The sequence below is a fragment of the Aptenodytes forsteri genome, unplaced genomic scaffold (assembly GCF_000699145.1).
Source record: "Aptenodytes forsteri isolate BGI_AS27 unplaced genomic scaffold, ASM69914v1 Scaffold164, whole genome shotgun sequence".
Lineage (NCBI taxonomy): Eukaryota > Metazoa > Chordata > Aves > Sphenisciformes > Spheniscidae > Aptenodytes > Aptenodytes forsteri.
Window position 1 is genome coordinate 4,081,413 of NW_008795527.1, and position 72,089 is coordinate 4,153,501.

Here is a 72,089-nt window from a genome sequence, read left to right on the forward strand (position 1 = left end):
AGCGCACTGATTGCTTTACGATTCCACCTACCCATGAAAGCTGGAAAAATGGTTCCCTCAGGTCTGGCTGCACCTGAATGGGGCAGACACCTTCCACAGTGGGCAGCAGAAGGAAAGTCTAACTGTCACTCACACTAAAAATGCTGGGGTTTTTTCAATGAAGTTGGAAACCATTCCTGCTGTTTACAGTGCAGAGGCATCTCAGCTCCATGCCATTTAATGGCACAGTGCAGTGACATATTTCTAAATTAGTAGCTGTTGAGACAGGAGAGAAAAGGCAAATTATTCCCCCACATAAGTTCCAGTCCTCCAGTTGGGTTTAGGGAAGGATTCAGTTCCTTAGGTTTCACTTGCTTTTTTTGGAAAGCAGAGGTTTAGGGAAGGAAAAAGAAGTTTCTTTTAAAATATAAGTAGAGGGCTACTCCCCAAGCCAGTCTCCAGGCAGCAGGTCAGATGCCAAGAGCAAGCTGCAGGTTGAGGGGCGTTCTTCATGGAATAGTCCAGGGAAGAAAAGGGAAAGAGGTATCAGCCATCCTTCCTCCTACTGAGGCCAGAAAAATTGGAAGAGGTGGGTAAGTGTCTCCTAAGTCTTTTTTTTTGGTGAAAATGACTGTTTTTCACAAATTCTTCCTGTAAACCTAAGCTGTGTGAAAAGCAAACACTAAGCAGCTCCAAAGGAGCAACTCTATTTTGTTGTGTTGAGTTGACTCTAAAGACCCATTCTGAAAGTACTTCTGGACTCAGTAAGTGATCAAGCCAACAATGATCTACTAAATAGTAAAGGCTATTTAGAACTGCAGATGGCAATACCATGTTCCCAGCTAAACTCGGTGATCCTGCTTCTTCATCAGCTAATAGCTTGTTCAGCTATGGAGAGCTGAACCAAATAGGAATATAAAGCTTTGCTGTTTTGTTCTGTTTGTGTCGTAGCTATGAAAATTGCCTGTGAAAAGACAATACAATGGAGAGTAAGGGGGTTGGATTTCCACCCCCCCCTAGGAAGAGCATATAGCAAATGGTATTCTGCACATTAGTGTGAAGCACCAACTGGTCTGTTAAATTCTCTGGAGAACTCCTAGAACAACTGTAGATATGTAAAGAAAATGTTAGTCCAGCGTGAGTGATAACCATTGTTCTTGATAGTTCTGCTGTCAATAAATGTCTACAGACAGTATGGGATACAGTTCTTCAAATAACCTGTGATTGTTCTTAGTTCAGAAAGTGCCGTTTTGTATTTGTTGCTGATGTGTATATATATATAATCTATTTTTTTTAACTTACAGTATATATTTTTAAACAAAATAAACAAAGGAAAATTATATTGCCCACTGGAATCTTGCATGGATTTTATTTTGCTTTTGTAAGACAAAGAAAAGAAGAAGAAGATGCCCAAGGGGTGAAAGATCATGGTTCTGTTAATACTAGGGAAATGAGCAATGCCTTTTTGCACATTTTTCTTCATTTAAAAATTCTGTGTGTTAAAAAGATGAATGTACACTCCTTTTAGCATGTTTATAAGCAAAAGTAATTTGCTTCTATTTCTTCCTGAAACCGAATGAACTCACTATTGAGAAGAGGGCTGTCTGTGGAGCTTGCTGGGGAAGCCAGGCCTCTTCACAAGAATATGCTGTCAAATTTTCTCTTTTTTTGCTGTAGAATCATGAAAGTAAGATTGAAAAGGTGAATCTTTGTTTGAAAAGGTCAGTCAAAACTAACACAAGCTTCTGAACCTTCAGCAGAAAGAAATAACACTGCTGATTGGTTTTAATTGAACATTTATCTCAATTTTCTCAAATCAAATTTACTTATGATCCTTTCAGTACAAATTGTCCAGGAATACAGTTTATATCTTCAATCCTAAATTTATGATGAGGATTTTAATTTAAAACTTAGTAGCAGGAATTACTATACCAACTGGAAGGTCCATTTACATATCCATTCTGAATCTCAGGTTTTAAAATGTAAATGAACTGCCCTGCCACGAATAGGGATGGCAGCACAATAGTCCCAAGAGGGCAGACAAAGGTGAAGTGCATTCAGCTCCACTCCACAACTTCAGAGCTTTAAATATTACTTTTATGGTAAATTCAGAACAAGATCTAAAATACAGCCTTGTCAAATACAATACCCTGAGAACAAAGGGAATCAGGAGTGACAGGGAGGAAGTGAATAAGCAATGACTGCTCAGTATGTCTCATAACAATGAAGTTATCAGGAGATGGGTTTAAAAATAAGCAGAAGTACCTTTTCACATAGTGAGGAATTGGGCAATGCGTTGTTACGGGATATTGTCGAAGACAAAAGCATAAATGGGTGCAAAAGACAATTAGTCAAATTTATGGAAAAAATGCCTTGTGGATGTGGTGGTTTGTGTATAGCCACCAGCTTTGTATAACACAGAGCCAGATACTGAAAATGCAGCAGGGAGAAATATTATCCCGTGCTCGCTCTGTTTCTCACACTCTCCCCTGGAGCTGGTGGGGCTGGAGCAGGCAGGCGCCTGCTCTCACCCTGACTTTCCCAGTGCCCTTACAAACACGAGACTTGCACAATCCTCACGTATCCCAGTGGGGTCCTTTCTAGCACCCCGCATCCCTTCTGCCCTCAGCCACAGCAATAGCTCGTCGATTTATTCAGCGACAACCATGGCCCCTCTCCTGGTGCGTGGCCTCAAGTGCCAAGCGCAGCTGGTTGGACTGAGCTGTGATCCTCCAACCGGCTGCCTCCGGCAATGGGGTCGCTAATGGGGGAGCACAATCCTAAACTTTAGGCAGGGAGACAGCAACCTAGCCAGACTCCTCAGTGCTGGCCCTGCCCCATGACCTTTCTTCTCTCTCGGGATCCAGCATAGCCCTACTTCATGCATCAGAGGGAAAACACGAAGGGGGGAAAGGATGAGGGGGGAAAGGAGTAGCAGATTTTAAACAAAATCTCATACGAGAAAGCTCATTTCTTAATTCTACTCACAAGTAGGAAATGTTATTAGAGCCTGAAACCATTTCATATAATGCCACCCTCTATTCTTCATACAAAAACCTCTGTTGCTATTAATAAAGGAGTTTAAAAAAAAAACAAAACAGCTAATGGATGGTTTAATAATGCTGCTTATAAAACTAATTGTGTGTAACTGAAAAGCTCTCCTTGGGGTCCCATTTGCTGGAGGGTTAAATAGGATTATCAAATCTAAAAAAAAAAATAAATTCCAAAGCCCTGAAGACCCAGCAAGAAGATGTCACAAAGTAAGAGGGAGTTGGGACATTTTGCTGAATAAATTACAGACCTTAGTCATTAGTGCCAGGGGATTATCTCATAGAAATGGAAATCTGAATTGGCTCCATATGCCTGCTAGCATCGTTAAAGGTTTTAGGTCGGAAGTCCCATTTTCATACATACAAACAAGTCTCTTTACCTGGAGACCTTCAGCCAGCAAGATGACTTCAGTGGCAGTCCATATACACTGCATGTCAGTGTATCAAACATATCAAATTGCTATAGAAAAACTAAATGGACCTTGCCCTTTCCTCATTATTTATTTGCCTACAAAAGGCCTATATTGCTCCATAAAGCAAAAGTGATGGTGCAGCTGAGATGGGGAGAATGAGAGCGAGCTGTGCAGACTCGTGTGGGAGCTGTCTTGTGCACATTTCTCATTGCAGGTGCTGGTTAGAAGAGTTCACATCAGCGCCTCAGTTGCACAGACCCCTTTGCGACCCATGTTACCAGCCTGCCTTCCCAGGCTTGCTCATCCCTTCAAAACCTCTTGCCCCTCTCCCCAGAGGTGTCCTCTCCTTGACCTGGCTGGCAGCCATTCAGTGTGGAGTCCCACCCCACCTCACATCTCAGCCGCCCTCCCTCGCCCGCCACCCTGGGTCCTGGTATTTTCTGAGACCCCCATTTCCTCTGACCCCCAACCCTCTGCACCTTCTCCTTCCCCCCAAAGCTCCTCCTAAGCTGAATCCCCACCTCCAACAGCCTCAGCTCCCCAGGTTTTCTACCTTCTGCAAAGCACCTCTGTGAGCTTCTCTCCAGCTCTAGACCGCCCTATGCCCATCACCCCAGAGCCCTGTAGGTTCTTGCTGGGCTTTTACAAACCCTGCCACTACCCCTTGCTCATCCTCTGCTCAGCCGCCTGCAATGCTCTCCTGTTAGTCCCACAGTGGCTGAGCCCAGCCCTTTGTTTGGCTCTTTGCTCAGGAATAGATTCCTGATGAGGTTGAAAACAACCTGGACACAGGCTGTCCCAGCCAAAAAATCTGCCTGTGCATAACTTGAAGGCAGAAGAGAAGAATATATCCAGACAAAAATCAAAAGAAAACACAGAAACATGATAGTCCTGTCTGTTAATAGACAGAAACCGAAGACGAAGGATGATTTTTGACCCTAGACAAAAGACACTTTCTCACAGGTTTCTGGTTTCTTGCTATTTTATACATTTTTTAATGAATTAAGCCAAGAAATCTAGCAGCAGAACAGTAGTTAAGGCCAGTCTCCTGTTTTAAACAGTGCCTTTAACCTCACATGGCTTTTGTCCTTTTGAAAGACTTTTTACAAGTAGGATTTTACTTTGGAGATTGGGTTGCATAAAGGTAAGCACTACTGGCACAGAAACTCGGCGTGTTGGAGTCTAGGAACAATGTTGATGGAGCTTATGTGGGACTATTGCACTCCTACTGAAATTCGTGTCACATTACTTCACCAGAGAAGGAAAATATAACAAAATACAGGATGTGGAAGACACAACCACTACAAGACATTAATAGCCAATCAACACATTTCAAGCCCTCTTCACAGTTTATTTTTGTCTACTTTAAAGTATGTCTGGAGAGGAGGGGAAGGTAAAAGAGGAGAGTGGGGAAAAAGAGAGGTTATTATTACTTGGATGATTATTATTGTTATCTATTTGAACTACATCAATGGCTTGTTTGATGCTGAAGATCTGTTGTGCAGTGATGTCCAATAATGGAAAGTGAGAAAAAGCACAATAAGCAAAGTGAAGCTAGAAAAACTTTTTTTCAAGGTCACTCAAAGGATATCGCCAGGATTTTTCCAAACTCTAGTTCAGGCCTTATCCATTGGGCACTGCTTCCTTTATAGTTATCTGGCTTATCGTGAAGCAGTATGTTAAGAAATACTGGTCTTTTGGCTGCAGCAAGGTTCACAGGTTCTTCACAGGAAGCATTTGCAGGCTGTATACAGTGAGCATTTTTTCTGTCATGTAACCAAACACATATCCATCACCTAACCAAACTGTGGGCATCCTCTGCACATGGGATCTGTGCATCTCACTGCACATGGAGAAAGTACGCTCCACCTGACCAGTAGTGCACTCATGTGAGGGGTCGGTGATACCCTCACACCCTGTGCAGATGTGGGTTGGACCTTTAGGAGAGAGGAGCTAGCCTGGATTGCAACTGTAGGCCATAAAATGCGATGAGCTATAAGATTAGCTATGTAAGAGATGTTTTTATTCACTTACCAGTGGACTTCTGAGACAGGATGTTTTTGTAGAAATCCTGACTGCTGTAATTCTTTTATTCCAGCCTTGGCAATGTACATATGGCCAATAAAAATAAAAGCTGGGAAATATCTTTAGCAGACAAAGGCATTAGTAGAGACATCCCTCTGTCTCTCTGTGTAATACTCAACTGCAAGTAAGACGCAAGACTGTGTAACACCCAATCAGCAAGTTTGTCTTGAGAAAAGACAATATTTAAATAATCCAAAAGTCCTTTCTAGGTAATGTCAGGTGCATCTCCAGAATGGGCAGCAATGAGAATTTTGATCACTTTTTATTAATTGAAACATTATTTCATATTTCACTATATAATTGGATCATTCCAAAGTGAACAGCTTTCTTGTAACTATATAATTTCAGATGAGCTCTCTCTAGCAGACTTGTTCTTTCAAAACAGATATCACTGAGTGTAGGAAAATAATGTCCCAGGCTAGTTAATCTAAATGAGAAATCTTGAACCTGGGCCCACCTACAAGCCTCCAAATAAGGTACTGGCTTTGTATACATTTTTTTTTCCCCTCAAGTCCAATTATTTTTGTTCTCAGGGATACCCATTAACTTAGAAAAGTGCTGCTAGTTCTCTCTTTTTCTCATTAAGGCAGAAGGGACTCATTAAAAGATGTGTATATGCTAAGGATGCTCTGGCCCTTCATTATGTGCAGTAATAGTAGTTTTCACTGTACCTATTAAAATGTCTTAGCTATATAGCCACATTTGCCTGTATTCTGATGGTTTTATGTCACCAAGTATTACACTTTTAGGATCGTAGTCTTGCAAATGCTGACAAAATACCCCCCAAAAGCGATGCTATTTCCCTAGACTTACCTATACTAAATGGCCTATACCAAAAATCATTTTTTTTTTCTCTTTTTTAGAAAAGGAACTTAAAATTCCAAATTTCCTCTCCTCCCATCCCCAAAAAAAAACTTTTTTTTTCTCTTTTTTAGAAAAGGAACTTAAAATTCCAAATTTCCTCTCCTCCCATCCCCCCTCCTTTTCTGTGCACCAGAAGGATGCAGCATTTGATATACAGTACACAGGAACTTTTTTGTGGGAGGTACTTATTGAAATACTGGCAGCACGTGACTAAGATTATAATGAGCACAAAAGTGCTTACACAAATGCTAAGAGGAAGCCAGCATAGTACAGAGTAACAGGCAGAGAAATAATTGCTGAGGTTAGTTATAGAGTTCCTGTATGATGTTATTAGTTATGGCCCGCCAAAATTTTGCAAAACAACTTGACTTAAAAGGAAATAAACACTAATGTCAGCCATTGTCTCAAGTCACAGATTAATAAAAACCAGAGTGACTCTTCATGATTCTGGAGTTATTTCTTTTTTCTGTGTTTCATTTAGTGGAAGATGCCTCACAGTTTCCATATATGAACGCAATAATAAAAAAAATATGGATTCCTTTTTCTAGCCTTGATTGGTTCATACACAATTCTGGAAAATATTCTTCTGTGGCTAGTACTCCCTTCAAGAAAATCAATCATTTCTGAGCACAAAGTCTATCTTGCATAATCTTGCCTGTGCTCCTATTTGTATTTAGCTTAATTAATGAAGGAGAGGATCATAGGAAAGTTTAAAAGGTTTAAGTACCTACAAAGTACCTACAGACATTAAAGTGATGGCATCCAAAATCTCAGTCTTCAAAATTCTCTCCTTTTTTTCTATTCCAATTTTTTTTTTTTTTTTAAGACTGGTTTACTGTTTCCCCCTTCACTGTCATATTAACATGAAGACTCATTAAGATTACTTTAAAGGCAACACATAATACTATAACCCTGTCTTTGTCTTTCATTATTCTTCTATTACATCTGCACCTCCTTCTATCTCTTTGCACATCTTGGATATTGATGTAAACAGTGAAAAAGCCGTACTGTGGAGATTTGTAGTCTGATGCTGATAGGACACAGCTGAAGGTCAGGAGATAATTTAGACCAATATATTTAAAGGGATTTATTACTATGCTATTTGTAGTAACTGATCCAGAAACAGGCAGCATCAGTACTGTTATGCTAGGCATTGCATAAAGTCAGAGCAAAAAGCAGTTGTCAGATCTCCTTGAAGGAACTACAGAATTCAAATGTAAAGGGCACAGAGATGCTTTTCATCTGTGCAGAAAGGTCACAGACATCCACTAATTTATGACTGTCATAGTCCCTTTGATCATGACTGTTATTTTAATACCATTAGCCATCTGATTCTTCAACAGCAGTTTGAGTACCATGGACCTAGTCCTCCCTCAAACAAGGACTGTACACACATGAATATTCATGATCCACTGCACAGGACAAGTCAAGGTGATTGGCATGAAGTAAGGAACAGAAACTCATGAGTTCTAGCCCCAGTCATTGTCCCAGCCATTTCTTACATTGGCTGCCTCTCTGGTGTTGAACACACGACAGTCAATATTTTCCTAAGATGAGCATTCAGGCTGACCCAACTACCTTGTTTTGAGCACTATCAGTTTGTCTGCTCCCATTAGTCACCTGTCAGAGCTTACATAACTGTCAGTATAAATTATCAGGAACAACAAAAGCAAGCTCTTTCCTTTCCAGAACTGTCTGCTTCACTAAGTGCTGTGAGCTACTTCTGGAGGGGACCTGGAGTCCAAACACGCATCTCACTATCTTGCTACAAGTTGAATTGTTTTCATGGTCACCACCTTCTATTGGAAGAAACTTCTTCTTTCAGACAACTGTGGTATCAGAACTTTGACTGGCCCATGCAGCTGTAATAGTGCTCTGACTTTACAGATCCCGTGGAGGGACCCAGGGTGCTCCAGCACAGAGATTTGTCACACTGTTATACAAGGAATGCCCTCCTGCTATTTACTTACCATGAAGTTGCACTTCATTCAAGGGAAGTCAAGGTAAAGTTAATATGAAAGCACAGGTTCATGTAACTCCAAAGTAGGCAACAGTTGCACTTATTTATACAAGACAGCTGCAAATTTGAAAAAAAAAAAACCCAGTGTGCTTAATGGACTTAATAAATCAGAAATGTCTCTCCTTCTATACCCCTTATAAAACCAGTCTGCTGTCATCTTATCAAGGTGATGTATGTCCCAACTTCCTACTGTTAGAGTTGATCATTAGACAGATCTCATCAGAAAGCACACCTGCGTCAGTGGGGCATGTTGACTTTTATAGCCACTCTCCTCTTCAATGCCTTTCAAGGGATTTGGATAGGTTTAACTTTACTCTTTAAAACTCAAGGAGGAGATTTCCAGCTGACCAGCTAAATGAGTCATTGCTCCTTAAAGGGTCAGTGCTCACAGGTGTATGGCCCTTCTCTCTCTTTTGCAATTCTCTGACAAATACCCGAAATTTACTAACCTGAAAGAAAACCAATCCCTTGTTTTCCTAAATTAGTTTTCTACTGATTCAGTGAGTTGAACTGGCTGCCTTCAGTGTCAGAGCACAGCTCAGCTGTCTTGTGAAATCCTACCTTGAATCCGCTTCTTGGCCAGGAGATGTCTGGCCATTCTGAATTAAAACAAGCATGGTGTCATTTTCTTGGAGAAAATGACAAGGGAAAGGAGAAAAAGAAAAGGGGCTGGGGTGATCAACAATCTCTCTTTTAAGGAGGGCACAACATATGCTAGTACAGGTATTGTGGCATGTAATCATAAGCACTCAGCCGGAAAACCTTGGTTTGGATGCTTATAGCTGAGCATCCTGCCACCGTTGCAGGGTTTGAAGCAGCAGCTGCCCAGACAAAACAGCAGAAGCAATGCTACACTGGGCATCTTGGCATCGGAGGACGCAAAGTGAGCACACTGAATTGGGAAGGTTAAGGAAGGAGCTACAGCCCTCCTAGGACACACCGTAAATCTGTGGCTGATTCATTCAATACCAGAGGCTACCTTAAAAATTTTCCACTTCTTAAACTTTCTGCCTATAAAACAGATATAAAAGTTTGCTTATCAAACTCACATGACTGGTAATTATAGGTCAGATGCACAGCATCTATGTATATCAGCCCAGCATCACTGATTTCAACATACACTAAATAAGGCTTGGATCCAAATTTTTTAAAGTAGTAATAAATATATACAAATCATATAACATAAAACCCCCCCCGCTTTTAAAATAGCTTTTAAAGTCTTGTTGCAAGTGTGCTTCAATTTTACATCAGTGACAAAAAAGAGCTAGCCACCCCCTTCACCATCCAAACCAGAAGCAGGCTCTGCAGCGCTCTGGAAGCTGTGGCGATTGCCATTGGAATTTTATTGCAAAAGCCAGCAGGTATTTGGAGACACATTATAAATGGCTTGCTGGTTTTGCTAAGCTGCTTTTATATGGTAGCTTCTTCCAGGACACATACATCTATGACACAGCCTAGATAACTAACTGCAAAATGTCCATTTGATGTCAGCAGCAGAACACCAAGAGCAGGGTAAACTGGATAAGATTTAAAAGCAATGCCCCCGCGGGCAAAGCACACTAATTATTTTTCATTGACACTCTATTTGTTCGACCATGAACTCTTTTCTTTCCAAAATATTCACTGATCATAAACTTAAAGTGCTGGGATCTTTTTCACTCCTCTTAGAATCATAGAATCATAGAATGTTTTGGGTTGGAAGGGACCTTAAAGATCATCTAGTTCCAACCCCCCTGCCATGGGCAGGGACACCTTCCACTAGACCAGGTTGCTCAAAGCCCCATCCAACCTGGCCTTGGACACTTCCAGGGATGAGGCATCCACAACTTCTCTGGGCAACCTGTTCCAGTGCCTCACCACCCTCATAGTGAAGAATTTCTTCCTTATATCTAATCTAAATCTACCCTCTTTCAGTTTAAAGCCATTACCCCTTGTCCTATCACTACATGCCCTCATAAAAAGGGCTTTCCTGTAGGCCCCCTTCAGGTACTGGAAGGCTGCTACAAGGTCTCCCCGCAGCCTTCTCTTCTCCAGGCTGAACAACCCCAACTCTCTCAGCCTGTCTTCATAGAAGAGGTGCTCCAGCCCTCTGATCATCTTCGTGGCTGGCCCTCCTCTGGACTTGCTTCAACAGGTCCATGTCCTTCTTGTGTTGTGGGCCCCAGAGCTGAATGCAGTACTCCAGGTGGGGTCTCACGAGAGCGGAGTAGAGGGGGAGAATCACCTCCCTCAACCTGCTGGTCACGCTTCTTTCGATGCAGCCCAGGTTACGGTTGGTTTTCTGGGCTGCAAGCGCACATTGCCAGGTCATGTTGAGCTTCTCATCAACCAACACCCAAGACTAATCTTACTTTTATATTGTAAAATTAGCTGAAAATATGTTTAAAATGGTAATGAAAAAATATTGGTGTTTACTCAACTGCCTGAAGTGTATCGAGTATGGTTCTCATGAAGGATAAAACAAAGTCCAGTGTGGAGTGTGAGCAGAAAATATTGGCACTACTTGTGGTGCTCTTGACACCTGGGCCTCAGACCAAGCCTTTTGCACACAGCTGGATTATACCTTGGATGCTCACCATCTTTAGATGTTTAATTCACTCTTTGTGATGGCATTTGCCAGGCACTGAATAAAAGGAAGAAATGCTTCTCTCTCTCTTCACACAGGTGCCTTTGCAGAGAAAAAACCCTAAGAAATATAGAACAATTTTCAGAGATGTCCAGTTTGGCATAATTTTAACATCCTGGTTTAGGAACGGGTGTCACCTACCTCTTTATGGACTTTGAATGATAGTTTAGTTTTAGACCATAACAGACCATAACAGTAACAGTTGCTTATTCTCAAGTCAACTGAGGGATGCCTAACTGTGCACATACCATATGGCCCCGGTAAGACTTTCCAGCCTAATTAAAATGGAAAGCAAGAGAGAACATATTGTTTGTATATTCTTTATTATAAATAGGGATGTAAAGTTGTTTAGACACAGATCAGAAATTTTCTAAGCACTGGAGGCTATGTTATTTTATGTTGTAAGTAAGCCAAATGACCTCACTAGGGTTTTCACTGTTCATATCTGCAATGAATTTGACTCTCTTTGGCAAGTATCTTTTTCCTTCTTTTAATGAAAACCACAAGTAACCTGTCAAATGACCGAGCCAGATTCCACCTCAGAGTGCTGACTTACCATTTACTAGTGTCAATTGAGCAACACAGATATAAAATCCTACAAGCTCATAATATTAATATTTTATGCTCAGACACTACTGTACAAGTTTTAAGACACCTAAAACTACACCTGCATCACCTGTGGTGGTCAAACCTTCCAGCTACCTCCTGTTAAGTTCTCAGTAGCAGCTCAGCCGAACCTCAGCCCTTTAGCTTTGCCCTGTTAAATGTGTCTCCATCATTCCTCTGTTTCTAAAAAGAATTCTGCTTTGCCCTATAAACAAAGTAGGGCAGGAAACCTGTCCTGTAGTATGAAGATCTTCACACCCACCTTCAAAACACATGATGAGAAATGCATAATTAAGAAGATGAATACCACAGACTTCTATAGTGAGGAGACAGAATCATGGCAGGAGATCCAGATTCAGTTAAAACAACTCAGAATTCCAGTAACAACTACTCAGTTCAGGATGATGTTGACTTTTTAAAAAAGAACCATGGGCCATACGGTTTCCTACGGACAAGTTTATTTTTCTTTTCTTTCTTTCTTTCATGCAAAGAAGGTGGCCATCCTGACTAAACTATGATGAACTTGTTCAGAGGGGGGGAAGTAAAAAACTATCTAACACTTCAAAATAGCCACAGGTCTTTAGAATACTGTTGTTAGCTCTCTTAAGCTTTTTATTTTAGACTGCTTAGGTCAAATATTCATCTCCTTGTCATGTTACTGTTTGACCATGTATTTCTTCACATAAAGATCCATTTACTCCATTTTACCATTTTTTAATAACTTTTACAATTTTTCTTAATTTCAACAAAGATTTTCATTATCTTATATTTCATTTATATTGATGCATTTTTTATACAAACCAAGGTGATAAATACCTTTTTATATTTTTTATAAAACCAAGGTGATAAATACCTTTTTATTTATATGATTAAGTGTAAATGATACTTTGGTACAAACAGGATTTGAAAAAACTTGATGAACTGGTTGAATGTGCATTATTTGTAAGAAATACATAGAGTTTTAGTAATGACCACTACACTCTTTAGGATCAACTTTTACACATTACTTGTGGGGAAGAAAGTAAAGAAACTGAAGTTCAAGGTAATTAAGAGATGACGGAATCATGATGGGAAATTTTCTGTCATGTATTCTCTGTTAGTCCAGTTTAATATGATGACTACAAGCATTCTTATCAACAATAACATACAACTGTTTCATTACTCTAGCAAAGGAAACATGTCACATCAAATGAAATAATGTGAAAGGTGTCAATACAATAATACTATCTAAGAGTCATTGCAGCTACAGTGTAACTAATATAAAGGGTTAATTGTTCCTTTATTTGTTCTCGCTATTTTAGTCAGATAGCTTTTAAATCTAACGGGTAGTCATTAAACATAGATAGAAAAGTAAGTCTCTTTCTGCACTTTCGCATTTGAAAAATGCTGTAGCAGAGCTGAGAAACATCACAAAACTTGAACCAAACTTAGTCTTAACAGATTGACTAAAAGTGCCTAAATACGTGTACGATGGTTTTAAAATATGGCTGGTAGTCTCTGGAGAGATGAAATGAGAGCAGCAGAGGTGACTGAAATGCATGTCGGAACTGATGGACTTGAATATCATGTTTTTCAATGACAGTTCATTCAGTAACTTGCTTATTCTTTTAGGATATTTGCATTGTGTTGTCATGGAGTTTTTATCTGGCTGCTGAGCCGCAAGTACAGGTTACTAGCTACACATGATTTGTAGTTGTATGGTACTTTGTCAGACTTACTAAACTGAGGAGTCAGTATTAGTATGTTAAGTAATAACACGACTTTGGTACTAAGCGTGATATTTTGCTGCATCTGAAAGCAAAGCCTAGCCTATTACAGAGTGGTCAATTCCCCAAGTGCAAGGAGCCTTGCCTTCTTTTTGTGGTACAAAATACACTCAAACTACAGTCATATCCTCGTAAGTGCCCTGAGCTACAGATGTTTTACGGGACCTCTCAAAAAGGAGACAGTGGAGAATATCTTTTATCTATTCATGTTGAAATGAAAGCATACACTTCTGTCACCATCAAAGACAAAAAGCCAGGTCCTGCTGCTCAGTGTGTCCACTTTGTGCCACTCTCCTCATCAGCTTCTTATTTCAGAGGAAATACATTAGAAAGTAATAAATACAGCTTCTGCAATGAATTAGATGTATTTAACACTTTATTTCTTATATACAATTCTACATGATTAAATTAACTCCAGAATCTTTTGCTTTTGATAAGAAAAATCTATAATTTCAAATAAGCCAGTACTTCAAAGGAAACTACTTTGAAAGCTTTCTGTGTATCTATTTCAATACAGCTTGCAGCATTTGTTATGATTGAGAAGTCTGGATGACAAATGTGATTTGTAGAGGACTAATCAATGCCTCATATTCAATGTACATATATATGTGTATATGTGCATATATAAGTTGAATGTTACTGAATAAATAATCCAAAAACAGGTATTGAAAAAGTGCCTATAGTTTGGATCAGACTCACTGGGACCACCATCAGAAAAACATTTTATATGGTTTTGCAACAACAATCTGCTTCTTAAGGCATGGAGAAGTACTTTCTATAACAAAAGCAAATGAAAAAGAGACATTGCCAACGTGTAAGACATAGGCGGCCTAAGTGCTTAGCAAAAGCCAGAATTTAAGGTAGTTATAATGCTGCTACAAACTATGGATCAACCCTTCTGATTTCAAAGAATCTATGTTGACTCTCAATAAGTGAGGAGCAAATCTCATAGGATTTTTTTCTTTTCTTTCCTTCTTTAAGAAACCCCAAAGATTTTTTAATAATTCTCAACAAGGAAGCCATGGCTTTGGAGCATCCTTGCCCCCAAGGCTACTATGGAAATGCAAAGCCAGAAGGTCTTGCTTTGTTTTACACTGAAAGTAAGCTCAGACTAACAGAGGCTCTTGAATACACTAACCAGTGTGACGAATTTTGCTGCCTCCTCCATCAGCTTTGGTGCCGCCTCTGAAGAGAGACACAGGGAGCATGAGAGTTATGTCCCAAGAAGAGGCGGGAGGAGAGGGACACAGGTGACCCCCCTGTACCGTATGTGATTTGCCTGACACCACATGCATGCATGGCAGGAATTACAGTGTCCACATGCCAGCAAGCAACCACAGTCATTAATCTTTATTTTCACAACTGTATGGTGCAAACATGACTTTTTTTGTCCCACACTGACTTTAAGCAGTATCATTCTTTTTTGGCTAACAGTTGGCAAAGGGCAGAGACTCACACAAGACATTACACAGGTAAACAAGACATTACACAGGTAATGCCATCTTCATGTCATCTGCTGGAGAACAGCACTAAGTTTCTGACAGTGCTGCCATCTGAGTACCCTCACTCTCAAACCTGCTCTTTGTGCTGAAGGAAAATGAACAGATTACTAATGAGACTCGTTGCACTGTGTGTTAAATAATGTAATAAAACTACTGTGAGCCAGAGATCCCGCTGGAACAGTAGGTCCCACAATCAGCTAAGGCATCCGATGGGAACCAGGAGGACCATGCAAACTATTCAGTGGCAAAGATACTGTGTGAGCACAAAAACATATTATTCAGTTGCTCTAATACACAAACTGTAAGAAACTGCATTTGCTTCATTAGAGTTATATATGGGAGTCAGGGCTAAAGTAGAATTACAATGTCTAGAGAGCAGAACAGGTCAATTAAGTCTAAGCAGCATGAACAGAATAATTGGGAGGTAGTTTTGGCATGCAAGGCCACTTGTACCTAGGTAATTGCATCAGTAATACCAGAACGGGCTGAGTTTGTCTAAGTAAAGGTGTTGGAAACACTGTATTTAGAAATGCGTGTAACAGAACTGGGACCAATGAGGAAAACACAGTTAGGAGCAGGATGGTAGGTAGGGTGGTGAAAAAAAGATAATTAAAAATACTAAGTTGTAGGCTTGAGTAGAGAACAGAGAGGGGTGGTATCTTCTGACAGTGGGAGAGCGGATGACTCAGGTGGTGGTGAAAATGACCTGCACACCCAAGTCCCATGGGATGCTGGGGAGAACACCCTAGACAATCCACTGGTGTCCTCATCAAGTGTATTCCCCAAAGTCTTGGCATGACAGGGTGTAGTAAGCAGGAACAGACTTACACCCTAATACTAAATGGAGAAGGGAAAAGAATAGTGCTTGTGTGTGACTTGCAAGGCTTCTCCAAAGCAGTGCAATTGTGACTTAAAACTCCTAGTAATATAGGTGTGTTTTTTAGATAATTAAGGAATTAGTAGTTTCTTGGTGGTGTGTTAATTAATAAGCATCATAACCATCTAAATCAGTTACCTCTCAAGTCTCCAGTCTAAAGGGTTATAGTCAGATCTTGGCAGTAACAGCTGCTTTCCATATTAACTGGGGAGAGCCTAAGGCACAGTTATCAACTCTCACAGTCTTAATCTTCTCTAAACCTCCAGTTTCTAGAAGTTTATGATTAAGAAAATCTCATTTTACATTTTCTTTTAGAAATTTCTGTTCAAGTGGTTGCAAAGGAAAGGGTACAAAATATACCTGAAGTGCACCTCTAAAAACTCAGAATCCAGAGGGGAAATATAAAGCATTTAAAATGTATTTTACAACCTGTTTTTTTCCAGATAATCTCATCTTTTTCTGAGGTTTGTTTTACAATTATGAAACTCTTGTGATAGACAAGTGTTAGTAGAAACAACACTTGACACTTCCGATATCCTCTTAAATATCTTCTGTTTCTGCAGGGTGCTGAGAAAAGATAATGAAGAAACCACATAATTGTTAAATAATTTTGGTGAATTTTCAGGTACATTTTTAGAATTGGTGAAGCAACATGGGTGACACTTGTCTAGAAGCCATTGAAAATAATTTCTCAAGTGGAGACAAGAAATGAAAAACTAGTTGTAAGACACAAGAACGCTGTCTGATAAATCAGAATATAATCACAAATGAGAGATTTGTATCTAACAAAAAGAGCCACTTTGGCAGCTATGTAGAAGGATAGATTTGAATTCAGCATTGAATTACAGGAGTGTATCAGTTCAAGCAGCAGAGGTGAATGTGTAAGCAGAGAGATGAAGAGTTTTAATAAACTAATCCTTATAATAACAGGCAAATTTTCTTTAATAAGATTAAAGACAGAAAAGAGAATGATACATCTGGGCAAAAATAGAAATTTAATTTTAGAATCCTAAATCCATATTAAAGGTGCCCATGGGTGGAATTCTCAAAAATGACAATAAAAAAAAAAAAAAAAAAGGCAAGATCTACTGAAGTTAATTATTTTTGTTTTCTTCTATGGTTACCCTGTGGTTACAGTGATTTAAAATATGGTTTCTTAATTTTTATTGATACTGTTTTATTAGATCATTACTATTTCCTTAATAATATTTTAAAATATTTGATTACATTATATTAAGCTTTTAGTTACCTTTAGAAAAATAATTCTGACTGGGCAAATTGGAAACCAGTATAATGAGTTCCATAGTTCTCAGAGTTTTGATTCAAATCTTTAAAATCATGGATCATCTTGTTATAGTTTCATTATGACAATTAAAATCATCAGGTTGCCATGCAATTCACATCTACGTTTTCATGAAATGAAATGGAAAATAACACAGTAGGCTCATGTGACGATAGAAAAAGCTCCTCTTTAGTATCCTTCATCCTTCCCAGTCTCATTCCGATGAGCCAAGCTTTACAGATGAGAAATGAGATGCCCAATTAGCCCCACAGTCCATTCAGTCTTTGAGCTGCTCAGCAAGACTACCAATAATGGAATCAGTTTTGACAGTGATTTCTTGCTTAACAGTGATGTTAAGCTGATTATAATGCTAAAGACTGGACTGAGCACACACATGCATTTTAAACAGACCATTGAATAGAGCTAGGCATAGCTTTAAGATGGATGATTTATTTAATAAAAAACTCTTTTACAGAGAAATCTTCCCCTCTCCCAATTATTAAAAAATTTAGAACAGAAAAAGGAAAAAATTAGGACAAAATTAAGAAAAACAACAACGATGGGTAAGAAAAAACCTCCTGGAGTATCGGAATATTTTTTGACATTTTCTAAACAGAAACAAATTGGCTAATTTAGACTTTCATTAGAGAAACATGACTTTCAAAAGTGGAAAATAAGTGAAAATGAAATGCAGTTTTTGGTTTGGTTTTTTTTTAATAGTTATTACTTTTAGCTAGGAAAAAAGTATTTTGAGTCTACCTGATGATTCTATTTGATCAGTCACTGAACCACAATAAACCAACCACAGAATGATTTGTACAACTTCACTGGAAAAATTCTGGGATCCCAGAGCCAGAAGGCAGTCTATTGCATTCTGCATCAAGTATGCGGGTCTGGTCCTATTTTTGGGCTTTTAAACTTGCCAGGAGATTGCAAAAGTGAGAGTTTTACCAGGGCAGTGTCAGAATACAGCTTGCACAGCTAATGCAAGATCTCTCTCTCACACAAAGCATTTAGAAGGAAAGGACAGGATTTTTCTCTAATGTCTGTAACATCCTTCCTTTCCAAAAGCCAGCCCCAAGGCAACCACTGCACCTCATTTCTATTTTTAAATCCTTTCCTGTAATGGTAAAGGAAGCGTTTACGCAATGCACTGCAGCACGCAGTAAGTAGGGGTGATCAGGAAGGGTGATGCTGTCTCAGCTTGGGGGTCTGTATTACAGTATTGATTTAACTGCACAAGGTTAACACTGAGCCAGCCCTTCTGTTCTGTACTCATTTTTCAGATCTTTAACCGTACCAGAATTTGTGTCTAAGCTGAAACTTATCCCCATGACTTATGCTGTAGAAATTGCTTACATTAACTATCATGTCCCACACTTCTGAAGGAGAGTTTATAAAGAGCTCTTTGAATGCAATGGATTCATCAGAATACGGTGATCCATTCTAAACTGAAGAGTGAGATTTTCAAGATAGGCTAATTACTTGAACTAGCTGTTTTTGAGTCACCAATTTGAGACAAATTTGAAGGATTGTGTTTCAGAAAATGTTCTTTTAAAATTGAGCAATTTAATCTTTATTCTGCTAAAAAGCTTGATCAGGTTCAGTGGTTTGGGCCACTTTGATAACATTATATTGGTGACATGAAGTCATTTACTGTTCTTCAGTGTCTCAAGCTACAGTGAAAATCTAACTACTGTTTTTTCAAGTTTTAACATATTCCTTCCCTTAAACATCTAACCAATAAAGAGTTTTAAGAATGTTTTCAGATAGGTTAAATTATAACCCAGTATTTAGTTTCTAGAAGGCATCATACCATCTTTTTGAAACCTTTTAGATCACTAGTGTCCTTGTTCTTGAGCATCTGACACATAATACATCTTTTCACAACACTTCAAGGAATGGGGAGTTAGATTTATCCTTATTTTACAGCTGGAAAACTGATTTACCTGAAGCCAAATAGGAAGCCTGGAGCAGAGGAGTGCATTGAGGTTGTCTCTCCCATTTCCCTGTCAGCCTAAAGCCTGGGATAGCCTTTGTTTCCCTATTCTGCTCTTCTAGTACTGGAAAGAGAATGACACTGTCTGTTTCATTATTTCAACAGTTACCAGATGTACAGACTGAATACCTAGTGTTTGACAGTTAGGATGTAGTGGATTTTTTTCCCCTTCGGCAGCTTTTTCTTTTATTCTAGAGAAGTAGCATAGTAATGGTAGAAAGGATGCAGGAGACAAACTATTTACCTTTGCTCTTGATAAACTCTGTGAGTTAGGTTAAATGGCAGTTTTTATTTTCCTCACTGCAAAATGGGTATTAACCAAATCACAAGTGTGTTAAGAAGATTCAGAGTTCAATTCAGCTTAACTTCCACTGAAATCAAAGATTTTATGCTCATCCTTAAAATGCTTTGCTAAATTGACCCTTTACCATCACATCTGTAGTATTCGCTACAATGGTGAAGTATTTATATAGTACTGTATATCAACCTTAAATTGTCATGTTTCTAAGTATTTTATTTAATATAAAATTAATTTGTAACATCAAAATGAACGTGTAAATAATTGATTCTTGCAGATGCATTTATATTGGGTTCAGAAAAAGAATAGCAAATAAAATATTTGGGTGTTATATAAAAGCCATTTTGCCTAATAAAAATCACTAGTTGTCAAGCTAGTATGTTCCATGAAGCTTTTCAGCCTTCACTCTACACAAAATTTTGTAGATTGGTTGTCAAAAAATATGAAAAAAGATTCTGTCTAGTTTGATTTGATATGATTCTAATTGGAGAAGCAGATATTGAAGCTACTGTTTTTAGGGAAGATATGACTATCGCCAATAACAATTATTTTGGAAAACTTTACTTCTGCTTGATTACTTAAAAAGAATGCAATTAGAGTACTGCAATTATCCTAAGCATCACAGTAGCAGCAGAAACCATTAAGTACTACACTTTCTTTTTCACGGATCTATTTTTCAGTTTTGCACCTCAATTAAAAAAAATGTTAATTTAAAGGATAGTGTCAGTCTCCTCACTTTCTACTTGCATCAGTGTTCCTACCAGCAAAATACTTAACTGTGTTAAAAGGGAACATAATTAAAAAGTTCATGCATCTCCTACTGATAACTGCTCAGTTTTATTGTAATACAGTGTGTTGGAATATATTACCATGGCAGGAGCAGTCAGGACACCTGGGTGAAGTTGACTTGCAGGAGAAAATATGTGGGTTTGTTATCAGGAGCAACATACCAGTAAGCATGAACCCACTGCTGAGGAGGCTGTGCAATCTTCACTTTTAAAACGTCACAAACCTGGCTGGTCCCACCCTGGAGCAGAGGAATGGGGTAGATGAGCTTTTCAGATCTCTTCCAATCCTGTTTTTCCATAATCCTATGATTTCTTGACATATGAATGAGTGAAATATATTGACTGGCCTTTTAGATTTTAAGATGAGCAAAGACACTCTGGAGTGAACATCCACTTGCTTCTAATCCAAGAACTAAATTTTTGTTTTCCAAAACTATCCTATCTGTATTCATTACATGAACACACAATTAGAGTGATTTGGAAAAGGCTGAAATCCAAAGCACTTTCCCAGCTGACTCAAAAGAGAAGCAGTAGTTTAGACAGGGGAGGGGAAAGATTGTGTCTGTAACATCATCTCAAAAGACCTTTATAGCAGCTTGTTCTTCTGGTTTTCCAGATTAGATGTTAAGAAAAAGTAATCAGGTGTCACAATATGCTCTTTTTGTTAGCACATTGGCTGGAATTTTTAAAGAGTGAGAGGTTACATCTGGCTGTTCCCTTGGACTACTCTCTCTATGCCCATACATCTGCTGTCTCTTAGATGTCTAACTACTACATTGCTAGCTCCTCTGGGACAAGAATATCTTTCTGTTATAAATATGAAATATCTGGTACAGTATTTGATTGCCTTGATGGATTCATAACTGGATTTTCTAAATGCTACAGTAACACAAAGAACAGCAACGATAAGATAAAAGGAAGACGAGTTCCTCAGTAATGCAGCTGATAATTGAAATTTGCACATTTTAAGCAAGTTTCCTAATCTCTGCCTAATTTTCATATTTAGTATCTTCTTTGATCATTTTAGTACACATCTTTCTTCATCTTATTATAGATCAGATAATCTTTATGCCGTGAAATTCCTTTAACAGCGCTAGCATGTCATGGTACAGTTATGGGGTGGGTTGTGACTAGAAGTGGCATGGACAGACAAGCACGAAGAACTTTAAAAACTCTATTTCATTCCTTACTGACATTTTGCTCTCATGTAAGATGTCTTATATATGTAGCTTGCTATCATTTCTGATCAATTAGTTGGCTTCTTGTCACTGGAAGATGGTGAGTTAGTCTCAATTATATATGCACGTTAGTTCTTGGCAGTCCCACATAGACTTGAAATGAGTACAGAAAGTTGCATTGCATTCCCCAGGAGCACAAGTTCCTGCAGACACATTATACTCTTCCTCCATACCGGTCTGAACAGATTACCAGTGAGCTCTGGAAGACAGATCAAAGCTGAGGTCTGAGGACCAGAGTGAACAGCTTGTTTCTCCAACATGATGGACATCTGTACAACAACAGGAGAGTCTACCTGTACAGGAGACACAGATTTATGGAATAGTTCTACCTTTTCCAGACTGCCTATGCATAGTAAGACCAAAAAAAAAATAAAATAAAACAAAACAAAACCTGAACCTAAAAGAAACCCCCCACTTCCCCAACCCCCCTAAAATAAATACAGGGAAAAAATATCTGTCAAAACCCTGTAGCATTCAAGTCTTCCTATGCAGAGGCAATGAAACAGAACAAGCTGCAGTTATTATGTTACTTAATATTAAAGACTTCATGTACCAACCTCAGTGCAACTTTCCTTAGGAAAAGTTTCTCAAGTTGCAGAAAATTTTTTTGGTCAAAACAACTGAGCTATCACAGAAAGATACTATTTGTCTTGTAGTTTGGACATTCAGGTGAGAAACAAGAAACCTTGGGTTCAAAGCCAGAGGTGTCAAAATTCAGACCAGGAAATCCGAGTCATATTGGCTGTTCCATGCCTTCATGACCCATGTGTAACCTGAGTTTCCTTACAGCCAGAGTCATTGGTACTCTGGGTTAGATCTCATGATCCAGTATTTCAGAAGTGGGAGAGAAACCTTAGGAAGGTTTTGGTTTCATCCTGTTGCGGATCAGTACGTTTTTTAGAACTGTCATGTAATTCTATAAGGCAGAAATAGCATTTTACCAGCAGCAGGAGTAAAAGCAAGGATGGGAACGCAAACAACTTGGCAGTGCAAGATTCGGATCTGGGTGATGTACCTACCCACCGCTGTGTGACACTGAAGAGTCTGGACAAGAGTTTTTAATGAGAACCCTAATTGCAGCATTTGCAGTATGCTGCGGACCAACTGATGGCCTCTGGCATACTACGTAACAACAACAATTCTCCTGTGTTTTTGTGCAAAATGCCAAATTCATCCGAGTTCTTCAGGTTTGCTGCCTGTGCCGGTAGATTTTCTTTCCGGTTAGATTACCAAAGACACTGCATAAAGCAATATATTATTTTAATGGATTAATTAATAAACACACATTAATGATAGCTCTTCAACTGCATATAGAGGTTGTTCTCTGCCCATGCTCTACTATGTTAAATTTGTCATTTTATAACCACAGTAAACCAAAGGCATACTTCAAATTATTTTCTTCCTTTCAGGTGTCGATGTACAATTTACCATGTTACCTGGAGTAAATCTTCCAGTGTAGTGTTTCTGTAGTGCTGAAATTAAAGCCTTCATTGTTTTTAGCATGTAGCTTGGTTTCTGAGAGTACTAGCGATGAATGCAGACTCTAGATGAAAAACTTCATTAGTTCAAAGTCATGTTGCTATGTTGCAACTCATGCTCAGAAATAAGCTGAATGCTTTGAAGCCAACATTTTGCCCCTGAAATCACACTGACACAGCTTATCTTAAATTTTCATGGCTTCCTAGCCATTAGAGCAAAACAGAAAATTGATACAGAGAAAGTCATTGCCCCTTTTCCATCTACATTCAAATGTTAGAACATAAGCTCATAATCACAGGTCACTTAGCAGCTAAAATCAATACAGTGCTAACTAAGCAAAATTTGAACACCTAAACTCTGAAAAACAAAACAGAATAAACTACAGTTTTCCCAGGCATCCTAACATCATTGAATCCGTGGGAAATTGGGAACCTCTTTGTGCTTAAAAATCAATGATGTGGTACTTTAGCTTGAACAATAGCATAGAATTATCTTGAAAGAAATGTCAGTAATATGAAAAGACAGTTATTAATTACCTCTACCACTCAGGTGAAAAAATCCTAACAAATTCCTGTGGTGGAGTATGCAGCAATACATATTGCCACAATAAAAGACAGCAGATTGATCTCAAGTGGCTGTAAGTGTGCGAGGTGAAGAAACAGATTATTTTATTTCCTCATTTTGCTTCCTTGGCCTTTTCAGCAAAGCTGGAAAAGTACATGTCTGCAGGAATGATGAGAAATCAGATAAACAACAAGGTGACCCTGTATGAACACTCCTTTAATCTACTTAGTGCTACAATGAAAGACATCATTTAACAGGATGGAGTCTTTCTGTCAACAGCCGGGACCTGACTCAAAGCATAACAAACACTTCTCAGAAGTCTAAATAGATATAAGGCTACATTGCACTCTTAGAGAAAGAAATTATTATCTTGCATAATTAAGTGGATCATTTTGGTACTGATTTAAAGAAAAAAAAAAACCCAAATAAATAAAACATCAGTTCTCCCAAAACAGTGGAAACTTTTCTGTAGGGAATGGTGTTCCCTACAAACCCTAAACTTTTCTTTAGATTCAGGTATTTTGAATTCCCTGATTTGATAAAGTAGCAACAACAAAAATAAACTTTACCAAACAAAAATAGATGAAAAAAATCTCACTGAAAGAACCATCCAGGCAACTCTTAGAAAAATGATAGGGAAACTTGTAAACGAAGCCTTACAATAAGAATTTGGCAAAGTTGGGGTTATTAAACATTTTATATAGCTATTAGCAATAGCCTCTAAAACCAAGTCTAAAAAACTTAAATGCAACTTGAGTTGATGTTAATATGATTTTTCCCATAGCTATTGAACAATACAGTAACTGTTTAGTTTAGCCATAAACAGGATCTGTTAAATGTGTTTCATTGATCCTAATGTTGAACAGCACATCTTGCACTGCATCTCAAAAAATCACCATTGTAGATGAAAATAAACCTTATAATTTTATCATTTCCATTAGAAATTGTTTTAAAGGGACAGCCCCTTTGTACCTGCCATTCTGTCTGAATGACTCCATATTTATCCACACAACTCTGCACATTAGTGCATCATGAACACAAAAGCAAGTTGTCCTTTATTTGCATGGAACATAAACAACGCTGAATCTCCATTTTCTTTTGCTGCTCATTGATTTGCCTCTCTTTTATTACTATTTCGTTATTTTATCATGGTAATGAAATCTCATAAAATCTCCCCAAAGCACTCCTTATGACTTGTTTTCATCACCACCAGCTTGTTAACGGCATATGAGGAAGAGAAACTAAACTTTCTCCTCCTCAATGCTACATAGTGACTCCAAATACTATAATGAAACCCCAAAATGATTAACAGCAAGTGTCTATCACTGCTCTTACAGTTTCAGTTAAGGACAATTAATTCTGTTCATGCAACTCCTTGAGACTTAAAGAAGGGACTGTGCTCAGAAGCTTGTTCTTCCCCCATCAAATGCACGTCTGAAAACAGCTAGTCTTTTTGCAGCTGGTAAAACAATTCATTCCTAGATTAATCTCAATTTATTTTGAGCACTGTATTTCTCACTGTGTGTTCTGAGAGTCAGCCAGTTAACTGAATATCACAATTTCCCTATTTGCAAAATAGGCTTGATATAACCTGCCTGATGAGGGTCTCCCAAGTTTACTACAGTGGCCACAAGTCACAAGGCACTGTAGAAGAACTACAGGTCTGTGCTTTGCAGGAGACCAAAATCATGATTTATCTTGGCTTAAAAGCAATTCCATGAATCAAAGTGCTTTGTGCAATCCTGAAATGAAAAATGCTACATAAAAAAAGTTATTATTATGAGTTTCGCCTCAAAGCTGTTAAAAGCTCATATTTCTTTTGGATAGAGGTGGTTATGAGATTTTAGCTGTAATGCAAAAGAAAGTGCCTTGCACTCTGTTGAACTTATTATCTGTTGGTTGGAATTGGCATAGCTTCCTCATAAACCACTGTTACCTCCAGAAAAATTATTTAGTCAGTGAAAAGTTTGAAAGATATGTGCAATGACATAAGTGGACCCATATATACCACACTGGGACTTCAGCAACATATACCAACATTTTCCATAGAAAACAAGATGGGATAGGGGCATATAAGAATTTGACCTTTACCAATACTTCTGAAGTATTATTTCAAGTACTGGTTGTTAATCACATGTATTTTTATATTGCTGGGTTTATCTATAGGCTCCAAAACCATGGACCTTCACAAGGACTCCACATCCTATAAATGTTTGCCAGTGTATAGGAAAACAAGTGAACATCACACTGATATTAAGCACGCATTAATTTTGGTGTGTTATTTTAGTCCCATTAATTTTGGCCACAAAATTTATTGGAACAGACTTTTTTTGTTTAGACAAAACAATAATGTTCACATTTTCCTTCTGGGCCAATTGATATATGAAGGCTCTGAAGTGCTGCTGAGCAAAGTAAAGGTATATTTTCTAGGAGGCTATAAAACTGTCAGTTCTGGCTGAGATGTTTCTGAAACAGTCTCACTACCTGATGTTAACCTTTCACATACCGTCACTGTATTCTGTGTGGTTTGACTTACTTTAATTATCTCACTCTCCAAACAATGTTTTGGTCAAGCATTACCAATCAAGGAGGTCTAAATAGTCAATTCTTTGCTTTTTAATGCAACACCTCCACATACAGCAATATTTCACCTAGAAAATTTCTGTGGACCTTTATGAAATTTATAGTGATTAACTTCAGTAGCTGCAGTTTTAAATTTCAGAGTTACAGAAATAAATTTAATCCCACGCCCTGGCTCTGAAGGATTACTGTGAGACTCCCAGGTGCCTGGGCATGAGCTGCGGCCCAGGCACCCATGCAGGTGGGGCAGGGAGCCCTTGCTTGGCCATCACACCAGCTTCCCAGCCCAGCTGCTGTAGGGCCACTGGGCTTGCGATACACACCATTAGCCCTCTTCTGTCAATGTAAACATAAACACTCTTTTTTTAAAAAAATGGAGATGCAAGCATGCAATGGTACACATTTTTCTTCTAGCAGCTAAGTGCGAGCCTGGCCATTCTGCAACGGGATTTCGCTACAAGAAGGAGGTAAGTTCTGGAAAACAAGCTGCATATTCATATTGCAACTTTCCTGCTCCAAACCAGCTTCATTGCACAAGAACTGTTCCTACACACGTTGCTTGCAAACATTAGTTCAAAGATAGTCAGATAGACTGCATGCTACGTTAATATCTTAGCATAGCAGAGTAAGGGAAAAGCTGCATGAGTCAAGGGATGCAGAAGCTGCTGCCCCATTCCTCAGGCCCTGTCTCACTGTTAAATGAATAACCAGAGTGCTCCAGCACTAACCCATGGAGACAAAAAGCCTGGAGGTAGAAGGAGGAACCTGGAAGTCCTGCAGAAAAAGGACTTCTTGTATTGTTTGTGAGAGGTCAAAAATAAGCAAATGTATCACGTGCTGGTATCATCCTGGGCTAACAGAAATATGTGACAGGGTTCCTATATAAATACCACAGGACTTGGCACTGGTCCCTCGTTCCTGCACAACGGCCTCTGCCTTAAGCAGGGCTTTTACAGACCATTCAGAGTGTCAAACAGCATCAGTTACAACGAAATGCCACTAATTAAAATCCTGTCCTAGAGCACTAATTCATGTGGAAATGTTCCTTTCCGAGGGGAGCTCTGGGATGTGGTGCTGGTACAGCCCATCCCGGGGTGGCCCTGAGCAGCAGTGGGTTGTGGGCACTGGGGAGGACCAGACACTGCCTCGGTGGGAGGTGGGGAGCAACCCGAAAGCTATTGCCAGCCTGGCACCCCCTACGCCAAACCGTCCTGCAGAGTTGTTTCTGCAGCCGCATAGTTAGATTATCTAAAAATGAGGGGATTGAAATTATGTGCTCAAAACCAGCAATACCACAGTCACTGTAACCAGAAGATTTTTGAAGCATTTCTGTGCAAGATACCTACTTAATTCATGCCAAGCTTGAACACTAGGCTATAAACTATATAGGCTATAAACTTCCCCTACCCTTCCTGTGCTACTGCCACTGCCATAAACTAGGCTTTCTGAGGACTCAAATTAAGTGCAAGATAAGGTAGCAGCTGAGACTGAAATTTCACTGTTTTATTATTCAAAAGAATTCCATAATTGATCTCTTAGGGGGTTGGGAAAGCAGGGATTACCTATTTCTGAGGTGATGCAGGCCGTGCTGAGGTCCTAGAGATTTGTCCATGCCATAACTTTGTTTTGCTGTTTCTTTATAAGGTGATGCAAAGATTTTGGATACCAGCCCCTGCATAATGATCTCCCCAGTGGCAGTCTCTCTCCCCGGTTACAAAGGCAACGTTGGTATTGCTGCAGGGTCTTCTGCAGGCTGTTCTCTTTTCCAGTCCTTGTGAACACTTTGCATTTTAGCCACCTTTGCTCCTCTGTTCCTCCAGGAGTTTTAAAAATTATCTCACAATGGAGTGTTACACAGATTCAGCATCAGGTCTTTAAATAACATGGATCTACCATTGTGAAAGGAAACAGCACCTTTTGGTACCAACGTTTTTTGCAAATATTAAGACCAGTGGCTGCTTGCTGCAAAATTTCGTATTTATGACTTCCGTTGGGAAAACACTTCATTTTCCTATAGCCCTCACATCCATTCATGCAGAGCACACCAAGTTTTCTTTTGAAAATGAAGGAGTAAATAAGCCATATGTATTTATAATGCACTAAAAATACTCCTTTCTTGTTATATCACAGGGATCAGTTGAGACACAGAAATTGGGACACTTTCTTTGTTTACCAAAGCCACGCTCTTTTTTATTCAAATGGTGAAACAAGACTTCATTGTCTATGTGCTGCAGGATTAGCAGCATATTTTAAAGGTAGGTGTAGGTTCATATGTATCAGTCAATTTCTAGCTGTAAAAGTTACTTTTAGGGACCTGAGAAAAACAGTTGTCTTAAATCAGCCTATTGCTCACTGTTAATCAACAACGAGGAACACTGATATTCCTATCCCCCTTGCCCCTTCGTATCTCAGTTCTTTTTGTAGCACCAGCTCCTTTCCTTTTCTCTCCCATAATTTTCCCTTGAAATTCTGGTCAACCTGTTGTTCTGGCATGATGAGCATAATTTACTTCTTATTTCTCCAGAATCCAGCACTGACTGTCATCCAGACTAAGCAAGGAAAAGGCAAACAGGGGAAAGAGGATGAAAATGGGATGCTGGTGAGATGCCCCAAGTGCAGCCATTAGCCCTGCCTGTAAGCACTGACTGACCTGGCAGGAGTGGAAGAGTGACAGATGTGACTTTCTCTCCTGAGGGACATTTGAGGTTTTTTCATGAAGCATGTTGTCATTCTCCGCCTTTGCCCCTCCCCTGACATTTCCACCAATACAATCTTTCAATTTACTTTTTTATTCACAAAATGTTTCCTTTCCCATGGTCAATGTTTCTTGAAAGTTAACATTTCAATCTCTTCTTAGCTGTGCAGTGAGAGATTTCCTTAGACATGGTCTTTTAGCCCCCTCTGCAAGGACACTCTGGAGTGTCCTATCTCCGGAGTTACATCTATTACCATTTTAATTATTTTCTGGTCATAGGTGCTGTGCATGTTTCCTGGCCAGTTGCTATTTCTGAGCAGTGAGCAAACATTTTTCTTCAATCCCAACTTAACTCCACTTTGAGGACAAGTCTTATTAGATAATCAAAGCTTGAACTGCAGAGGAAAAGGAGGTGGAAAAAGAAGGTGAACAGGAGAAGGGGGAAAACACACAGGAAATACAAGGAAAAAAGTTACAAAAAAGGTGAAAACAAGTATGAAATGGAAAGGTGAAAAACCTCCAGTATGTTTTGATTTTTAATGGAATAAGAACATAAGTCTGACCTACAAAGCCTCCTGACACATCCTATCCAAATGCTAGACCCTCTGCACTCCAAGACAGGAAGCATGTGAAAAACCCATTTCTAAGTGATTTTTCTAAGCGATTTTCTAGTACATGACAAATGCTGTTACAGTTATGCTACAAAATCACTTTGCATGTACTTCTGCTGCTTCAACAAACAGGCTACTGAGTTTGAAAGAGTGGTGATCGGGCAGCCAGTGAAGATTGAAACTTTGAGGAAGAAATGTTTAGATTACATTGTACTGCATCATATACTTCCTTAATGATTGTTAAAAAAAAAAAGTCTGGGAAGATGAAAGAGCAAGCTATGAAGCCTCATTGTCTCTTCTGCATTGCCATGGCTTGGCTAATGTTCAGCTACCGGCTAGCAGTAATTGAATACTCAAATGAGGCTGTTTGTACTTGCTGAATATACTGTTTGAACAACCTCTTGGTGTTGCGAAGTGGCAGCCAGCTACTGGCAAGGCTGAGAAACCCTGCTGTTCCTGGTGCCTGCAGGAAGGCACAGAAATTCGGGGGAAGATTAGAATGACAGTGGTTGAAACAGAATAGTCCCCTTGCTACCCTTTAGCAGCATGGACTTGTTGCCAATACAAGGTAAGCTTTGCCATGACACGCTGACTGGAGCTGGGACAAAGCAGTGGAGGAGCTAAAGCCTCAGCTTTGGTTTTAAACAGAAGGAATATTATCAACTCAAATTTAAGGTTCTGACCCAAGAAAATCTGAGCTAGATTATAAATTTGCAATGGTTAGAAGGCTAGAAGTACATCAGAGAAGAAATATCCCAGCCTTATAGCCTAGGGAGTAAGGAACTCAGATGAGGAGGGAAAACCTACTTGTATCTGTTGTAGCGTTCTTAAAAATAAGTTATTATTTTTTTAAATTCAGTGACGGTGTCATACATTCATGTATCCCTGTGGAGTATGCATCTTAAACAAGGTCTTTTCTCTACCAGGTTAGTGCCCTAAGAGTTAGCCTGCAGAGTCAAACACACAGGCATTCTCCAACACTAACTTCATGCTGGTTTATAACTGTGATAGAGGAGCTCCCCTCCAAACTTGGACTCTTCCCTCTTTGACACAGGCCAGGGCCCTTTCTGTCCCTTTCCCCACCCAGGAGGCAGCTGCCAGCTACTTGTGGCATTCAAAGTTTAGTGATTAGGAAGAGGGAAGGTGTAGAAAATTATTACAGGGAATCTGTCAAAAGTTAGTATAGCCGGAGGGTGTATGTATAGTGCAGCATCTTGCACATCCCACTGCTTTATTTCTGTGAAGCAGTAAAACATCTCCAGATAAAAAAAAAAAAAAAAAAACCAAAAACCAACAAACCAACAGTTTTCCTTGGAGCAGAAAATTATTTTATTACAACATGGCAGCCTCTCTTTGCGTTGGAGTAGGATGCCAGTGCCAAGAGTGCTAGCTTCTTGGTGCTAATCAGCCCTCTGAAATTGATACTGCTTGAAGAAAGCTACTCGGATTTTCTCAGTTTTTCTTTCCTTCTAACACCTTTCTGTTTTTTTCCTGTCAGACATCTGTACCCTAGTTTCTTTATGCTTAAAATTACTTACATTATTATAGATAGGATATCTTTGGTCAAGAGCAAAGAGTACATCTGACAAACCCAATACATTTTCATTTAATTCCATTTCTGGAAAAATCTAATGGAATTTATTTTTGTATAGGAATCCCTTGGTCAGCTGACTAATCAATATGTTATGCTAACTCTGATAATTTACAGCCTGACTTAATAAGAAGTAGTAATCTGAAAGATCTTCAAAGCAATTTTCAAGAGTTAATAACTTTGACAGTGACAAAAATGACAATAGATGCAATGTGCTGTTTTCCCAAGTGCAAAAGATTTGAGTTTAGAAAAGGTGCCACAATCCAAAGTGATAATAAGAAATCCATAACCTCAAAAGAGACCCCTAAAGTCCACAAGACAAAAAGCAATCCTATTAAAAAAAAAAAGAAAAAGCCTAAATTATTTTTTAATTGGAAGGCTTCTGTCCCTGTCTCTGAAAACGTAAAGTAACTTTTCAAACTTTCCCATGCAGTTACAGGCCTAGAGATTTCACCTAAATGAAAGCAGACAGTCTTACAATCACCAATCTTCAAGAGACGGGTCATTAACTTAAACAGCAAATGTCAGGAGACTTCAGCTTAAAATCACAAATTTGGCAGTGCAGAAAGACATGTTCCCTGTAAATCAAACCTATAGAGTTCAGGCACATTTGGGTTCAATGGTCCTTATTTTTAGCACAAATCCATTTCAAGAAATAGCTTTAAGTGTATAGGGATAAAAGTCACACATCAAAAGGACAAGAGTGATATAGAGGAACCTTTAAAGGCCCGTGGTAAACTTCGAAAAATCACTCGCCATCAGTCTTGGGTAGTGGCATGGAACAAAGCTACAGCTGTGCCGTCGGAGGTTATCACTGCAGCTTCTCATGTGGGGCAATGGTGGGAGAGACAGGGTGTCTCACTAGTACCCAGAAGTTTTGGATAGTGCTGAAGAAGCAATTATTTTGATTTTTGCAAAACTTTAAAATTGTTGAAGGGCTCTCTAAACACTGTAATTGTCTGAGACTGGAAATTCCTGAAGAATTGAAGGTAGGCAGTAATAATCACGCAATGAATAACCTTGAGCACGTCTGGGAGAATGTCAGTGAACTTTGCATTAGAAAGGAGGTACTAAACCAGAAAAGAGCAGGAAAGAATATTAATGCTCAATCATGTAATAAGTTCTTATCAGACATTAGATTTCCCTAAATCATAGAATCATAGAACAGTTTGGGTTGGAAGGGACCTCTAAAGGTCCCCTAGTCCAACCATCCTGCCATGGGCAGGGACATCTTCAACTAGATCAGGCTGCTCAGAGCCCCGTCCAACCTGACCTGGAATGTTTCCAGGGATGGGGCATCCACCACCTCTCTGGGCAACCTGTGCCAGTGCTTCACAACCCTCAGCATAAAAAAATGTCTTCCTTATATCTAGTCTAAATCTACCCCCCTTTAGTTTAAAGCCATTCCCCCTTGTCCCGTCGCAACAGGCCCTGCTAAAGAGTTTGCCACCATCTTTTTTATAAGCCCCCTTTGATAGGGCTTTGATAGGCTGCAATAAGGTCTCCCCGGAGCCTTCTCTTCTCTAGGCTGAACAACCCCAACTCTCTCAGCCTTTCTTCATAGGAGAGGTGTTCCATCCCCCTGATCATTTTTGTGGCCCTCTTCTGGACCCGCTCCAACAGGTCCATGTCTTTCTTATGCCGAGGGCTCCAGAGCTGGACGCAGTACTCCAGGTGGGGTCTCACCAGAACAGAGTAGAGGGGCAGAATCACCTCCCTCAACCTGCTGGCCATGTAGAAAGTTACTCCTATATTACTTCAGTTACAGTAGCCATTCTAGTTTTACAAGTGCATAAAATACAATAAAAGGCTACAGTCATTTGTAAATTCCAACTAAGTCCCTTGCACGCAATTTATAGTACTGCACACTGTGAGGAAATAAAAAAAAAATCTTTACAGAAGGAAAATCTATTTTCCCTTGAGAGAAAAATGAGCTTATTAACTGACAGCCAATACTTCTGCAAAAATCTCTACTTTTTAGTGTTCTTATAGCATTCAGCAGATTCCTTTGTAGTGCAGCTCCAAATTTCTATAGTAGAGTGCAATAACAAATAACAACAGTTCATGCTTCTATTGCACCTTGTCTTCTGTTGCAACTTGTCTATGATTTGCATTAATTAAAATGCCAGAGCTTTGCCATGAGGTAGGCAAGCACTATGGTCTGGATTCAAAAACTCACTAAATGCCAAAGCAAAAGCTCCTACTGGCTTACCTTATTACAGCTTTTTATATCTGTGCCATAGACAGCAAAGATGATTCTTCAGGTTGGTCTGTACACCTCAGGCCTGGCAAACATGAAATTTAGGCACAATAATTTTTATATTTTCGTACCTTGGAAAAAGTATATTCTCTCTGATTTTTTTTTTCTTTTTATTATTTATTTATTTTAAAGCAGGATATACCAATACCAGTCAGTCATTTTGCTCTGAAGACTACACCTTGGAGAATCATAGCAACTGCAAGGCAAGTTGCCCCTTCTTCCTAGAGTCTATGCATGCTAGCTTGATATCTGCTAGAAACTAGCCATTGAGTTTCTACGGGTGAAAGGAGTTACCCAGCTAGCTCAATGTTAAAGAAGTGTCCCTGTTCCTTTAGCATATAATCCTGGTTCTACTCCCGCAAAGTTAAGATAAATTAATAGCCATTTGGATACTTTGCACATTTCACTTGTTAGAATACTGCTGAGGTTGCTTTGCTCCAGATGAATGAACATTGGTATGGCTTAGTGCCTCTAGTTTGATAACAATGTATGTTGTTCTAATTAGTATTTACTAGGTTTTGGTGTCTGTTCATACTTCTTGGTAAGTTTCTTGCCAGAACTATTCTAGATACTAGAGTCTTTTGCAACAGTAGAATATGAGACAAATAAATATTCAAAATCTGGAAGACACAGCACTGATATATTCACTTGCATGTAGCAGAGATGGGAACTTATGCAGAGCATAAGTCTTTTGGAAATGTCAATTTTCCTTCATGAACTGGAAGGACCTCTTCTCTGGATAGTTGATTAGAAAAATATAACCACTGTTTCTTCACTTGCTTCAGCAGTTATTCTGAAAAGGTCTTGAAAGATTTTAAAGTCATCCACCATAAAGCATGCTGGTGATATGCAGTAAGAGAATAAGAAACAAAGGACTTTACGCTACTGTTTGATAAATACCTTTTTGTCTACATTAGCTGCTGGCTCCAAGGTGTCCAGATGCTTGATCTTGTGATCAAGACTCTTAATAAGCTTATACTGGTTATTTTGCTGTTGATTGCCAATCATTTCTGTTTTTTCAAAACTTTGCTGCAATAGGATCTGGATGTCCATTATAGCAAGACCTGGAAGCAACAGTGAGAGAGCCTAACATGTCAGAGAGCAGACGGAGTACTTGGCCTGCCGAACCTGGCCATAAGGTGGCTCGCCTCCTCTCATACATTATTCCCAGGACACTCGTGAAAAAAATTAAACCTAAAGATGAGTTTTTGGCCAGAGTCCAGCAAAGTCCCTTATATGGATCCCGAAATCTCAGGCTTTCTAGAAACACTCATCCTCATCCTAATTTGGTTAGAAATTTTAGTAGTTCTCCATACTGTGAAGGGCTTAAGAACTTTGGGGAAAAAAAATAAAGACCTCAAAAATTAAATAGGCAATCAGCAGCAACAGCGACAAAAGCCTCAAACCAAACTGCCAACTAAGTTTTCTTTGAAAGTCAGGGTCTGAGTCAGACAAACTGCCCCAGAATTTTTATTGAATAATGCAAATCAGATTTTATTTTCTTTGCATTCGTTTGTAACACAATACTGTTCCCGGAATTCCAAAATTGTCAAACCTAAAAGCAAGAATTGCTCTGAGGTGATCAGGGCACACTGACTCACACTTCTCACTGTCTGACTCCAAGAGCTATCATCATTTCATCCAGATGCTTGTATTAAAGTACACCACTGTTCTCAGCTCTCAAAAGGACTAAATGAAAAGCTTAAAAACTGGACAAACCACACCATTTTCTTTGTGAATATATCGTGGGCGTTTCCTCTTTCCTTTCCCCGAAACATCTGCTTCCCTCCAAGTGGGTAACACTCCTGCCAGAGAGGTTTGCTCACCCAGCTGAGCAGCATTCACTGCCAGCCAGAGATGAGTCATCATGTGCACTGAACAAGCCCCAGCTCGACACCTCCGTGCAGATGCCCCAGCGAATGAGCATTAGTGTTTTGTACTCTTTACAGCCCTCAGAGTCGACACCCAAGCTAAAAAAGCACTCATGATCAGGCTTAGCATCAAATGCGTACATACTGAATCTCCCTAATTAGAGGATGAATGGGTAAAATCAGCTAGTGACCCTTTTAGTCTTCTGGGGGCATTACTAGAGCAAAAGGTATTACCTAAACCTAGAAATATATTTCTATTCTAAATATATGTTGTTTCTCTGACCCCTCCTAAATCTGCTTTGCAGATAAAATAAAAAGCCATCTTAACTATTTTTACCTGATTTCCCTGGAAATTAAGGGTTAGGTTTGACATTATCTAGAGAATGAATTTGAAGCTCTCTTCAATTCTGAATAAGAAGATTTAAGTCATTGCAGCCGAGGCAGATTATTGCTCATATCCTTTTATGAACAGGCAGAGCATGAAAAGACATTTCTATACAGCAAATCCATGTAATAACTATTCCTTTTGACAACTCGCACTGCTTCAGCTGCTTGGATTACTTGCTTGTGTGACCTCAGCCACACACACATACGACAGAGCCCAAAATAGGTCTGGAAGATGAGTCATGATGTTCAGGAAGGATTTCAAAACAAATGGACCTATTTACTCTTGCAGCTGTCTCCTGAAGCTAGTACTATTTTACAGTGGTGTTATTGATTTGTTCTCATTATCTGCATCTGAGAGATTCATTTGTTTTTGTTTTGGGTTGGGGGGGTTGCATCAGGATTACCAGATGCAACAGGTAAAAACAGGAGTTTAGTTCTTCAGAGGAAACACTTCAGGAATAAATATGCCACACATTCTGGATGATCTAAAATGGGAACATCATAACTAAGACGTCCTCAACACTGTAGAGATTTTACTTCTTGCTTGCCAAATGCCATGCAACTGCACAGCAGTTTAATTCAGCATTGGGGAAGATATGAAATGCAACGTCTCTCTGTCACTGCACTAGGATGCTCCATGCTTTCACCAAATCTACTACGCAATATTTATGCTAACATGTTATATTTGTTGTTTATATCTACTTAATATGGTGGCAGTGCTGCATGACTAAAAGAAAAGTCCAGTCGTGAAGTGTGACTATAAAAGTTTGTATTAGAAGTGTTTTTGAGGCAGACACAGCTGTGTTTCAGCACAAATCCCAATGCCTTCCAAAAGGTGATAAAAATTTAAGTTAGCAAAACTCTCAACTTGGCCTTTTGACCTAACACTATTTTTCTTTGACTAACAATGATCTTGTCCTTCTTTTAAATAGAATTCTTATTTTAAAATGGTTCTCACATTTGACTGCCAAACCCATAATGTTTCAGCAAGTCTAATTATCTCCTGAATATGATACTTTTTTAATCCAAAAGCAAGATTTTTAATTATTATTATTTTTAATAAGTTCGCCCCTAAAGGCCTAAGCCACCTGCTATTGGCATAACAGAAAGGTACATTAACTTCAGTGGAAGCTGGATCAGACCTTAACAGCAAAAGATAATTCCAGCATAAATCTTAGCTACACTGGAAGTATATGAGGTGCTAACTTAAATGGCAAAATCTCTGCAAAAAAATTATGGACCTGATTATTTACTATGGCTCCATATAAATGACTCAAAATTTATATCATGGAAAGTGAGAGGCAAATAACCCTCTAGCTGGCTGGCAAAGTAGTAGGTGTTAACATTTATGGCTGAAGTGATGATGTTAATCACATATGACCCTTGTTGCCAATCAGTAGGTTGAAATAAAAATAGGGCATAAATTATAGTTTTACTTAAGTAATGCAAAGAAGGGATGAGGAAAGGCTTATACCGATGTTGCTTGTACCATGGATTTAAGATCACCAGGAATTATCTGTTTGCTTCGCAAGCTATGACATGACAGAAGGGCCATTTCTCACAAATTTCATAATAAGGCCTTCATTCAACAAGGTACATAAGATGAATTTGCCTTTAAAATGTGACAGTGCCACAAAAAATACTGGCAGACTTCTATTAAATGTACCACCAAATGTACAGCCAGCAGGCAACAGAGGTGGCTTCAGAAGGACTGTGCTTCACTGAAATGAAACTGAGTTTTATTAATCACCTCCTACAGCTTATACTTACAGAATTTAGCATTTCTGAAATGCTGCTGATCAATAACTAAACTGATGCAGACATTGTTTGTAAAAGACTTCATCCTAACTCTCTTATGGTATATCAGACTGCAGGCAGGTGACAAAACTAGCATCATAAATAATATAAAAGCATGAATACACACTCAGTCAAAACAAATCAATAAATGAATATTGATATTAAGCATACGACCAAATATATCACTGATTACAAGAAAATAATAAAACACTTTTGTTTATATTTTGCAAGCAGCAGTTGTGTCCTTTACTAAAGATCACTTGTTTCCACGCTTGAATTGGGGTCTCCTGCATTTTTCAAACAAAACCAAGTATCACCAGTATAAAATGAATTAAAAAGAGTTATAAAAGCATCATCCATATTTGTAGATGTAGTCATAAAGATCATCATCTGTTGTTAGCTTTTGTCAGGCTAGATAATGTTTTGGTTTAACCAGTGAATTCATAGATGAGCTTGCAGAATACAGTGATCATTCTAAAAACAGAATTTACTGTGGCAAAGACAGTGTTGGTTCACTCAACAGACTGTGCCCGTTACTAAGCAAACTTAGTAACAGGTACAGTTTTGAACTCTTCCCTTGCTTTGCCTCTAGAAATTTACACTGCTTAACTTTATAGGTACAGAATTTGAAAATCGTTATTGCATTTTATTGTTTTTTTTTTATAGCAGACTAGGTGACTTTATGATGTTTTTAAGAATATTTTACTGCCTTATATATGGAATAAGTGCTTACCTTCCCTTTTCCTTTGAGTAAATTTCCATGGAAACTGAACACATCGCGTTCTCCTGCTGGCTGCATTTCTTGTCTACCTGAGATAGCACTTTGCATTAAATGTGCCCTCATAGTTAACTAATTAAAACCTTATGAGGGTTCTCTAAAGTATCTGCTAATCTTTTTAAAAAATGTTTTAATGTTTTGAATTTAATTTAGCATACTTGCAAGGAAAACAAGAAATAGTATTTTCTGATCTAGCTAGATGCTGGTACTGCTCAACTGTTTCAGTGTAATCACAGAACTTCAACAATATGTGATGAACTGAGGTCTATCATCAGCTCTCGATTCATGACCAGCTATAGACCCTTCAGTATGCCATTAGTTCCCCACTTCACTGATTGTGCCTTTTTAGGGCCAACTGTTTCCACAACATAGTTTCCCAATCCCCATTCGCTAAGCCATTGTCCTCTAACATGCAGGCATCACAAAAGAGACAGTACACAATAGTTCTTCCAAACCATAACAGGCTGCAGCATTTTCCTAGAAGTGTTCCCTTTTAGCATATACAGGTCCTGCTAGGGAAGGAACAATGCATTCTAATGACTCACTGCAGAGAGCATTTCATTATATCTACCCAGTCTAGGAAGGATAAACATGGTTTGGGAATGGGACCTATGTTATGGGATGAATACACTTGTGATAAGAGCTATAACACCCCCGAGAACTAAACTTAATGCTGACAGCTTTTTATTTGCTTTGCTAATGGAGCCAACCACCTTCCTCCAAAGAGGTGAATTGATTATATTCCCAGACAGTACATTTTAAAGAAGTCTGCGACATGTACCTCTACGCAATACATTTCTTCTTTTTCATCCCAGTCCATCTCATCACATGCAGAACTTCAGTTGTAGAATTCCCTGGAGAATTGAGGGGGTTGATGAGGATCGAGGAAGTAAAAACAACTTGTTCTTATGCATGACTTTGGAATGAGACACGAGAAAGCATCTCTTGCAAGTCCTAAGTGACCATAGACCAGGGCTGAAAGTAAGCCAAAAATACATATGAGAAAGCAGGAGGACAGAACTGTTATAAGCTATACATTTTTAGGACTTAGGCAGCAATAGAGAAGACTGGAGAAAGTTCAAATAGTGTTTCATTTGACCTGCAAGGCCACCTACCACAGGGGCAGGGAAGAAAATAAGGACCCTGTCTTCTGAATGTAAATAATACCTCATTCTGACACGAGAACCAATATTCAACTGTTTTTCCTTAGACTTGACAGATTAATGATGAAACTGCAGTATGACATCTAAAGGGAACAGTGTTTTGGTAGATAAAACACGTCTTGATGTTCTCTTAATTAGGTTGTATAATGAGAAAACGAAACTAGAGAAGACCTTGCAAGTGGTCTGAACCAAAACTAAACCCAACAATGTCAAATTCTCAGTTGAGAAAAATGAGAGAAAGGTTCAGTCAGGTGATTATGGATGATTAAGTGAATTTGGAATAGTTGTAGAGACAATAGTAAGACAGAACAATGAGAATTTTCCAAGGCAAAGAAGTCACCTTGCTCAGACTAAACCTGGGCATGTTCTTTGATAGTTGTATTAGAGAGGTTTTCACACTCCTATGGGCCAAATAATGTGGACAGGTATTCCTTTGAATTGTTAAAGTCTCAGGATCATTTGAATCAGGGAAGTCACGGCCATGCTGCACATTGGCAGGAGTGTATGGCAACAAAACTACCTTATCACCTTACATACCTCAACAATACTTGCCCCGTAGCATCCTGACTTCATACATGTGCTCCCTGCACATGTCATGACCCCACCAACAAGATTCATGAAAGGGACCATGCGCTACATTTCTGCTTAGCTTCTTCCCACTTGCTGCCCAGCTGTGCTGCCTCTTGCTACTGGCTGGGTTAGCAAAGCATGGACCACAGAAGATGACCTCAGGGTCATCCATGCCCTACTAGAAACGACCAGAAAAAAATCTCAAAGAGCAGAGTTTTCCATCATGGTCCTCTCCCTAGGTCTTAAACCTGCAGCAAGAATGAGGCTCTTCCAGTTTGGATACTGGTCACTGCAGCTGGGATGTTTAGCAGGGAAACATGATAAAAAAGGCTGCATTAGAGGTCCTGGTGAGGGACTGGTATCTGTGCTATAGCATGAGCTCTCCCACCACACACTTACAGTTTCACTCTCCAGGGCAGCAGCAGTGCCTTTATGAAGCCTGGCTCCCCTAACACTATGGAACCAGTTTGGTGTTACAAATCTGCTGTTGGATTTGTCATGGAGAAGGTGGATGATGCCATCTTACGGACTATCTATCCTTTCATGCTACTCATTACTAGCATCCATGTGACTTTTAGACAGTCTGCTTTGCAGGCATTTTACTACTGTGTAAGTGATGTACATCCCCATATAATACATGCTACAGCAAACCCTCAGTTATGTAGATGGGAAATCCTGATCCTACAGGTCACTGTCAGTCACTGGAGATGATTAATAGAGACTATGATGAGCAACAAAGGCCAATAAATGGTGTCAGAATGTTCAGAACCCAGGTTCCCCCTCCGGGTACACGTGGACAGTCTTTCTTCCTAATTGTCAAGGAGCAGCAAAGGCAGGTGCTGCTCCAAGACTGGAGGGAGCAGGGATCAAGGAACAGCCCCACAGTGCCTGAGCAAGCAGAGCAGATCTGGGATGATAAACAAGGTCATCCAAGAGTCCAGTCATCATCCAGCAAGTCCACAGTGATGAGGCAGGTCTGAGGTCAAGCCAGAAAGTCAAGTCAGTGAATCGGGGTCAGAGCAAGGGAGATAAGAGAACAGCCACAGATAAGGCTGCAACATAGCTTAAAAGCAGCTCCTGAGCAAAATGAAGTGGGGGGTGAAAGCAGGGAGAAAAAGCTCCCACTAAGGCTTCTTAGCAGAGCATTCTCAAAGAGTTCAGGGCTGGACACCGGCACCATTACCTACGTGCATGCTGAGTCCAGGCAGCCAAACCCCAGGGGGAGGCAGATGCACTTAGTACTCTGACATTAGTGACAGGTAGCTTAAAAGCAGCTCCTGAGCAAAATGGAGTGGGGGGTGAAAGCAGGGAGAAAAAGCTCCCACTAAGGCTTCTTAGCAGAGCATTCTCAAAGAGTTCAGGGCTGGACACCGGCACCATTACCTACGTGCATGCTGAGTCCAGGCAGCCAAACCCCAGGGGGAGGCAGATGCACTTAGTACTCTGACATTAGTGACAGCCACTTATGGAGCAAGTCTTCTATGTTTATTTTGAGGATGGTGGAAAAAGACAGCCGGATGCTTGGTGATTATCTTCTCAAAGATGTCTCAGATTCTGGAAGCTAAATGGACTTACCTCTGAATAAAAGCTTTTTTCCTAGACTTCAGATTCATACTTTTCAGTTTTTGAAATTTGACCCAGCATGATATGTTGGTTCCTAAAAACCAGCCTGGACCTTCTTGTTAACTGTCTCTTCGAATTCCAACAGTAAATCTTCCTGCAGCAAAGCCACAAGTACAGGCCCGGTGCAGGAATATACCAGTTTGAGCACTGTCCCTCTAAGCTTATAACAATTTGTGCAGTGATATATGGATCTATGGAGAGGACGTCTTGCATTAAACAAGGGAGAAGCATGTAACCACTGGAGTCCATGCAAACCTGAGGTCTGCTACTTCTATAATATACAGAGGGGTGGGATCTCAAGGAGCACTAACCTCTTGGCCAGGCTTCTTCAGAAAAGGAGCTATTTAGTTCATCGCTGGGTGAAGTCCAGGTATGCATTAACATCCACCAAATGGATAATCTGGAGACTAGAATTTCAGTGCAAAACATGCACAGAAACTTGGATAAGCACACCCTTTATAATGTGTGGGCAATGGTCTGGTAGAGAACGAAAATGACAGAAGAATAGAAATCTTAAACAGAAAGAATGCAGAGTCAGAGTCTAATCTGTATTTAGCATGATTTTAATACAAAATAGCACTTATTGTTTCTGTTTAAAAGAAATCTGCAATAAGAACCTCTGGGTTGTTAAAATACTCGTGCTCCTGGTTACTAAGGATAAAAGAGAATAAAAAGACAGAAAAAGCAAGACAAAGATCATTTGGTATGATTTGATGTCCTAAAAACATGAAACTGATACTATGCTTCTCTTGGAAACAAAACAAAAAACCCACAAAACAAAAACCCCCACAATGTTTCCAAACAGGAGTGAGTCACAACATGCTACCACAGGGTCCCATGTCACTCCAAACAAACAACGCTGCCAGAAAGAGGTGACACATTCCTCAAATCTGACACACCATAAAGAGAATAGAGTCTGTCACTTTGCTCAGAAGAGTCACTGCTAACAACAGGCAGAGAGACCAGACCTGAGTAGAAATATATGGACTTTCCATCTCCTGATGGAGATGGAAAAATCAGCAGACCAGATATCTTTCGTAAACTCTGCATGCCTAACACATGGTCCCTCAGGAGATAACTGAATACTGTAGATAATTTTGGTAAGAATACTATAGATTATAATTTTGGTAGGAATATTATAGATAATTATATTAATTATACATAATTTATAAATTTGAGGTTTGAGTCTTAACATTGTGCCTTGGAAGGAAATGCATAGCATCAGGGTTTGTGCCATGCAGTATAAAGAGCTCTTGTACCAAGTGTGGTGCAGCACTTGGTTTTTATGGACGGTCAGGTAAAATATAAAGCAACTTTCTTTTAAACCTTGATATAACAAGTGATCATTAATCATTCCCATTAGACTACATGTCCCACTGTCTTCCACTAACAATTAACCTCCAAAGCATTTAAGTCACTTTTGGAAAAAATCTAACTGTAATTATAGTTATTTCAGGTTACTCTAGAAAACTGTATCTGGATGGTGGTAAGACAGAATCTCTCTGTGTCTGGGCGATGTTTGGTCTCTCCCAACCGGAAAAGAGTCGTCAGGAAAGGCAATTGTGTCTTCAAAGAGATATACTTCTCCTAGGGGCTGATACTGGCCACATCATCCATTTGCGTCCCCTAACTCCTGTAAATCTTCATGATTTCCACTAACCAGTAACCTGAACCATGCGAAGGGTCCAATCTGCTACCTAGTCTTTCACATATGCAGCACAAAATCTTTAGCTTAAAGATGGAGGAGTCTAATTTTCATACTTATGTTTTTTTTTTCTTGAAAGTTCAGGTGCAGGCAGCCCTCAGTGGAGCCCAGGGTTTGTTTCATGCCTATTTTTATACCATTTCTGCTTGTCCTGCAGAATTTGATAAATGAGGAGTTGCGGAATTGCTTATAGGAATACGATTATGAGAATTAAATTGTCAGGCTCATTAATTATTCTGATTAAACACACAAAGCCAAGCAAAGGGATTTTTGTGCCCCCAACAATGAATTGTGCACAGCCAATCTGCAGACATTTACATTTTTACACTCTAATAATGCATCTTAAAATGTAAACATAATCACTCACAGAAACAGCTGAAGTTTGATTCACAGGGGGCTGCAGGCAGAAACCTCTCCCATTGGTATACTGATATTTGCATTGCTTTCTGACTTAGCCTAGCGAGTCCACCAGCCACCCTAATGTGCATGTGGAGCCCTGCGCACTGCTGTGATTGCTCTCCCTTCGCACTCAGTCTGCCTTCATTTGTACTTCATTATGGAAATACACAAATCATCTTTTTACCATTGTGAACAATTAGCTTACCAGGGAAGATAAAAAAAAAATTTGTCTTGTGTTCACCCATAATTATTCTGGCATGTTAGAGGGAATGGGGGAGAGGAGGAGACTGCAATTTAATTCTAATAAAAATACCTATCGCACAAATAAACAGCATGCTATCAGCTATGTTTGCTTCTGAAGACACTGACCCATTCGGCATTGTTTAATTGCAAACCTTACATTGTGGGCAGCCACTAAAAATAAAACCATCAGTGAAAAAGAGCACGTAAGATAGCAATAATAAGTTAACAATAGGATAAGACAGCAATAATGATTACAACCACAAAGGCTGTCACTCTGTCAGGTGTCCAGAGAAGATAGAAGATCCTTCCTTTTTAGCTGAGAAAATGACCGATTCATGCAGGAACCAAATTAAGAATCTGGTGGACTCTCTCATTACTGTTGCTATTTACCAACATCGACCCCAATAAAGGGGGAAAAAAAAAAGAAGCATGAAGTGTCAAAGTATTGGGGAAACTGCTCTACATTTTTGCCTCCATAACAAAAAGGCTGAATCTTTCCTTGAGGAACAAACTCTTCTTTGTCTGAACTTTGAAATCGCTGCATGTACTCCCCCAGTAATGTCAAGAGAAGGTCCAGGAAGAGACAAAACAAGCAGCCCAGAAACACTACAGATGGCAAGAAACACAGTCCTGGGTCCTGGACTAAAGGTTTCTTAGACTCCTGGTAAGATTGGGGAAACTGCTCTACATTTTTGCCTCCATAACAAAAAGGCTGAATCTTTCCTTGAGGAACAAACTCTTCTTTGTCTGAACTTTGAAATCGCTGCATGTACTCCCCCAGTAATGTCAAGAGAAGGTCCAGGAAGAGAAAGAAAACAAAACAAGCAGCCCAGAAACACTACAGATGGCAAGAAACACAGTCCTGGGCCTAATACTAAAGGTTTCTTAGACTCCTGGTAAGAAGTCTTGTTTAGCACTGTATTCATAACTTTTCCTGAAGGTTTATAATTATTATTTATAACTTTTCCTAATAGCTCGCTAAATAATGCTGGGAAGAAACAACTCTTTCAGAACTGACTTTCCACCAAGCAGTATGTCACTTTGGTATATTTAGCTATCTAAGATATACAACTTCCCCTACTCCCCTACTTTATCACCTGAAGACTTCAAGTATTTGTTTCTACTATTACCTCCCTACTTTTCCTACTCCAGTTCTATAAAGGAGTTAGACTAGTTTGTTTATGCACCTGCATATAAAGGGGACTGTAAAAAAGCCATACTGAAATTTTGTGCCGAGCCTCGACAGGATGACATTTCTGATCATTTCCACCTCTATTCTCTAAATCAGTAAATCCCAACCTTTTGGGTCAACAGATCATGATAAACCCTCAAAATTGTCCGTGGACTAGCATAGAGCTTTACCAAATTTCTGACTTAGAAATGCTGCTAAAACTATCAGACCTATTTGTCTGATTGGCCAAAGGGAGGTTTCACAGCTCCTCAGAGGCTGTGCCCACCTCAAAAAGGCCAGAAAGGGTGGGGGGGGGGGGGGGGGGGAAGAGAGAGAGAATGGTGATATATTTGTTCTGAATGAAAGAACTTAAGAAGCAGCTTTGAAACAGCAGAAATCTTGACTTGTACTCTGGAGGCAAGAAGGAAACCAAAGCAGAGAGCAGTCCAGGCTCACATGTTAGCTTAGAGCTCCTTCAGACCACGGAGCTCACAGCTTTGAACTGGTATTTAACAGCAAGGTGGACAAGCACCCTTAGATGGTGATATATTTGTTCTGAATGAAAGAACTTAAGAAGCAGCTTTGAAACAGCAGAAATCTTGACTTGTACTCTGGAGGCAAGAAGGAAACCAAAGCAGAGAGCAGTCCAGGCTCACATGTTAGCTTAGAGCTCCTTCAGACCACGGAGCTCACAGCTTTGAACTGGTATTTAACAGCAAGGTGGACAAGCACCCTTAGATTTCATCAAGAGAAATCCCAGCTCAAGTTTAAGCTTCTTATTTCATAGCTTTGACAACTAGTTTACAAGAAATGTGGCGCTCAATTCTACATTGCAGCTGAGCTTGAACCTTTTGGGAAACATTTATATATGGCCTCTGCAGTTCTCTTGATCCTGGATCCATAAAGTAGAATAACCTAGTTTCTTCCATGTTTACAAATGCTGGTTACCTTCACAAAGATTCTTTCTGTCCATCTCACCGTTTTGTAAGGCTCTCTGACCTGGAGTTACTTGCTGCAGTTTCAGAGGCTGGTTGGAAAGCTCTGCATAGGGCTCTCCTGAGACCCTGACACTCCTAATGCAGGGCAGTACGTGTCTCTAACTCTGTCCATCTCCCACTGGGAGAAATCCTCCACCTGATTACTTCAGAAAAATGCCTGGGGATTTTTTCAGTTTTCACTGGTGCTTTTGACAGTAACTGGAATCAAAATAAGAACTCTTGCCAGAAAGGCTTTAAAGAAGTTTTTGTTCAAGCGTCACTGTCTGCACTCTGACTGCTGACATGAGCCCTTCACTAGCCTGCGGGGAGAAGTGATTAAGACTCACCAGCAGATAAATCCCACAAGGATTACACTCATCTTCCTGTCACTAACAATGACATGAACACAGTTTTATTGTGAGGATGAATCAAAGGTTATGCAAGAAGGCTTTTTCCAAATCACATTTCCCCATTTGCCCAGCGCTGCCTCCTCTTACTCAACACTTGCTAGATACAAAACCAAAAACTGGAAGCTTGGGAGTCCACCACATTCACTGTTCATAGCAGTGTTTGTGCTGTTTTCAGTGCATATTTTTCTTTCAGGTAGTGAAGGTATACAAAGTCTACACTAAATAGCATATTGAAATCCATTCACCATTGCTGTTCCATTGCCTAGGGCCAGGGTGGAAATGCAGGACTGGTCTCCTGCAGCAAAGCTTTAGCTACCAGTTCAGAAGCGATGACTTCCAAGGGTCTGATTCTCCCCAGGTGCTGAATGTAGTTTCTTTAGACTCAGACATCAGGGCCCTTTAAGATCCTTGTAAGGATCTGTGTAATGCAGTACAATTTGCAGGATGGCAGAATGATCTGAAGTTAAGATTCCCGGTGTTGAGTGTAGTAAAAGTACCCCCCTCCATTAAACGTCAATAATTGTGAAATTCAGAAATTGTGAAAGAGAAACATCTTTTAACTCCTTTTGTTTGCTGTCTTGCAAGTCAGTGTTCATGTTTATTTTACATGCGCTCACTTTCATGATTCATACCCATTTAAAAATGAATATATAGCAGCATGTGTTTTCTTTCCCTCCTGTATCATTTTTAGTTTGTTGCTTTCCATTTCAAAGTATATATTATTGAACAGACCAGATGATGAATTTTTGATGAATTTTTGAAACAGAAGCCAGACACAGAAGCACTGGTTAAGTAAATTGTACCTATAAATAACTTCATAACAAGGCCAAATATACAGTAAAATGAAGTTTGCATAAATATCTCTTGATCTAACGCCTGTGTTCCTCCCACTAACATAAATCTCATTAGTCACAGACATACCGGGTATGGTATTCTCAAAGTCTTTGCTGCTTGAGCCAGTAAATGTTTTCCACATGGTTGTGATATTTCTTGTACAAACAGAGGATTAATGTCAATTGCTACAAGTGTGAAGTGTTCCAGGATATTTCAAAGGGCAAGACTGCTGCTGGCCTTCATCCATGTGCTAGCTCTGTGGAAAGGGATGGTGATCTCCAATGACACATAGCTTCTGAGAAGTTACAGGCAATCACAGGCCCTTAGGTATGAATTGAGAGATTTCAACGTTTATATTTCGATTCATACACAAATTCTGTGTAACCCTAAGTGGGCAGGGAAGAAGTGAGCAATTCCCCATTTCCTATACAGAATGAAATCTCTGACCTTCAATGCTGTTAGAGAAAGAAGTTTACTGTTGAAAGAAGTGATGGATCTTTTAAATTACCCTATATGCTAAAACCTGGTTGGAAGAGAGAATTGACTTTTCTTTCCTTTTCTTTTTACTATGGCCTCCCTCTTTTTATAGCTTGTAAGTACATACAAATCTCTAAAATATTTGGTTTAGCTCTCCAGTTTCAAAGAAAGCGTACAGTTCTAGGCTTTGCTCAGAGTGCCAATTTCTTTAAGAAAAAGCTGAAAATATATCTGGCAGAAGTAGAAAGAACAAAAAATCAATCTAATGAAAGTATCGGTTCAGATGAACTCTTATTTTCCTTTTGTTTAATTTTGTCTAATTTTAAATCCAACATTTTGGTAAGTGGAGATTTGCCTGAATAAATTTCCTCGCAGTACAAAGCTTGACCAGGATGATGCACATAGCACCTAGAACTTGCTGCTGTAAGTGATCTCTGCATTCCTCATCATGTTGCTATTTAGTTTTAATTGTTTTTTTTCAAGAGTCAGCAATGTAGTCTATGTAAAAGTGGCAGGAAATTGTTTAGCTCTGTGACGGTTTGATATGTCACAATTCACAGTATTCTGCAGCGTTCACAAAAAGGAAACAGTATTTGTTCAGTATGTGTCTTTCTTACCCTACACGTCTTCCTTTCCCCCTAATTCTTAATCCTGCATGAAAGGAAAAGCATGAAAAAATACTGAAAGGAAATACTGGTGATAAATTACATTAGATTTAATACCAACCATTTTATGACCTTCAAACTCTTGTTCCCCATTGAGAAAGATATCTGGCTGCTTTGATGCCTACAATGTCAAAAAAGACGTTGCTCTGTTGCTCCCTCTGTTCTGGGTTCTCCTCTGTCATCATAATTTTCTTTACCATGCTTTTTCAATATGATTTTCAAAACTCATTCACATCACTGTCTGTGAATGAAAGAGCTTCCCAAATTTATCCCAAGTTGTCTCTCCTTTACATTAAAATCCTCCTATTTTTCAGAGCCTTCCATTTTGGTCTCAGCACCTAAAATCCAGAATCTTAGTAGTTCTTATGGTCACAAATTGAAATACATTGGTTTCCCTGAAAGTCATTAATTTTGTCCTTAATTACTCGCTAACTTGAAGGGGCTCCTGAGCTTCATGCAGACTGTATGGTCCTTCCTGTAGAGGGACTATTGGCATATTAACATTACTTATGTTAACTGTCTCTTCCGTATTTGGGTTATCCTGTTCTGCACATCTATAAAGACAGACATTCGGTGGCATATGAGGTATATGCTACCTCAGAGTTGGTGACTACATGTGGTGAGAAAGTGTGCTTAGGGAAAACACGTTTTTCAGCTACTCAGTTTTCTCATGTCTTTTTTAATAGAAAACAATCGGGATGCACAACCCATGTTCTCCATTCTGTGTTCATTTAAACTTTGTGGTTATCAGGGGACTGAGACAGGGACAGCTGGACCATTTATGGGATAAGCTGCAGAAGTGACATGAATGTGTAAAAACTAGAACAAGTGTTTCAGTAGCTATTCTTGCAGCGAGTTATTCACCAGAGTCTCACTACAGCATTCAAACCTTTTACCTCTTGCGCACACTGCTGCTAGGCTTTTAGGAAAACCATAATGTAATGGTCCCGTTGGAGAGTCAGGTCATCAGAATGGCTCTTAAAAAAATTGAGCCAAAATCTTGCTGTTGCATTTAGCTAATGGTGACAACTACCACGTTTTAATTTGCAAGTATATGAACAAAGGCCTGAATTCCAATTAAATTAGAAGAAAGAAAAGAATGAGTTTAATCCTCTGATTTTTTTAAATTGGAGTGGTAGGAGGCACAGGAAAAACAGAAGGAACCCTGCAAGTCAATTGGAAACCTGTTTGTTTGGTTTTTTTTTCCTTTCTCAAGCATCAAACTCTAAAAAAAGAGGATTTCTTAAACTATCCAAAGGCACATAGTTCTTGGTCAATTAAAAACAAATAAAATCTGTTTTTCTCCAGATTTGCCTGAATTTTGCAGAAGATATACATACGTTTCATTTTAACAGCACTGCGTAATTCTGTCACTTTAACTGGAGAGAGCCACTGCGTAAGCAGTTAAACATATGCTGAAATCCTTGTAGATGTGTCTATAAATAGCCTCCCTTGGACAAGAAAGATTTTGCTTGAGCATAATTGATTTTAATAAAGGATACCAGACACAGTCGTTCCCTGTAAACATTCAACGTTCACTAGCTATTGCCTTTTTCCTGAAAAACTTACCATTTGCAGACATTTGGAACAGGAAATAACTTCTGTCACAGACCTCACAGTGAAGTAACCATCAGTAAAAATGTTCTTTCAAATACTGACCTTTCAATTTGTCTATGTGGACGTAGCCAGGATGTTATGAACTCCAGCTACAAATTAATGACAAATTAATGAAGGGGTTTTGCCAGCAATCTTACTTAGCTTATTTCTTATCCAAGAATTAAAGCCTTGATCCAGAATCCATTTGAATCAACAGAATGAAATTCTCTAGCTTCAGCCGTCTACAGACCATACTCCAACTGAAAATCATACTCATTGTTAAGTATATTGAGTATATGACCTCTATAGTCACTAGAAATCCTAAGTCGTCTTAGAATATATTAACTTAGAATACTAGAACGTAAGGTATAAGTTACCAGTGGGAAAAGGAAAAACAATACAATCTGTATAAAGTTTAAAGTAGAATATACCTGTAAATATTATAAGAAGATTGATCTTCTGACTAACAAAAAGCACTTATTTGGCTCAGTAGTGTAGGAAAATAACAGGCTGCATGGGATAAATGATACAAGCTACTTCTTGGCTTTCATGTTGGAAATTCTGTTGCCAAGCTATACGTTTAACTGTAAGTACTATAGACTTAAATTTGCTCTCACTGAATTTACAGATATAATTTCTACTGATGTCAAAGGGATGGGTATGGTGTGGAATAGATCAAATATAATAGTAATACCTCAGAAAAAAAATTGTGTAGTCAATTGTTGGGTATGCTAAAGAAATCACAACAGTCTTAGGTCAAATCCTTCCTCTTTATGAAGTTTTCTGAGGCATGTAACATTGTTCTTGGGTTTCATGTGAACGTGTGGATTGGTAGTGTTTTAAATGCCAAGGTATATGCCATAATCTGTGTCTGGATAGACAGACAGTTGCCTACACACATGCACACACACAATAATAGTACATGAGCAATATACAGTGTAGGGTGAAGATTTTGGCAGATGCTTTAAACACCAAGAATTTTCTCATCAGGGAATCAGTTACTACTAACTGAAGAACGTGCTTGGCATTGTATTCCTTGAAGGTTACAATAAAAGCCAGAATTAAGATGGACATTAAAGTTATAATAAAAAAGTAACACTTTTATACTTAATACAACAAAAGTTGTATTATTTTCAAATAACTCATGTTAAGAAAAATATAAGCCCATAACACTTTTCACTACAATAATACTTTTAATATCCAAGCAGGCAAGACCGTGGCCAAAGCTGTCTGTGACCTGTTTGTATTCCATCTACTCCTTTCAATATGATTTTTCCTCATCAATAGATTACACCTCAGCTTCCCCAAAAGTTCGATATTTCTGGATTTGGAACAAGGGATGCAAAGAAAAACAAGAGATGGTTTCTTGCATTCTGTTGAATCTCCTATGCATTTACATACAGAACATTGATTATTGAGTTTGAGGCAACTGAAAATTTTAGTAAGAGGAAAGAAAATTGTAGCCATCTAAAAGAGGCAGGGATTTCTATTAGCTGAATGAAAGAGAACAGCACTAGAAAACAGTGGAGTTTTCTGGTCCAGAACAAAAACACCCAAAACACAAAAACAAACAAACAACAAAAAAAATAATTTGAAGGTTTCTTTTAATATGGTGTCTAAGACTTCCCCCCCCTTCTTGCTTAGTGTTTTGTTGAAGGAATTCTAAGTCACCTGAAATATTCATTTGAGACAATAAAATATGTCCTCTCCCTAACTTTATCTAGCTCCTTTGCAGAACAGTTTAATGTTATTTTAAATTTGGAGAGAGACAATTTATATCACAGCCACATGTTCAGTCACAGCAAAAGCAAAAGCCATGGATAATGCCATAAAACTAGTACAATTGATTTCTAGGAATAATTTGTTCAAATTAAATTAAATTATATGCTTTTTGGAAGTTTATAAATTCTAATTTTATTATTTTCCTTTTATTACATGCTATCCAGAGAAATATTTTATACTGAAAATAATTCTTATTGTACAGAGAGACATAAGAAATAAGCAATAAGGAACAATCTGCTTTAGCTTTGAGAGTACAAAAGATTGAGAGAAAGAGAGATTTCTAATAGGTACCAGAAATTGATTAAGTGAAGGTAGGGTCAAACCTCAAAATATGAATCTAATTTTAGATCCTGCAAGAAACATTGAGTTTTTCCAGGCATATATTTCAGGAAAGCTTACTATATGCGTGGTATAGTTCATGTAAATAAAAAGCTTGCTTGATAGTAAATGCTGTATTTAAATGCCTGATTCTTTAGATACTAAAATCTATACTCTAGAAATTCCAGGAATATATTAAAATACAGAAAAGCAGAACTCACATCACTACTAGATATGGCATTTCAAAGTAACTTATGCTCATTAGTAACTGCTAATGAGACTAGTTAAGGTTAAACTGCTTTGACTAGTGAAATTTAGAAGTCCAGCAAAGTAGATATCCAAAAAGAAAGACACCATACCCACCCCAGCTTCTAAATACACATGCTTAAAACCAAGTTGCGTTAGCATACCTGGAACAAGAGAGGGAAACCTCTCCTGGTTTCCCAGGAAAGCATTATTCAGAGCTGTAGTCAGAGCAGCCAAGGAGAGACCCAACCATCCTTTGCTATGGCTAAATAACTGTGGGGAAAAAAAGTTCCCCATCTGGCAACAATCTGCCGGATTACCATCCTACCTCACCTGTGGGCAAGGGGGGACCATTGACTAGTTTCAGCCACACAGATAGATGCTGGCCAGCTTGTTTCCTTCAGGAGGAGACAGCAGTTCTATTCCTGCATGGCTTCACAGAAAAGCTAATGAGAGCACGTTAGCAGAAGTGCCGCTTCATCAGGCCGACTACAGTCCTCAACCAAAGGACAGCCACTTTGGAGCTCTTGCAAATGTGGCAAAAGAACTCCACCTGACCTAACATCCACATAACTAAGTCTACACTTGTATTGATTATGTCATACAGATTATCAAATAGACATAGTTAAAATAATAGATGTTAAAACAAAAAATACTAATCAAAGTAAAGGAATTGTTCTCTTCTAAATACTAAACTGAAGCTTTTAGTCAGCACTTACATTTGTTTTTGCTTCAAAATGGGCTGAAAGCTATGTTATGAAATATTTACATTATACACAAAGCTGATCTTTAATCAGCTTTGAGCTGAGCACTTGCAATCCCAACTGCCTTCAGCAAGAGCTGTGATTGCCAACACATCTGAAAGTCATTTTAGGAGCATAAAAGAAAACAAAAAGAGAACTGTAGCTTGATAGTCTATAGAGTTCATTTTGCGGTCTGCAGCAGCGATATAGCTGACGTAATCCCATGGGTTGTAATTCCCCGGTGCCCCTGCCCTGCGGCGGCACACCGAGCCACGTGGCCAGCCTCCAGCCAGCTGCTTGGGCACAGCTCTGGGGTGCAAGCTGGTACACCTCCATGCCGCAGGATTTAAAATTAGTGCAAAGCCTTTTTTTCTGCTTGTGGCAGCTGTGGGCACCCCAGCACCACTGAGAAGGCAACTGTCAGCCTACGGAAGTTAACTGTGCAAAACCTCTCAGTGTTTGGTTTGACCCAAAGGGCACAGTTTAAATCCCTTCCCGAAAAGAGTATAATTGCTGAGTTCCAGTGTGGACTGAAGAGATGTGTGAGGCATATGCAGTAGCAGTAGCATATACACCACACAGCCTCAACGGAAGATATACATGTTGCAGGAATGATGATGGCTTCTAGGAATTTGAGAACTTGGAAATCAAATATCCTTCAGAAAGTCATGAAGGCAAAATACAACTGTTTAATAAAAGAATAACCTTTAGTATTGAAGTGCAAATCTTTTTTATAGACATGCAGGTTCCACGTACTAAACATATTCTTTGAATTCGTTTATTAATTTCATTCTGTGCTTTTCTTTATCCAATGTATTTCATGATTTTAGATGCAAAGACAGTGCTATAAGGAACAGTATACATTTGACAGAATCCTGATTCCTTTAACAAAAAAAATTACTTTTGTGGAAATGTTTTCCTCTTCTATGCCCTTTATGAGACAAGATTATTTAAAAAAAAAAAAGGTTGTTTTACTTATATCAAACAATAAAACAAGAACTAAACAGGTTTTGAATACAAAAGTGAAACAAATACATAATAGCCCAATACAAAGAAAGACGTATACTTTTCCTTGATGATGCAAACCAGAGTGCAACATTTATGTGACATCTGCTGGTTTGACTCAGAGCAGAGCTGGAGATCTGCTGAGGGCTGAGAGTCAGACACTGGGACATGCAGTCAGCCAGCCCTGCAGTGGGAATTCCCCTTTTGCACCATGCCAGGGACAGAGAGTTACAATTCTGACATCTATATCAGGGGTATACCACAAATAAAATAATATGTTATAGCCTACTAGCCAGTAACACATTCCACATGTGGGTACAGGTAGACTGGTAAATGTATACTTTGTATAGCATTTGCTTAATCAATCCAAGGGTGTAGTTAGCTCTTCATGTACAACTGGAACAAACCTCACGTGGGTCTGTTGAGCTCTGTCCCAAATAAGATTGATTGGGTGGATCAGCTCAAGAGATAAAGGAAATCAAGGGGGTTGGCAATGGACCAAATGATAGGGGAAAGGTCCTTAGAATATTGTTTTGTTTAGGGAAAACATTTTAGGTTTTTTTTTTTCCTCTCTCTGTTTTCTCCCCTCAAATAGACACTAAAGAATGGATGTAACTTGATGGAAGATCCTAAACAAATAGGTCTGGAGTATAAACACTTATATCGCTGGTGGTGCACATGCATATAGCCCAGATTCTCTTTGCACAACTGTGCTGGGTAGAGACCATGCTACTGACAGATCTCTCTTTTATAGGAGGGATTTGTAGAGCTCTCTGCAAAAAAAAGGAAATATAAGTTCAGGGTGACTTAAGAGGAAAAGTTAATGAAAAAGAATTATTGGTGTTCAGTATAGCCAAAGAGTCAATAAAACAGAATGATGTAATTTAAATTGCAATGCTTTTCATTCTGCCAGAGTCAGAGCCGCCTAGACACTTTCTATACTTCTCTCGAAGTCCCTGACTTCTTTGAAAAACATACCCTAACATCTCTTTGGTTGGGTCATCTTCCTCTTGTCTACAATTTTTCTAACATAAAATTCCTTTGTATATGAAAAATCGGCTGTCAGATAAGAAAAAAATAATGTTGAATAATGAAAGAGATTTTCCAAACTGGTGTTTTTATGTAGACCTGAAAACTAAAGGTCTGCATTTACCAGGATTATAAATTGCGTCTTCTTCCTACTAGGTCTCCATAGAAACACATTTAGAAATTTTTTGTCTAACAGTTAGTAAGCTAGGGATTTAAACTGAGGAGTCTGAATATTACTATTCTGCAAAGAACCTGTCTTAGTGAAAACAGTTATAATTCTGTGGAATAATGAAGTAGTATTGCTTGATTAAAACTATTGTTAAGATTTCAGTCTCTTGAGAAACAGCAGGCTTCAGGGGACAGTTCAGAAATTAAAAAAGGTGATAATGAACTCCAGGGATGTCAATAGTGTCATTTCCAAACTACATAGTTCTCTTACTAAATTTGATGTAGGATACACATGTAATCACATGAATACACGTGAAAGACTGAAAATCAAGGCGAGAGGGGAATCGAATAACGTTGTGGTTCTGTAGCACACAGGAAAGTCCAAGTAACTATTCAATGTTACTGTCCATCCTATTTAAAGAAATTTAATAAATATGTAACAGGTGACTACTGAAGGGGTAGTTGAACAAAATGTCTATGAACAATGTTCCAACGTAGAAGAGAGCTGGGCAAGGACCAAAGACTTTATATTTGGTGTAAAAACAATGAAATTACCACTGAAATGTCTTGAATCTGTTTCATGCATCAGGGAGTGCCTTACTTTAGGACTGCTGAACTGAGACTGCTTCACCAAACACCCCAAAGGACTTTAGCCCCTCAGACAGCACCTAGACAGATTCTAGTCCTAAATCCAAAATGCCAAACCATGCTCCTCAAGTCCTCATAACCATTGAGGTTTCTAAACCGAATAGGCAGCTCTGATTGCCCTGAGGAGTGTCCATGAGCTTGCAGTTCTGCATTCACTGCATGGCCAGGGAATGGCGTGATCTTTTCTGACCCACTGGGTCCACAAATCGGGGAAAGCAACTGGGTGCCTTGAGGGGCCTGGTGGTGCTTAAGATCTGTGTTTGCATTTCCTCAGAAGAAGATGAGAGCTGGACTGAAGGATCTCATTTCCTGGATGAGTTTTCTAAGCCCTGTGTGGAGGGTAATGGCAGGAGAACCACTTTCACTGGCTGGTTGTTGTTGTTGTTGTTGTTGGTGGTGGTGGTTTTTAATTTGAGTTGTCCTTGTTCGACAATTGCCTAGGACAATTTTAAGTGCTTGCCTGCATAGGGTGTTGGTTCTCAGTGCTTGGAGCTGTCAACCTGAACTTGGCTTCAACTTTTAGACCTGGAAAGGGGAGATATTTCAGCCTTTTATTAGGCATTGCTTTTTTCTCAGTTGTGTGATGTCAATATGATTTCTCGGGCTGCCATGGTGCCCACTGCACTGCATAGGGAATCTGAAACCTAGAGCAAGGTTATTAATAATCTAGATGCCCAAATCTAGGCTTTTGTTTTCATGTTCAGGATCGAGTCCATAAAACCAGCATTCAAGTTCTAGTCTTACAACATTGCCAGAGGTTGCAACTTTGCGTGCAGATCTACCGTACTTCTCCTACCACCTCCCTGGCAGGTACAGCAATGGAGGAAGCAGTGGCTGTCTTCGCTTGTAAAGGCAGAGTAGAGTGGAAACAAGGGGGCTACCAGTCTGACAGAGTTACATAGAAGAAATAACCTGGGTGAAAAATTTTTCAAATTCCAAGTCCCCATTCCCCCAAATGAATGCAATGTAAGTATAACATAAGCTTGTGCCCTTGTATGAGGTATAAACAATATAATATCCTGGTTATACCAAAGGAGTACACACATTCTGCTCTGAAAATAGTCACAAATTTAAGCTTCTGCCCCTGCCAGCGGATGCAGTGGTTAACAGCATCTGATCCTGCACACTTCATATAGGCCCTGCATCATGGGTTAACACACCCATACAGGTTTGGAGGCTTATTAAGATCTCCAAGCCAATAAGCTTCTAAATCCCCAACCCTCTTTAAAAAGCCTGTGGTATTTGATGCTGAAAAAATACAGAAGTCAGGGAGTTCTGGATGTACCATAATGGTCTACTGGGTTTAGCAGAAGCATTAAGTTTCTGGAATCATTAACTGCCTTATAGTGTGTAAACACTAAACTGCATTTCTCTTTTGGTTGCAGAAAGACAATTTTCTTTCTTTCATTTTGCTTTTAAATATATCCATAAAATGCACCACCGTGGATGTGCTGCACAGTTACATTAATAAACAGAAATTTCATTTTTGTGCAGACATAATTTTTTTTTATATATGCAGCATTCTCCAGCACCTTATCCCTGATTTTCTCTAATACCTTACTATTTTAAGGAGCAATTTAGGTGAAAAGAGGATGGACTAAGTTTAAAGTCTTTAACCTGAGAATCTTGCCATTAAAATCCAATGTTATAAGCAAGAAGAATGTAATAATAGATGAGGACTAAGCTTAATAAAACTTCTGGTTTCACATTTGAAATAAACTGATAACTCACAAGGCAGTATACCTGTAATGTAGCAAGTTGCACTTGATTCTGTAGAGGCCAGTTCTGGCACTTATTAAATGCGTCTCCACTGGCTTCAATGAACGCTGCACTAGTTCCTAATTTTGGAATTCTATTTTGGGTGGTATAATAGTACTTCTAAAGGTGGCTGAAATAATACCTAAATATGAGTTCCCTAAGTTCTTTCCTTCTAAAACCAACATCCTTTACCTAAGCTGACTTGGACCATGTTTTAGAAAGCTCATTAGAGAGGAAAGAAGACTCAGAAGAGGAAAGTCATTAAGGCAGCAAGCCCCTTAAAATAATTCCAGGGAGGTGGTTATCTAATTCTAACAGCCACTCAGCCCAGCAAAGATGCCCAGCGGGTTTGACTTCCTGCTTTTTCACTGATTTGGCCATTAACTCAGTCTCAGTTATAGTTTATCAAAAATCAGTATAATTTTCCTCACTTCGGCATGTTCAGATCTCAGAGCTTTGAGATCCTCGAAAGAAAATTCTCAATAAGCACAAAGTAGTGAAATAAAATGTTAAAAAAGTTATAAAAAGTTGCTTATGAAGAAAAGGTAGAAACCATTTTCTGCAGTTTCTTGAATCACTCAAGTTATTCATTTCAGCACGCCCAGCTTACAGTAAATTCAGTATCAGCATTTTCCATATGCACTGCTTGTGCCATTTGTAGATGTTATCCGTGGTTGGATCATAAAGTCTTCCTGTGTGTAACATCTTGAGACAAAAGTGTGAGAGGTACTTTTTTATTAATTATGCACATTATCATCATTTCTTCTTCTGCTATAACATCTGATTTTCATAGATAAATCTTGCGTCTTCCTCTTGGCAACACTGCAGTGCTCCAACAGTCAGAGAAAATGTGCAACACAATACACTTTATTGAGGGCAGCTATATTTGAAAGCAGCTGTAATTCTTGTTGCATTCTTCACAGAGCATTCATTAGGGCTTTATAAACAGCATTTGACACATAAAAGGGAAAGACCAGAATGGTTTGGACATAGGATGAAATAACATATTTCATTAAATATTAATTCCATATAGTAAATTAAAATGTAGTACATACCGCAAGTATGGTACACATATATGTACTATTTATATAAATATATATGCACATATATAGTGCATACAGTAAATACAGCAATTCTAATGGAGTGCTAGCTTATATTACATTATATTTGGTTCAGTAGTCTGAAGTATCCTCTGCTGGGCCTGTTGCACCAAGGATAAGGGGACATGGAGCATTCCTCCTTCAGTGGAGGGACAGTAGCTTTCTATACAGTTTTCTTTAGGGATCACAGGGCTGTTGCTGTGCTCCCTCCAGAGTCTTTGGTTTGTTTTTCAGTGCTTAATGTAGAAGCATATCTCGCACACTTTGATAAGATACTGTGGCTGTCTCAACTCCTGGCCCTTGCATTCAGTGGAATATTTTGGAAGGAAGGGGAGATCTAGACCCTCCCCAGAGCAAGTCCAGAGGCTGAAGCCGGGGCGCTGACTCTTCAGGCACTTGGGGCAGATTGGGATTCAGCTGTGGCACTTGCAGAGTGGAGTGATGGGGCTTGTGTGCTGTAAAGGACAGCCCACAGCTAGGCCTTGGGAGGGAAGAAAGGAAGGAGACATCCCTCAGGACGCAGAGGAGACCAGATGGGTCTGAGGAAAACTATGCGAAATTGTTGCATTAAAATGCAGAATTAAAGGGTCTCCTCCATTTCTCACCAGGAATACTGTGGGCAGGTTTGTTTTCTAACCATTTGGTTTATTCTCTCCTTTGCAGCAGATCTGGCTTTTCTGTATTTAAAGATAAATGTGTTTCTAGATCATTATTTCTGTGTCCCGATGAAACCTCTCCCTAGAGGCTGGGTGCTGCTGGTGCCTTAGAAGGTGCTCACGCACAAGGAAAGGTGGGTTTAGATCCATTTTCTGATTCTGATCAAGTTCTGGTCTTATCCCAACCATGTTTCCTGCCTCCCTGGTCATACCCCTGCATGTCTGCACACAAAAATGAAAACCATTCATTTGTCCCGGTCAGAAAGGTGAACAAAGACATCTGTAACGTTATCTCCCCAGGGTCTCCTCCTTTGGCAAGGTTTCTGTGGCCGTGGCAGTAACAAGAGCACATAGAAAAACTATTCAAGCCAGGTCACGATAACTCCACACCTGCCTTCCTGCCTGTTTTGTCTCTGTACATATGACAAATTATATGTCTTCATGTATAATGCAGGAGCAAGATTATCACTGTCATATCAGTAAGTTCAGAGGAACAAAAAAGGGAAGCAAAGGGAACAGGTAAAGGTGAGAAGAAAGAATATGGCAAGATACTTGCTCTGAAAGACGTCTTGTAGCTCACACAGAATTTATTGATTTGAGACATGAATTACTGGTTTTATAGCCCATGTTCTGCAAGAAATCCATCTAGATGATCGCAATAGTCCCTCCTAGGTTTAAAAATCTATGAATCAAGAGACGTAAAAGGTAACAAATATGTAAATGAGTAATATATCCTAAAACATTAATCTAGTGCTCCTTCTTCCAAACCATTGTGTCCCATCTGCTAAAGTTAAGAGAATTAAACTCCCACAATCACAGTACAACTGAAAGATAGGTGTATGTCTCATGAAATAAGACAAACATAAGACTCATTAATATTTGTCACAGCAGTGATTTTATTGCAGTATTGTTATACTGACTATTTTTCTTGAAAACGGACTCTGGACCATTTTACTTCAAACCTCACTTTTCAATGTGATCACTGTCACAGTGTACCTCCTGGGGCCATACATTTCAGTGGACTGTGGGCAGATCATCACCTAAATTTTTCTGAAATTTCCAGCCTTAAAATGAAAGATAACTTTCCTTGTTCGACCTTTGCCAGATGTAAATGGCACATTATGCCTCCAACTTTATGCCACCTGCCTATCCATTCTCTGATCCTTTTTTCTTTCTGTTTAACCATGCATGGTGGTGTATTTTGGAAGCAATTTTGCATAATAAAAAATGGAAACTGTAGCTGCAGGCACTCCTTTAGAACAGAAATGTTGAGAAAGTATGAGAAATAGTTCATGTGCTAAGTAGGGAGCATGTCCTGCAACAGAGTGTTTACCCTGGATTCAGAGCTTCTTGCAACGTGGAATTTGCTTGATGCTGGGTGGCTGTAACAGGAGAGGGAGTGCTACAGTAATGTACCCTATAAATTCTCCCTTGCTGGAAAAAGGCAAGACTGTGGGCTTTGTTTTAAGTGATTTGCATCAAAAAAGAGCAGGAGGGGAAAGCTTCCAGAGATCAACAGGAAAAAAATGTGGGAGTTCCTTTCCACATGTTTACTTACAAAGGCACTGGCATGCTACATTTAAGGTGGCCAAACGAGGATGCTTTATATTGATCTGGTTATAAAAATTTGTAAAATAAAACTTTAGCATAGGTGCTTCAAATTAAAAGAAAGTGGAAATGAAAAGATGACAGGAACAACCATTTTCTTTCTCTGCTCCTTCAGGACTCCAGGATACTTACTCCTTGAGCCAAAGTCACAGTGCTGGTGAGTACAGTTCCAGTAATATCCAGTAACATGATTGCACCAAGTAAGCCAACTGAGGATTTGTCCCCTAGTTAGGATACAAAATCATTAATCCTAGTCTACAAACAAGGTTTACTTTCAGAGTTTATTCTGATTATTTACACTTTGCATTGCTAAATGTACTCTGTTCAACTTTTATTTAAATTAAACGTTGATTTTTCTCTTTTCTGTTCTGTTTTCTTCTGCAGCCATTAAAGGGGGCTGTAAATGGACACATTCCTGGGAAAATATGCCAACAGAAAAGAGATAGGAACAAGTCTGTGCATTCAGTCAGATTACAGACCATGGGTTTATTACCAAAAGGTGTCACTAGAAAGCACTGGGAAAGGTGTGTCATGCTTCACAGATTCTGAGCTGCAACACAGCTTTTGAGCTTAATTTTTACTTCTAATGGACAAGAAGTGATCTGAGCTGACTGTGCTGACTACTTGCAATGTGCTATACTTCCTCTGCACTGTTTATACTACAGGTTTTATTCACTAAGAACTTGGCTGAGCAACCAGCATGACTGCAGCAAAAGATATTATTGGGTACTGGGGACTAGTGAGAACAGCTGAGAAGTACCAGTCAGAAATCAACTGTGTGAAAGAGTATGTGCAGAATATCCATTAGTTCAATTACACACACATACTTACATTAGAATAACACTACTATAACTTGCCACTTAAGAAGTGTCATAATTAAGGATGCCTCGACACCCATAATTAATTTCCTTTCGCATATACATTAGGACATGTTCACATGCTGTTTTTTCCAAAGAACATCTGCCTCCTCCTGTGCACAAAATTGGTAATGCTCATTTAATGACCAGTTATTTAATATTTTTATGTTCACCCCATCGTTTCTAGAGCTTACTTCATTTTCAAACAGTATTTTGAAGACATAATTGTTGATTGTGTTTGTCCTTGGCAAACATCACTTAAGGATCATGGTGTTCAAGCCTTGGGAGCTGTGGGGATCAGAGCCTGCTCTGAAGACCCTCAGCTTAGTTGAAGTCAGTACGCCAGTACTGGATCTCATTCACAAGCTCTCAGCTGGGCCTCACTCACTCACTCCAGGCATCATCAGGTATGTATTAGTGAAAGAATCTTTTCAAGAGCTGAGATGACAGCATGCTGTTGCTGTTCTACGTGTAGATGGAAGGTAGATAAACTACAGAGGTCAAAATTAACTCGGATGCTTAACTTGAAACATAATTGGCCCAAATATTTTTCATTTAAATAAGCAGGTAGTATCCATACTTTTTAAATATGAAGCACAGCTTCCATTGGCATGAGTGGGAAGTCATGCATGTTTTGCACTTCTGCAATTCAGACTCCAGGCACAGGAACTTTAGAATAAGTGCAATTTTTCCATTTCTAATTGGTCCAGTATAGAGATCACTCACAGCATCTGCAAGAAATGAAGTCAGAATATATGTGACAGCCACCTTAATTATAAAACCCCAATTCAACCCCAGAGCAGGTATTTCACGTACACTGAATGAAATGAACATACTATGGGTTTTTCTTTAATTTGTTTTCCTTGAAGGGTGCTTTGCAAAGTCTTTGTACAAGTGGATTCAGCTGTGGTTGGAGAGGGGTTAAAGGGTTAAGATAAGTGTGTTTTCACCTGGTGTTTCATCTGCCTGCACAAAGTTAACCACTTATCTGCTTTTCTACTTTACCTATTTCCCTGAAGAGATATATTCTCCCTGGCTTAAATTTTCTCTGTAGACAAACTTACGTCTGGTGATTCCTAGGCAGACTCTAAAAATAAAAGTGTCATCTTATGATAACTCTAAATGTGACCTATTTCATCAGCAGAATAATAGTCTTTAGATTCATGTAAATTTCTGCCACTTGAGAAATTAAAGTAACTGGTAACAACAGTAGTTTATCACCAAAAGACCAAATTGGTATTTAATGGCAGACAAAATAGTGACAATTAGGAATCATGGGTTCCATATCAAACTCCAGAGAGTATGCACTCTAGCAGGTACAAATTATTTGTTTCTTTCCCTGAGCATTGATAAATTATACCTTTACCTGCTCTGTCCCCTAGGGTCCTTTGTTCCAGTCCCATTTCTACCTGCTTATCCTGTCCAATTCTTCTCAAGCTTTCTAGTTCAGTCCCAATTTCAGGATGTTGCAGAAATCAAAATGCAAGATGATGAATTACTGGATGAATGTTTGTGTCTCAGTAGATGTGTCCTTATTAATCTTAGTTGAAAGGTAATAGGAAGACTTAGTTATAAACTTCTGTAGGGCTTCACATACATAATGAATCAAAGTCAATACCTAATTATAAACTGATTTAGCAAACAGGGTAGTGCTTAGCAAAAAGCAAAGTAGCAGAGAAAACTTGGAAAAGAAAATGTAAGAAGTGGGGAGACAAACCAAAAGAGATTGACGTTTTTATTTGGATAGAAGGTTTCTATGTGCATCAGTATCAGGATAGCAATTGAATGTGTATTCACAGAAATGGGTCTAGGGGGAGAATAAAATGTGTCAAAGACCTTTGGACATGTTGAAGCCCTGACAGAAGGAGGACAAACGAAAATTATGGAGAGGGAGGGCAGGAAAAGGTCAGCTGGAGCCAGGGAAGCCACATGCCAGAAGGGGGGGAGCATAAAGCATGGCTGGTAGCCCTTCCAGATGGAGGCAGTTCTGCATTTTGGCTGTGAAGAAGCCATAACAGACATTGGCAATTCGAAGGTGGGCAAGAAAGTCAACAGTGAAGTTGATTGAGCTCTGAAGAGTCAAAGCTCTGTAGGTTGATGTTGGACATGAACAGAAGTTACCAGGAGAGGGGCTGCCAGAAACTTGAGAAGAGTGAAGAGAGCAGTGTTATTCAGTGCTGTTCAGAAGACATCAGGGAAGCAGAATAGAAACAAAGATATTCAATGTCCTCCCAGTTGGTGAGTGGGGAGTGGAGGGAAAGGAGAAAAGGTTCTGTAAGAGAAGTAAGTTGTAGCGTTTCTTTTTTGAAATGGCTGCTCTGTATTGGCTGCCTGAAGGTTACCCTGAGGTGGAAAGTACTGAATCTTGACAAAATTATACGAAAAGGAAAATAATATATTGGGAAATACCAGACAATTCGGCACATTTTTTCATGTATAGAATTGTCCCATTTTGAAATTTGTGGAAGTTTTGATTAATATTTTTCCAAACTCACTTTTAAAGTAACTTCAATTTTAATAGAGATCATGTTTTTAAAATGTTTTAATAGTGAAATGTTTAGACTTTTTTGTAACAAAGCAATATGATTCCCCCAAATGTTTTTAATGATGTTTTTGAAAGGGTGTTTTATAGGTCATTTTAATTCCATTTTATAATGGAAAAAAAAAAATCAAAATTTCAGCATGTCCTGAAGAATAGAATTATTCCCTCCTGACTTATTTCTTTGTTACTTCAAAAGGCATTGTGCAACTTGGACTGGAAAGAGGAACATTGAACTAATTAAAGATAAAATGAGAACAGCAAGAATTAAACAAACAAAACCAAAGCAAATGCATACAGCAAACAGTCCAGGAAAAGCCCAAAGGAATTATTAATGCCATCATTCATTCAAGCAATCAAGACAAATGACGTCAAGGTTTCAGAGTGCTGCTTGGGAAAAACAGCAAATGTAAAATACAAATTTCATGTCCCACCCAAGACAGTATAAATACAGTTGTTGCAAGACTGACAATAATATTTCTACCACCTCTATCCCTCTGCTTTCTATGTAGTTCCTTATCGTATCTTCATTCCTATTTCAGTTGCTATCATCCCAATCATGTAATTTTGGTGGAAAAGCAAATGATAAAATGCTGCTGCCATGTAGTGATAAATAGCAATAACTTCAGAAATAAAACAATCCCAGACTTTTGAGTGTTGTTGCTGCAAGTTATTTCTGAAACAGTAATTTCTGAGTGAAATGAGAGGAGGCTTAGGGAGAACTAAAAAAAAGTAAAAAAGTTTTAGTTAATTGTGCTACAGATGCTATATTCACTCATCTCAGGTAAGGAACTTGATATGCAGTTTCAACCACAGATGGACCAGTTTCAGTAAAAATATCCCATAAAAATGTATGGAAGTTGCCAAACACAATGGGGTTTAAATGGCTAAAACATCTTTGTTAGACTCTTCATGAAGAACAAATACAAATACAAAGAAAAGGATACTTTAATGTGAAAAGGGAATACAAAACATCAAGCATAAATCCACTGAGGCAGAAAGAGATGTCAAGTCCAGGTTAATATATTTTTACTGTATTCTATACATTTTCCATCTAATTCTTTGTACAGTGCATATGACCATCCCAGAAAAATGGATCAAGGAAAAGTATTATTAAAGTCATTATTTTGACTACCTGACTCTAGGACTAATACACAGAGGTACCACTAATAACAGTATCTCTAGGAGGAAGAGGACACAGAGATGGGAAAGACAGAAGAAATGGCGTGTTACAAGCAGGAAATATAGAAAGGGCCAGTTGAAAAACAGAATTGAAATTGGTGGAGGGGAGAGCTTAGAAATTCCAATGCAAAGATCAAGGAGGGTAATTTTACCCTGGAGTTACTGCAGAGCTGGTGAGAATTTAATTAAGGACACTAGCACTGAAGGAAATGATGCAGGAGGTTCAAAGGTCTCACAAAACCATTCCAGAAGTTTATCATTGAATTTTCTTTTCTCATCTGATCTTCCTAAATTGTAAGACTCTCTATTCAGTATGATTTCTGTTTATTTCCTATAACTCTATAGCATATGTGAGCAGAGGATGAAAGTTACTAGCATTTCCACAATGAGACTGCAGATATCTGGAGTGCTAACTTGGCAACTTGGCGTCTACCAGGTGCCAAATCATTTATCCCAGCTTCTATAGCAGCATGTATTTGATGTAATGTATTTTCTACATAGCAATTTAGAGATTTAGAGAGGAAGGAAATTAAGCTGTGTGAAGAGAAAATGAAATACGTATCTCAGGCCAAATATCAGAAAAGCAAAAACTGAGTAATTGTGATAAAACAAAACATTGATGGATGGATAGCACACATAGATGAGGGAAGCAGGGATAAAAAATGGTTGCAAAACAAATAGTGAGAAGCATAATTGGAAAAATACTAACAAAATAAAATATTGGAACTGAGGGTTAGCACTGTGTCAGGCTCCAGTGTAGCCTTGATGTGCTCATCTTGGGAGGTCTTATTCAGGGAAGTGCTTTATTTTTCTAATTCAGTGCTTTTTTAGGTCCAGTGTAATGGGCACGTACGACTCAGCTCTAGAGCAGCACGTGGTATTGCTGACCAAGAACCAGAGCTATAGCATCATCCTTCATTCCCACTCAGCTCTGGGTGTAAAATAACCACATAGCTGTGGAAAAAGTGGGGTCAGGGATCTGTTCACTTCCTTGCCTCTGGAAGGAAGGAAGTAGAGACTAGCAAGTTGTTGTGGTTTAATTTCAGTCGGCAACTGAGCACCACGCAGCCGCTCGCTCACTCCCCCCCACCTGGTGGGATGGGGGAGAGAATTGGAAGAGCACAAGTGAGAAAAAGTCATGGGTTGAGATAAAAACAGTTTAATAATTGAAATAAAATGATAATAATAATATGATAATAATAATAATACACAAAGCAAGTGATGCACAGTACAATTGCTCACCACCCGCCGACCGATGCCCAGCCAGTCCCCGAGCAGCGGCCCCCCCGCCAGCTTTCCCCAGTTTATGTACTGAGCATGACGTCACATGGTATGGAATGTCCCTTGGGCCAGTTTGGCTGTGCCCCCTCCCAGCTTCTTGTGCACCTCCAGCCTTCTCAGTCGGTAGAGCATGGGAAGCTGAAAAGTCCTTGGCTAGTGTAAGCATTACCTAGCAACAACTAAAACATCGGTGCGTTATCAACATTGTTCTCATCCTAAATCCAAAACACTGTACCAGCTACTAGAAAGGAAATTAACTCTATCCCTGCCGAAACCAGGACACAAGTAGACTCAAGTAGAGACTAGCAGCCCTCCAGAAGTTGCTCTTTCACTCTCCATCTCTTACTGTTCTGCCAGCCAAGAGACAGACACACTACTCAGGGTTTTGCAAAGCCTTTTATTTTCATGTGCAGGTGTAAAGCCAAAGCCCTTCTCTCCCAGGGCTTTGGCCTACATCAGATGAACTTCACCTGTAGCTACCATGAGGATTTGTTACTGTTTTTTTTGTAGCATTCTGGTGTTCTTCTCAAAGACCCTATGTGCTATACAGACATTTGGGTTATCAACTCCTCTGTTCTAGCCTCAGAGATGGGATTTTTGCCAGAGCAGAATCCCACAATATGAGAATTTTCTGTCTGAGGGAGGGCTCTTCTGATCTATCCCTACCCCATTGGCTTACGTCCCGGCAAAGAGCCGTCCAGTTCTAATATCTGCTGTTTAGCGAGACATCCTTCAGTAGCTGGAATTGGATTCACTCTTTTCTCCCTTCCCTGAACAATAAAGGCTCCTCTTCTTTGCCTTCCCATGGCTTGTCTGCTGCCTTTGGTCTCAGATGTTCTGCTGCTTTAGGAGAGGATGCTGAAGGACCTTATCAAGCAGCTTTGAGATAGGGGGTGCGAAGAAGAGGATGTGGGGGCTGAGGAGCAGGGCTGCTGGTGGGAGAGGGGTTCTGGGACACTGTAGACAGGGATTTTGAGGGCTGTGACTGGGTTGGGGGCTGCAGTTTTGGTAGACTGTATGAAGGACAAGGATGCTTGAAGGATCAGTGATTTCAGTATCACTGCTGTCAAATGATCGTTCAAGAATCAAGAGTGATTTAAGGATCAGGATTGATTTAGAGCTTGGCTGGAAGATTAATTGCTGATTTAGGGACTGGTAAATGTGGATGGCAAGAGTTTCTGCAGAACTAGGGACCTAAAATAATTTTGCTCAAATTCCCTCCAGAAATGGACTATATTAAATGTACCTCACAGTGGCAATTGGTAAGGGAAAACTAAATATTAGCTGAGAGATTATAATGCCATAATCTTAATTTAAAATACCTAATGATTTGGAAAGCAGAGGTAATCCTGCACTTGTGTTTGTTTATTTTTCTCTTTTCAAGTCTGACTCATAATAGTTTGCTTATTGAGATTGGAAAGATGAAGATGCATAAAATGAAAAAGACATGATGATATTTAAAAAGGCTGATCTCCTTAGCATAAAATTTATTTACAGTGCATGGAGAGAAAAGAACAATTTCTCCTCCACAGACTGACTCAGAGGAGGTGCTTTGGAGGAGTATCGCCCTCTGCTCCCAAAAGAATAATCAATCTATATCAAAACTTAGAAAATGTAAATGAAGGTAATGGATAGGCAAAAAATAGCAGAGAGAGAAAAAAAAAAGAGACTCCTATATATTCCGGTATAACTTTCGATGTGAATAGTAACCCTGGATTGAGGAAAAGTAAAAAGCAGGTAAAATCCTGCTAGACTCCACCTTTTTAAGAAGTGTCTTTTAATAAGTAAGTGTGCTCTAGTGACTTCAACAACTTAATGTGAAGACTTTGCCTGCTAAAACTGAACATCAAGAATTTGCCACAGTGAGAATATTATTTTGTCTCATGTTTTTCTTCTTATCAAAATAATATGATTTTAGAAAAAAAAAGTAACAAAAAATTTACTCCTGCAATAAAGCTGTTTCTAAGAAACACTACAGCTGCAAAAAACAATTGAGAGAGGAAAGAATTAACAGTTGTTAAGATAATTAATCAATCTGAGAAAGCCTGTCTGCCTGAATTTTGTACAAAACTAAATGCCGTACTAACCTGATGTGCACATCTAGCTATCATCACAAGGGGTAATTCTGTGAGCAGAATATGAATTCAGATATAACAGATTTTATTTATTTATTTATTTATTTATTTCATTAGTTAGATAGTTCTAGGCATCTGTACTCACTGAAATTGCACTGAACGATGAACAAGGTAATTGAACCCAAGTATGTCAGGACATGTGCTGCAGTGGAAGGGAGAAGACGCAATCTGTGACTGTATACTCTATGTGAACTCCATGTGGATGTCACATGTCCCAGCCAAGATGATACCACACAAAGCTGCACAGAAATTTTGTTTCAGGACTTCATGTACTGTATTTCCCTTCACACTAATCCACCTGGGAGGATGTAGCTTCCAAGTAGCTCTAGTAGTGTTCAAATAGCACAAGTGAATCTTAGTCTTCTTCTGGCCAGGTAGGATGGACTGTGGTGTAGTCCTCAGTAAACATTACACTTTACAGTCATTAAGCTATAGAGGCAAAAGTCTATATATACACAGCCTACATAAAGCAGCAACAATCATAACACTTTCTTGTTTCACAGAGCTGAGTCAGACCAGAAATCACTGTGCTTCCTCGCAGACCTCAGCACTGTAAGAGTTGTCTGTATGTCAGCTCCACTAGACACACCAGAGCAGAAAGCAAAACCAGGTTAATGTTTTTATTGAAATCATGCTGACCTGAAACTAAGCTATAGCTTCTTATTCTGCCTATAGAATATATTCTGGCAAAATGTGGAACCTGTTTTATTTTTAAAAGCAGCTGAAAAATTTTGGTTAATCCTCCTTAATTATGGGTAACAAACAGGATTAGCTTAAGGAAAACATTTTTCCTACTTAATTTGTTCGCTCTCTCTGTTTAAATTTTTATATAATTGCTCTTACTATGTCTCTTGATGAATTTGTCTGATCATGGTTATTTAGTGAAGCAGTAATATTTACGCTACATCATTTACGGTCCTTATATGAGTAAAATTAAGCATGTGCCAGGCAGAGGTCATAATTTCTCCCTCGAAGTGGAAACTTTGCTAAATAATTAGAGGAGAAGGGAAAAAAAAAAATTCTTCAAGGGAACTACAGCTCTACAACATCCCAGTTAAGGGGCTTTGAATCATAGGCCAATGCTTGATTTGAATTGGAAATGTTTCTTTCAGAACTGAGTAGCAGTCACAAAACTTCTTTTTCCCATCCATTTTATTTATTAGAAACAATTTAGAGGAAAATGTGGTAAATAGCTGGGGCCAAAAATCTATGGATTAGTTTCCCTAGAATTTGTTTTTCATCCGTTACTCTATCCTTCATAAGATTTAGGACACCATTTTGTTGAGAGACAGCTGTTAAAGCTCTGCTAACTTTAGCTACTCTGACAGCTGTATTATTAAACTCTTAGTTCAGCATGATGAAAAGTCATACATAAAACCTGATGTAGTTAGACTTTAACTGGCAGTACTTCATAAATTACCCTGTTTGCATTAATGATTCATTTCAAAAAGAGAATGCAGCTTTTTTAAAACACCACCACCAACAGAAAAACACTGTACTTGTCCAGCGACATTTTGTAGTGCTTTGGAAAATGAGGTGCATCGGGACATTTTGCTTTCTTGTGAAACTTGTAGGCTGAGAGGGAAACACTTGCTGTGGTGGGATAGCACAGTCTGAAACAGTAGATGTGAAGGTGGGTTAAAAGAAAATTAATAAGACTTGGAGGGTTTGAGAGCTCTGGTTTCACTTCCTTGCTTTTTCTTAGAGTGTGAAGTCATCTCACTGATCTATGCCTCACTCGCTCACCAGCAAAATGAGATTGGTTAATCCTCCTTTCTTTTATATTCATGTCTTGTCTATCCTAACCTTGCCAAAAGACACACTTGAATAGATAGATCCCTTGATCCCTGGCTGTCTCAGGCTTGCAAGCTAAATTACCCTGTTTGCAAACTCTTTGTGGTTACATGGAGTCTGGCAGGGCGAAGGTACAAAGAGATTCAGATCTTCTTCCCGAACAGAAACAGTGTCAAGTGATTAGTCATGCCAGATTGGAAATGTTTTATACAGCACAGTATCTTCCAGTAAATCATCTAATGTGCATCTCCTACTTTCAAGCAGATCTACTTCTGTATCCACTAGCATACAGTAGTACAGAAAAATATAGACTCAACTAGCTCTAAAACACCATTTTCCTTTGACTATAAAGCAGAGCAGAAAACAAAAGATATATGGAAACTTTGTGTTGTGTGATTTTAAGAAAACTGTGCAGTAGTGAAGAATAGAATATTTTAACGCCTATGGTTCTTGTCTTCTAAGACTGTACTGAAATCGTAGCTCTATTGATTTTAAATAGTCATGCTCTAGCATAATATATTAATGTCAATTATCATGAGCATTTTATTTATTTCAATTATTTGGCTCCCTTTATTATTTCTTATACATAGTCAGTCTTGTACTCATGGGAATAACTCTGCTGTCTTCAAGAATGTGATTTGTATGAAAAAGACTTGTAAAAACAGTTGTAATATTCATAGGATGTCAAAAAATTGTCTTAATGACCTCTCATTTGTAATAGTATGACTCCAGCAGAGTCAGTGGGTTTGTCACCAGCATAGCAGAAACACTCCGGAACATCAGGCTTCCATTTTCCTTACTCTGGGGAACTTGTACCCACATTTAATTGAATTTAAGCCCCGTTTTATAGGGTTTAGATCCTTGAAACACTAGCATTTCACAGAGTAGAATAAAGAAAGTCCCAAATCATCTGAGATCACTGATAACAGCATTTAAGTAAAAGTAGCAAATTTGAAGGATAACAAAATTTTGTGAGTATGAAGAGGGATTTTGTGTCACATACAGGCTGTAAGAAAAGTAGGTGTTGAATCAAGAGTGGAGGAAGGGACAACGGTGAAGGAAAGCACGGTGTATGGCAGTCAGTCAGAGACAAGGTACTTGGCAGATCTGTTTGATGCTGTCTCAGTGCTTTTATTTCACGTACGACTCCTAGAGGTCAATGCTGGAGTTTTTCTTTTTATCTTCCTCCTGATACATTTGCCTGTAAGACTTGACGGGACCACTTGTGTCACTAAGCGTGGACTCCTGTTCTTGCAAACACAGGAACCCATATAATGATAATTTAGTCTTCAGTGGTCTATAGAAAATAGTCCACAAGCCCTAACTGACGCACTCTGTAAAACATTTTCTAACACCTTCTAATAAACACTACAAACAAAGATTAAAAATTGCAACCAAAAG